A 72089-nucleotide genomic window follows, 5' to 3' on the forward strand; every position below is an offset into this window, starting at 1 on the left:
AAAAATAATGAATTGTGAATAAATAGATTTAATGGTTTGTCGAGTACTTATGTTGAACACTTTCTTAAATATGTGGTAGAGTTATTTTGAACTTGGCCAAGGGACAATGTAAATATTTTAAGTAGCATTGTCATGGTAGGGAGGGTAAAGACTTAGGGAATCATTAACATCCAAAATTCCCAATACTTATCAGAATCTGTAGCTTATCTTCACACGTGTCGGCGTGTATCATTAGTATCAATATAAAGCCATTTCTTTTTGTTAATCGATAATCCAGTTTTGAATATTGTTTATGAGTAAGACGCACTTATTAAAATGTAGTAGCGTTCGTACTATCCTAAGCTAAAAGAACCCCGACCTACGGCGAGCTATACCCGAGCATAGCAAGAGTGCGCATCCCTAGCGAAGGAAGTACAAGGTCCTCTTTATTAGTAATTATCACCCACTATTAAAAGACCCACTAGTTAAAAATCTATCGAACTACGTACACTACAGGTGGTACGGTTGTCATTTTGCTGATATTTTTTTTTTTTTTGTTATTTGAAAACAAGTTTATTTATTTGTTGTTATTGTTATTTGGTTTTATTTTTTATTTAGTTGACCATTGACTTCGGTCTGTCTTTATGGATCTTAGTTTGTATCTTATTTATTTATCTTCCTCAATATATTTTTTTGTTTGTTTTGTTTTTCACTTATTTATTTATTATTCTTATTTTTAAGTTTTTCGTAGTGTAGTTTTTTTTGTTTTTTTTTTTCACAAGGGTTGCACTACAGCTTTTTCGTGATGTTTTGAGGTAACCAATTGGATTTACGACCTCTCACTAATTCAATAGCGTCTTCCTTATATTAAATTCAGGTTTGTTGTTGACACTGCGTTACACGGTTTCGCGTTATTGTCGAGGTTTTTATTAAAACTTAACACGATATTGACCGTCGCATGGGTGTCTAAAAGCGTGGTGTTTTTCGATAGCGATTCGATAGAATTAACACTATCACGACCGACTGCGCCAATTGTGTATTTATTCACTTTTGAGTCTATTAAATGGACCGTTGCAGTAACTAAGACCAACGCTGTAACCGAAGTTTTGTCAAAAAAATGAAATTACAAATCGGGTTGGATTGTGATCTTTATTGTTCAGTATTCAGCTTAAGACTAAAAATCAAATGCAAGTGAGATTGAGGAGAAGCCTCAGTATTTTAGGAATATTGTATTTTGGGAGAGTGTTGCTCTTGGATACTTAAGTGTGGGAGAAGCTTCATTGAGAGCAGGCAAAGCTGCTTGGGTCAGGCTTTAGGATTTGTTTACAAGAACGGCTAAGTGCCGTTGCCAAAGAATTGTTTATTAAAACGCATACTGCGCAGATGGCATACAGTATGGGAATCAATTAAGTGCTTTATTGTTTATAGTTCTTTGAAATAATTAAATTGGCCGGTTTGGGTGGCGCAAATACGTCACTATATACCTTTTATTCCTATGTGTAGATTCGTTCATTTTTAAAATAGTACCTTTTAACTATACACGATAATTGTTCACTCGAAAATCACTATCCTCAACAATGTTCCTATAAATTTGTTGTAAGATTTGTTTCGGCTTTCGGACAAATCTCTTAAGAGTTTGTAAATAGTTATTAAAAGAGTAAGAAGGCTCTCGTTGCAAGTGAGAGGAAAGCAGCCTGCATCAAAATGAATAAGTAACACTGGTCATAATTAATTGTATCATTAAGAGCTGCAATACCAGTGTATAATAAAAATTGACTAAAATTGGACGCAGATTCTCATCGATGGTTATTTCGGATGGTTATTCTTTAGGATGGTTGTTTCGGACCTACCTTGTGATAAAAACTCTTTGCAATTAAGAGGCTCATTATCTCCCATAAAAATACCAATTGGCAATACTGGGCGGCCATGGATATTATATATTCTTGGAAGAATGGGCCATTACTGTGCCCTAGAACTCTAAAAATGGGAAGTCCGTCAATGTTGCTCAGTACGTCCGGCAATTGGGGAAACACTGATAGTTCATTTAACTGTTTTACCAAGCCGATATGTAAATAGGAGTCGCCCGCTACTTTACTAATTTTCACAATTAAATTTATAAAAGGGCTTAATTTTCAACGTATGAGCATTTAAAATCTCAATAAGTTCTATGGCACATCCTTGTGTTTTTAACTGTATATTTAAATCACAGCTATCACAGCCACATACACCGAAAGTACTAAGTCTTATCTTATCTTAATTCATAAATGGCTCCAATAATTTCCTATTCATTGTTATGCGGGGCCCTGCTATTTTACCTGTACCCTCGCTTTCAGTTAGATTGGGCGTTTCTAGAGCACATCGTCCCAAAATTGTTTACATTCCCTTAGCTGATGAGGGTATCTATGTATCTAGAGCCAACCAAGGGAGAACCCTTCGTTAATTGTAAGGTGGACAGTAGAATGGCTTTTTATTTTCGTATTTTAATGAATGTATAATAATTTATTTTTTATAAAAGATAAGACATTTTTAAACCAAAATTCAACGTTTTCGTTGTTGCTATTGGGGTGTTATTACTGAATTGGTACAAGAAAACAAAGACGCATGAAAACTTTTTCCTAAAACAATAGCGTGGCCCATTTTAAATTTTTATTTCGACCTGGCCGTGGCTAGTTTTATTATTTTAATATTAAATAGCACAATCGAATTCCTATGAGTTTCTTATTATTATTATTACAGCACTTTGTATTTTTCAAGCTTTACGTATATACATATGTATAAACATACTTTTCGCAGTCAACTAATTCGGAACACAGTTGGCTATTCTAATTTACATATTAATCAATAGGAAAAACTTTACTTACCTGATTGAAACAATGAACTTTAACAAACGTTGCAGGAAATGGGGGAAGGGAAATTAACTGGGTTGGTACCCGACAGCGACAGCTGCCATTGTCTCCTTAAAACCCCTCGTGCCACCACACAAACCTAACACAGCGACCACCGAGGTCTCAATACAACAGCCACTCTTCTCTTCAAGTCATCAAACTTCGCTGCATATCGGAGAAACGCCGCTTGCGAAGGCTAAAAGATATCCGCTGATATGCTGACCTTGCAGACATAACATTTCGTCGATCAACATCATCGTGGGTATTTGTATCAGTGAAGTAACCGTAACATTTTAGATAAATACTGGAATTATCTGGAGATGAAATGTAAAAAAAACCAATGTATATAATATAAAAAGCTTATTAGTTAGAGCAGAACCCACTCGGCTATGCGCTAGCTTGAGCACAACTGATAAGCTTTCCGCGCTGCGCATCGTTGTACATTTCGGATGCTGCTCGGTAAAAAAATCGCTAAACTAATGTCGAAGCTTATGGCTGCGCCCGCGCAACAAACTCGGTCGAAAACCTTCTTCGGTCCTCGCAGTGGAAATTCCCCAGCTAGGCCGCTAGTCTCCAGTCCCTTTTTTTTAAACAATTTTCTTTGGGAAAAATCTTCCGGATTTTCATGGCGCCCGAAACTGACAGTTTTCTTAATATTCGCGCAAAAACGAACAAAAATTGTGAATTTCCGTCGTCTTGGCACTTGTTCTGTTGTCTTAATTGTAGGCGAAAATACCTAGTTGGTGGAATTTGGCGAATTATTTTGGATTCGGCAATTGGATGGTGCAATACTGAGTACAAGCCGCTTGTGTTACTTTTTAAATCATAACTATTCCATTTCTTATTTTTCTATTTTGCTATATACATAAAATTTTTTATACATAAATTTTGTCATTTACATTATTCGTATAATATTTATGTGAGCTCAAACATGAAAACGTTGATCGTGGAATCACTTTTGCTCCCCACTGTATATTCTAGGTAAAAGGTTAAGCTTATTATCATAATAACGAAAGTTGTAACGCATATAATTAGGAATATATTGTAGTGATTTACATAAGCGTTTATTAATTCCTTTTTTTGTAAATGGGATATTGGTTCTTATCATGTAACATTAGTAATATAAACTGTTTGCGTAAGATCTGCTTTGAAATTATGAATTCATCAATTTGGATTGTACAATTTTTAATCCTTACAATGTTATTTCCTGATATTACAATTTTGTTGTTAGTGCAATCTTGATTGATAGCGGTTTCTGGTAGATTCCATGTAATTAGTAATATGGTTCGGTTCTATGTAATTGATTTGAAAACTTGTATGTGTCATGGTGTATTTACACTGAGTTTCTTCCTGTTTGATTAATCCAACTATAAACTTGTCAAATATTACCAACTCTATCCTTATGATTATTGAAAATATAAAACTTATCAAATATTTGCTCAGTTAGAATGTAACCGTGTTCATCTGGGAAAGGAACTACTTGAAAGATTGGAACTTTTGTGATTTCGCTTGAAACATGGGAAATAATTAGAATTTAGTTCGTTTTTGCATCTGCCTAGTTTTCCTAAGATTTCGTCCATATTTGGGATCGGGTGTCTGTCTCCTGTGATTTCATTCAATTTTCGGTAGTCTATTACAATTCTGAATTTTTGTTTGCCTGATGCATCTTGTTTCTTTGGGACTACCCAGATGGGGCTGTTGTAAGGTGAGTTACTGGTACGTATAATACCTTGATTTAGCATATTTTGTATTTGGCTTTCGACTTCTTGTTCATAAGCCTGTGGGTAACTGTATAATTTAGAATAAATGGGTAGATTGTGCTTGGTATTAATGGTATGTTTTGTTTGATTAGTAAATGTCAATTTGTCACACTCGTTGTATTGTATGTCATGGTATTGCTGCAGGAGTGCACACAATCTTTGTATTTCTTCATCATTAAGATGTTCCAATTTGTATATGTCTGATTTTATTATGGGTGAACTATTTCTTGGTTGTCTGAGCATGGTGTCAGGTGCCATGCTTACCTTTTGAAAGTGACTGTTCTTGTGCTGATTTGCCTTCGATTAATTCGTATTTGTTGTTGTAAAGAGTCACTACTTGATTTAATTAATTAACTAATTGTTGCTTTTGCCTCTGCCAAATTATCCTAATAAGAGGTCGTAGTTTTCAGAGAAAGGGTGCAATACAAATTCTTTTGGTGTTGGGAACAAAATCTTTGAAGGTATGATTATACTCTTGTTAACTATGAGAGGTCCATTGCTGGTTTGAATAAGAATATTAGTATTTTGGATTGGTAGGTCAAATATATTTGATTTGTTAACCGTGGATCCTGTTTCAATAAGGTATTTCAAATTATTTTCTTTGTATTTAATTGTTATATAATGGGGTTTTCCAAGGCTCGTGGCTGAAAATTTTCAGCTGGTTCGACATTGGGTTCTTGGCTATCGTTGTTTGTCTCGTCCGTATTAATCTGTTGTGTCATTTGTGTTGTTTGTGGACTTTGATTGTTCTCGTCAGTTTGATACTGATACTCCGGATTATAGTCCGAATAGTCGTAAGTTGGATAGTAAAAACTGTCATAAGGAGCATATTGCTGATAAGCAGCGCTCTCTTGATATAACGATTCGTCAATACTCATCCCAGTCTGTCCACTGTTAGCTGGTCTTGGTCGCTTCATTGGTTGGTTGGCCACCTGGGGGCCATAATTATGTGCTGATTGTTGGTTTTGATATTGGGGTTGTTGTCCAAACCTATTCTGATCGAATGCATTGTTTCGATTAGTGTTAGGAATTGGTCGAGGTGCAAAGTTTGCATGTTGGCTTGGTTGAAAAATGTTGTTTGTATTAGGGTGATAGGGTGTTGGATGACGATATGGTGGGTTATTAATTGGTGGTGTTTGATAAATTTGTGGGGCTGGATATGGCATTGGTGAATAATGTAGGAAAGGTGTTGGATATCTTCTGGTGTTGTTATTAGTCTGATTAGTATTGTGATTAAAGGGCTTTTGTGGCTTTTCAGAAAGATTTTGTTTTTGGATAGGTGTATTTGTGTGATTTATTTGTTCGTACATGCCTTTCTCTTGTAAAAGTTTTATACGTGATCGCAAGTCTGGTATGTTATGATTATTTATTCTTAAATAAATGTGTGTAGGTAATTTTTCAATAAGGGATTCTATACTGGATTTAATTAATCTTAAATAAAGGGTTTTTTCTTCAAGGTTTTGTTCTAATTCAAGCTTACTGGTGAGTGTTTGTCTGCGGTTTTCTGCTTCTTCCAGGAATGCTCGTACACTGCCTCGGAACGGGGTCTTCCGAAACTCCTCCAAAAGAACGTGGTTAGGGGTCTGGGGTTTATAGTTGAGTACTAGTTGTCGTCTAAGCTGGGGCCAGGTGGTCATGTCGTTGGCTCCAATACAGCGCATAACGTCTCCGCTGATGCTGCGCTCGATATGCCCAAATAGGATCTGCTGTTGGCGTTCATCTCCGGTAACATAAAGGGCCAGTATGTAGTCAATCCGGCTCACAAAGGTGTATAGTGTGCTTGGATCACCGTTGAATTTCTTCACAATGCCAATCTGGTAGGCAACCTGGGACATGTTGTTATCTGACAGGGGTGGTACGGTTGTCATTTTGCTGATGTTTTTTTTTTTTTTGTTATTTGAAAACAAGTTTATTTATTTGTTGTTATTGTTATTTGGTTTTATTTTTTATTTAGTTGACCATTGACTTCGGTCTGTCTTTATGGATCTTAGTTTGTATCTTATTTATTTATCTTCCTCAATATATTTTTTTGTTTGTTTTGTTTTTCACTTATTTATTTATTATTCTTATTTTTAAGTTTTTCGTAGTGTAGTTTTTTTTGTTTTTTTTTTTTTCACAAGGGTTGCACTACAGCTTTTTCGTGATGTTTTGAGGTAACCAATTGGATTTACGACCTCTCACTAATTCAATAGCGTCTTCCTTATATTAAATTCAGGTTTGTTGTTGACACTGCGTTACACGGTTTCGCGTTATTGTCGAGGTTTTTATTAAAACTTAACACGATATTGACCGTCGCATGGGTGTCTAAAAGCGTGGTGTTTTTCGATAGCGATTCGATAGAATTAACACTATCACGACCGACTGCGCCAATTGTGTATTTATTCACTTTTGAGTCTATTAAATGGACCGTTGCAGTAACTAAGACCAACGCTGTAACCGAAGTTTTGTCAAAAAAATGAAATTACAAATCGGGTTGGATTGTGATCTTTATTGTTCAGTATTCAGCTTAAGACTAAAAATCAAATGCAAGTGAGATTGAGGAGAAGCCTCAGTATTTTAGGAATATTGTATTTTGGGAGAGCGTTGCTCTTGGATACTTAAGTGTGGGAGAAGCTTCATTGAGAGCAGGCAAAGCTGCTTGGGTCAGGCTTTAGGATTTGTTTACAAGAACGGCTAAGTGCCGTTGCCAAAGAATTGTTTATTAAAACGCATACTGCGCAGATGGCATACAGTATGGGAATCAATTAAGTGCTTTATTGTTTATAGTTCTTTGAAATAATTAAATTGGCCGGTTTGGGTGGCGCAAATACGTCACTATATACCTTTTATTCCTATGTGTAGATTCGTTCATTTTTAAAATAGTACCTTTTAACTATACACGATAATTGTTCACTCGAAAATCACTATCCTCAACAATGTTCCTATAAATTTGTTGTAAGATTTGTTTCGGCTTTCGGACAAATCTCTTAAGAGTTTGTAAATAGTTATTAAGAGAGTAAGAAGGCTCTCGTTGCAAGTGAGAGGAAAGCAGCCTGCATCAAAATGAATAAGTAACACTGGTCATAATTAATTGTATCATTAAGAGCTGCAATACCAGTGTATAATAAAAATTGACTAAAATTGGACGCAGATTCTCATCGATGGTTATTTCGGATGGTTATTCTTTAGGATGGTTGTTTCGGACCTACCTTGTGATAAAAACTCTTTGCAATTAAGAGGCTCATTATCTCCCATAAAAATACCAATTGGCAATACTGGGCGGCCATGGATATTATATATTCTTGGAAGAATGGGCCATTACTGTGCCCTAGAACTCTAAAAATGGGAAGTCCGTCAATGTTGCTCAGTACGTCCGGCAATTGGGGAAACACTGATAGTTCATTTAACTGTTTTACCAAGCCGATATGTAAATAGGAGTCGCCCGCTACTTTACTAATTTACACAATTAAATTTATAAAAGGGCTTAATTTTCAACGTATGAGCATTTAAAATCTCAATAAGTTCTATGGCACATCCTTGTGTTTTTAACTGTATATTTAAATCACAGCTATCACAGCCACATACACCGAAAGTACTAAGTCTTATCTTATCTTAATTCATAAATGGCTCCAATAATTTCCTATTCATTGTTATGCGGGGCCCTGCTATTTTACCTGTACCCTCGCTTTCAGTTAGATTGGGCGTTTCTAGAGCACATCGTCCCAAAATTGTTTACATTCCCTTAGCTGATGAGGGTATCTATGTATCTAGAGCCAACCAAGGGAGAACCCTTCGTTAATTGTAAGGTGGACAGTAGAATGGCTTTTTATTTTCGTATTTTAATGAATGTATAATAATTTATTTTTTATAAAAGATAAGACATTTTTAAACCAAAATTCAACGTTTTCGTTGTTGCTATTGGGGTGTTATTACTGAATTGGTACAAGAAAACAAAGACGCATGAAAACTTTTTCCTAAAACAATAGCGTGGCCCATTTTAAATTTTTATTTCGACCTGGCCGTGGCTAGTTTTATTATTTTAATATTAAATAGCACAATCGAATTCCTATGAGTTTCTTATTATTATTATTACAGCACTTTGTATTTTTCAAGCTTTACGTATATACATATGTATAAACATACTTTTCGCAGTCAACTAATTCGGAACACAGTTGGCTATTCTAATTTACATATTAATCAATAGGAAAAACTTTACTTACCTGATTGAAACAATGAACTTTAACAAACGTTGCAGGAAATGGGGGAAGGGAAATTAACTGGGTTGGTACCCGACAGCGACAGCTGCCATTGTCTCCTTAAAACCCCTCGTGCCACCACACAAACCTAACACAGCGACCACCGAGGTCTCAATACAACAGCCACTCTTCTCTTCAAGTCATCAAACTTCGCTACATATCGGAGAAACGCCGCTTGCGAAGGCTAAAAGATATCCGCTGATATGCTGACCTTGCAGACATAACATTTCGTCGATCAACATCATCGTGGGTATTTGTATCAGTGAAGTAACCGTAACATTTTAGATAAATACTGGAATTATCTGGAGATGAAATGTAAAAAAAACCAATGTATATAATATAAAAAGCTTATTAGTTAGAGCAGAACCCACTCGGCTATGCGCTAGCTTGAGCACAACTGATAAGCTTTCCGCGCTGCGCATCGTTGTACATTTCGGATGCTGCTCGGTAAAAAAATCGCTAAACTAATGTCGAAGCTTATGGCTGCGCCCGCGCAACAAACTCGGTCGAAAACCTTCTTCGGTCCTCGCAGTGGAAATTCCCCAGCTAGGCCGCTAGTCTCCAGTCCCTTTTTTTTAAACAATTTTCTTTGGGAAAAATCTTCCGGATTTTCATGGCGCCCGAAACTGACAGTTTTCTTAATATTCGCGCAAAAACGAACAAAAATTGTGAATTTCCGTCGTCTTGGCACTTGTTCTGTTGTCTTAATTGTAGGCGAAAATACCTAGTTGGTGGAATTTGGCGAATTATTTTGGATTCGGCAATTGGATGGTGCAATACTGAGTACAAGCCGCTTGTGTTACTTTTTAAATCATAACTATTCCATTTCTTATTTTTCTATTTTGCTATATACATAAAATTTTTTATACATAAATTTTGTCATTTACATTATTCGTATAATATTTATGTGAGCTCAAACATGAAAACGTTGATCGTGGAATCACTTTTGCTCCCCACTGTATATTCTAGGTAAAAGGTTAAGCTTATTATCATAATAACGAAAGTTGTAACGCATATAATTAGGAATATATTGTAGTGATTTACATAAGCGTTTATTAATTCCTTTTTTTGTAAATGGGATATTGGTTCTTATCATGTAACATTAGTAATATAAACTGTTTGCGTAAGATCTGCTTTGAAATTATGAATTCATCAATTTGGATTGTACAATTTTTAATCCTTACAATGTTATTTCCTGATATTACAATTTTGTTGTTAGTGCAATCTTGATTGATAGCGGTTTCTGGTAGATTCCATGTAATTAGTAATATGGTTCGGTTCTATGTAATTGATTTGAAAACTTGTATGTGTCATGGTGTATTTACACTGAGTTTCTTCCTGTTTGATTAATCCAACTATAAACTTGTCAAATATTACCAACTCTATCCTTATGATTATTGAAAATATAAAACTTATCAAATATTTGCTCAGTTAGAATGTAACCGTGTTCATCTGGGAAAGGAACTACTTGAAAGATTGGAACTTTTGTGATTTCGCTTGAAACATGGGAAATAATTAGAATTTAGTTCGTTTTTGCATCTGCCTAGTTTTCCTAAGATTTCGTCCATATTTGGGATCGGGTGTCTGTCTCCTGTGATTTCATTCAATTTTCGGTAGTCTATTACAATTCTGAATTTTTGTTTGCCTGATGCATCTTGTTTCTTTGGGACTACCCAGATGGGGCTGTTGTAAGGTGAGTTACTGGTACGTATAATACCTTGATTTAGCATATTTTGTATTTGGCTTTCGACTTCTTGTTCATAAGCCTGTGGGTAACTGTATAATTTAGAATAAATGGGTAGATTGTGCTTGGTATTAATGGTATGTTTTGTTTGATTAGTAAATGTCAATTTGTCACACTCGTTGTATTGTATGTCATGGTATTGCTGCAGGAGTGCACACAATCTTTGTATTTCTTCATCATTAAGATGTTCCAATTTGTATATGTCTGATTTTATTATGGGTGAACTATTTCTTGGTTGTCTGAGCATGGTGTCAGGTGCCATGCTTACCTTTTGAAAGTGACTGTTCTTGTGCTGATTTGCCTTCGATTAATTCGTATTTGTTGTTGTAAAGAGTCACTACTTGATTTAATTAATTAACTAATTGTTGCTTTTGGCTCTGCCAAATTATCCTAATAAGAGGTCGTAGTTTTCAGAGAAAGGGTGCAATACAAATTCTTTTGGTGTTGGGAACAAAATCTTTGAAGGTATGATTATACTCTTGTTAACTATGAGAGGTCCATTGCTGGTTTGAATAAGAATATTAGTATTTTGGATTGGTAGGTCAAATATATTTGATTTGTTAACCGTGGATCCTGTTTCAATAAGGTATTTCAAATTATTTTCTTTGTATTTAATTGTTATATAATGGGGTTTTCCAAGGCTCGTGGCTGAAAATTTTCAGCTGGTTCGGCATTGGGTTCTTGGCTATCGTTGTTTGTCTCGTCCGTATTAATCTGTTGTGTCATTTGTGTTGTTTGTGGACTTTGATTGTTCTCGTCAGTTTGATACTGATACTCCGGATTATAGTCCGAATAGTCGTAAGTTGGATAGTAAAAACTGTCATAAGGAGCATATTGCTGATAAGCAGCGCTCTCTTGATATAACGATTCGTCAATACTCATCCCAGTCTGTCCACTGTTAGCTGGTCTTGGTCGCTTCATTGGTTGGTTGGCCACCTGGGGGCCATAATTATGTGCTGATTGTTGGTTTTGATATTGGGGTTGTTGTCCAAACCTATTCTGATCGAATGCATTGTTTCGATTAGTGTTAGGAATTGGTCGAGGTGCAAAGTTTGCATGTTGGCTTGGTTGAAAAATGTTGTTTGTATTAGGGTGATAGGGTGTTGGATGACGATATGGTGGGTTATTAATTGGTGGTGTTTGATAAATTTGTGGGGCTGGATATGGCATTGGTGAATAATGTAGGAAAGGTGTTGGATATCTTCTGGTGTTGTTATTAGTCTGATTAGTATTGTGATTAAAGGGCTTTTGTGGCTTTTCAGAAAGATTTTGTTTTTGGATAGGTGTATTTGTGTGATTTATTTGTTCGTACATGCCTTTCTCTTGTAAAAGTTTTATACGTGATCGCAAGTCTGGTATGTTATGATTATTTATTCTTAAATAAATGTGTGTAGGTAATTTTTCAATAAGGGATTCTATACTGGATTTAATTAATCTTAAATAAAGGGTTTTTTCTTCAAGGTTTTGTTCTAATTCAAGCTTACTGGTGAGTGTTTGTCTGCGGTTTTCTGCTTCTTCCAGGAATGCTCGTACACTGCCTCGGAACGGGGTCTTCCGAAACTCCTCCAAAAGAACGTGGTTAGGGGTCTGGGGTTTATAGTTGAGTACTAGTTGTCGTCTAAGCTGGGGCCAGGTGGTCATGTCGTTGGCTCCAATACAGCGCATAACGTCTCCGCTGATGCTGCGCTCGATATGCCCAAATAGGATCTGCTGTTGGCGTTCATCTCCGGTAACATAAAGGGCCAGTATGTAGTCAATCCGGCTCACAAAGGTGTATAGTGTGCTTGGATCACCGTTGAATTTCTTCACATTGCCAATCTGGTAGGCAACCTGGGACATGTTGTTATCTGACAGGGGTGGTACGGTTGTCATTTTGCTGATGTTTTTTTTTTTTTTGTTATTTGAAAACAAGTTTATTTATTTGTTGTTATTGTTATTTGGTTTTATTTTTTATTTAGTTGACCATTGACTTCGGTCTGTCTTTATGGATCTTAGTTTGTATCTTATTTATTTATCTTCCTCAATATATTTTTTTGTTTGTTTTGTTTTTCACTTATTTATTTATTATTCTTATTTTTAAGTTTTTCGTAGTGTAGTTTTTTTTGTTTTTTTTTTTTCACAAGGGTTGCACTACAGCTTTTTCGTGATGTTTTGAGGTAACCAATTGGATTTACGACCTCTCACTAATTCAATAGCGTCTTCCTTATATTAAATTCAGGTTTGTTGTTGACACTGCGTTACACGGTTTCGCGTTATTGTCGAGGTTTTTATTAAAACTTAACACGATATTGACCGTCGCATGGGTGTCTAAAAGCGTGGTGTTTTTCGATAGCGATTCGATAGAATTAACACTATCACGACCGACTGCGCCAATTGTGTATTTATTCACTTTTGAGTCTATTAAATGGACCGTTGCAGTAACTAAGACCAACGCTGTAACCGAAGTTTTGTCAAAAAAATGAAATTACAAATCGGGTTGGATTGTGATCTTTATTGTTCAGTATTCAGCTTAAGACTAAAAATCAAATGCAAGTGAGATTGAGGAGAAGCCTCAGTATTTTAGGAATATTGTATTTTGGGAGAGCGTTGCTCTTGGATACTTAAGTGTGGGAGAAGCTTCATTGAGAGCAGGCAAAGCTGCTTGGGTCAGGCTTTAGGATTTGTTTACAAGAACGGCTAAGTGCCGTTGCCAAAGAATTGTTTATTAAAACGCATACTGCGCAGATGGCATACAGTATGGGAATCAATTAAGTGCTTTATTGTTTATAGTTCTTTGAAATAATTAAATTGGCCGGTTTGGGTGGCGCAAATACGTCACTATATACCTTTTATTCCTATGTGTAGATTCGTTCATTTTTAAAATAGTACCTTTTAACTATACACGATAATTGTTCACTCGAAAATCACTATCCTCAACAATGTTCCTATAAATTTGTTGTAAGATTTGTTTCGGCTTTCGGACAAATCTCTTAAGAGTTTGTAAATAGTTATTAAGAGAGTAAGAAGGCTCTCGTTGCAAGTGAGAGGAAAGCAGCCTGCATCAAAATGAATAAGTAACACTGGTCATAATTAATTGTATCATTAAGAGCTGCAATACCAGTGTATAATAAAAATTGACTAAAATTGGACGCAGATTCTCATCGATGGTTATTTCGGATGGTTATTCTTTAGGATGGTTGTTTCGGACCTACCTTGTGATAAAAACTCTTTGCAATTAAGAGGCTCATTATCTCCCATAAAAATACCAATTGGCAATACTGGGCGGCCATGGATATTATATATTCTTGGAAGAATGGGCCATTACTGTGCCCTAGAACTCTAAAAATGGGAAGTCCGTCAATGTTGCTCAGTACGTCCGGCAATTGGGGAAACACTGATAGTTCATTTAACTGTTTTACCAAGCCGATATGTAAATAGGAGTCGCCCGCTACTTTACTAATTTACACAATTAAATTTATAAAAGGGCTTAATTTTCAACGTATGAGCATTTAAAATCTCAATAAGTTCTATGGCACATCCTTGTGTTTTTAACTGTATATTTAAATCACAGCTATCACAGCCACATACACCGAAAGTACTAAGTCTTATCTTATCTTAATTCATAAATGGCTCCAATAATTTCCTATTCATTGTTATGCGGGGCCCTGCTATTTTACCTGTACCCTCGCTTTCAGTTAGATTGGGCGTTTCTAGAGCACATCGTCCCAAAATTGTTTACATTCCCTTAGCTGATGAGGGTATCTATGTATCTAGAGCCAACCAAGGGAGAACCCTTCGTTAATTGTAAGGTGGACAGTAGAATGGCTTTTTATTTTCGTATTTTAATGAATGTATAATAATTTATTTTTTATAAAAGATAAGACATTTTTAAACCAAAATTCAACGTTTTCGTTGTTGCTATTGGGGTGTTATTACTGAATTGGTACAAGAAAACAAAGACGCATGAAAACTTTTTCCTAAAACAATAGCGTGGCCCATTTTAAATTTTTATTTCGACCTGGCCGTGGCTAGTTTTATTATTTTAATATTAAATAGCACAATCGAATTCCTATGAGTTTCTTATTATTATTATTACAGCACTTTGTATTTTTCAAGCTTTACGTATATACATATGTATAAACATACTTTTCGCAGTCAACTAATTCGGAACACAGTTGGCTATTCTAATTTACATATTAATCAATAGGAAAAACTTTACTTACCTGATTGAAACAATGAACTTTAACAAACGTTGCAGGAAATGGGGGAAGGGAAATTAACTGGGTTGGTACCCGACAGCGACAGCTGCCATTGTCTCCTTAAAACCCCTCGTGCCACCACACAAACCTAACACAGCGACCACCGAGGTCTCAATACAACAGCCACTCTTCTCTTCAAGTCATCAAACTTCGCTACATATCGGAGAAACGCCGCTTGCGAAGGCTAAAAGATATCCGCTGATATGCTGACCTTGCAGACATAACATTTCGTCGATCAACATCATCGTGGGTATTTGTATCAGTGAAGTAACCGTAACATTTTAGATAAATACTGGAATTATCTGGAGATGAAATGTAAAAAAAACCAATGTATATAATATAAAAAGCTTATTAGTTAGAGCAGAACCCACTCGGCTATGCGCTAGCTTGAGCACAACTGATAAGCTTTCCGCGCTGCGCATCGTTGTACATTTCGGATGCTGCTCGGTAAAAAAATCGCTAAACTAATGTCGAAGCTTATGGCTGCGCCCGCGCAACAAACTCGGTCGAAAACCTTCTTCGGTCCTCGCAGTGGAAATTCCCCAGCTAGGCCGCTAGTCTCCAGTCCCTTTTTTTTAAACAATTTTCTTTGGGAAAAATCTTCCGGATTTTCATGGCGCCCGAAACTGACAGTTTTCTTAATATTCGCGCAAAAACGAACAAAAATTGTGAATTTCCGTCGTCTTGGCACTTGTTCTGTTGTCTTAATTGTAGGCGAAAATACCTAGTTGGTGGAATTTGGCGAATTATTTTGGATTCGGCAATTGGATGGTGCAATACTGAGTACAAGCCGCTTGTGTTACTTTTTAAATCATAACTATTCCATTTCTTATTTTTCTATTTGGCTATATACATAAAATTTTGTATACATAAATTTTGTCATTTACATTATTCGTATAATATTTATGTGAGCTCAAACATGAAAACGTTGATCGTGGAATCACTTTTGCTCCCCACTGTATATTCTAGGTAAAAGGTTAAGCTTATTATCATAATAACGAAAGTTGTAACGCATATAATTAGGAATATATTGTAGTGATTTACATAAGCGTTTATTAATTCCTTTTTTTGTAAATGGGATATTGGTTCTTATCATGTAACATTAGTAATATAAACTGTTTGCGTAAGATCTGCTTTGAAATTATGAATTCATCAATTTGGATTGTACAATTTTTAATCCTTACAATGTTATTTCCTGATATTACAATTTTGTTGTTAGTGCAATCTTGATTGATAGCGGTTTCTGGTAGATTCCATGTAATTAGTAATATGGTTCGGTTCTATGTAATTGATTTGAAAACTTGTATGTGTCATGGTGTATTTACACTGAGTTTCTTCCTGTTTGATTAATCCAACTATAAACTTGTCAAATATTACCAACTCTATCCTTATGATTATTGAAAATATAAAACTTATCAAATATTTGCTCAGTTAGAATGTAACCGTGTTCATCTGGGAAAGGAACTACTTGAAAGATTGGAACTTTTGTGATTTCGCTTGAAACATGGGAAATAATTAGAATTTAGTTCGTTTTTTTTGATGTTGATGTTGTTATCCTTAACATTTTCTCTGAGTTTACTTGTTTCAAGTAATCATGTTTTAATAGTTTCGGGTTAAATATTCCTAGCCTAGTTAATTGTATTTCCAAATCGATATCCTCTATATATTCTGTGAATTGTTGTAAATTGAATATTAATATCGCGATCTGTTGGTTCTTTTCGTTCTCTGCTCTGAGCTTGTTAATAATGTCTATTCCGCTGTTGATTACGTCTATAACCATGTTCAATTATTCTATTCTATTCTTACAACTCATCCCTATCGTTCTGGTCTAGGGTGCTAAATAAATATGTAAGTTAACACGGTTAATGAGTAAACTTAAGTCGGTATAAGTTCAGGGTCGCTACCCTAGTATTTTATATGCAAATTCAGCATAAAAGCCTTAGGGGCCGTGCCTGGTTCCCAACGGTTTCCCAGTATTGGGAGATATGCAGTTTTTGCTAGTGTCAGCACTTTGCTGGACGAGCGGTCGGCTTGCCGGCCGCGAATAGCTGGAGTAAAATAGAATAAGTTCAGTTTGATTTCAATTATAATAAAGAGCACACGCTCAAGAATCCTACTCCAGCGGAGGCTGCATATTTTATATTGGTTGGCTAGCCTTAAGGGCAGTCAATAACGGAGAAAGTTCTCCCAACATATACTAAACCTATACCAAGCTGCGCAACGAAACGTTGCGCATCACGAGCAGAGAAGATATCCGCTCCCCTCCCCGATCGAGAGGCCGACCAAGTCGTACTGACGTCATCACCCCTTCCCGTCGGACTGAGGCGTGGGACAACCCAGGGAAATAACTAAAACATAATTGGCACCCAACAAAAGAAGAATTCACGACCCCCAAAGGGGGTCCCCACAGGGAAAAAATAAAAAATCCCTACTTATTATTTAACAAAAAATTTTTTTTTTTCAATACTGATCCCTACAAATTATTAATCAAAAGATTTTAACACATTAAATTTAAATAAGTGTGACTGTAAAGGTGACTCGCATATTAAGGCAAATATTAATTAAATAAATATTTTCATACGCCAAATTATCTTCTGTCGAATTGAAATATTCGGCCTGTCTATACTTGTGCTTAGTGTTACCAGGGCCTTATGAGTTTTCTAGGCCCATATAGGAAAAAAAAAGCGCGATTTAGATAGTGATAGTGAAGAGGAGGAAAAAAACAAGTACACAATGAACGCGGCCCAGATTGAAATGTTAATTCAGGCCGCATTGACCAGAGCCGAGTTTGCTGATCAAATTAGTGCTGTTAATCAACAGTTGAAAGATTTGCGTGTAGAAGTGCCAGTGGTAGAGACCCACCAAAGAGTATCTGTAAAACCGAATGCAACTCCGTGTGATATTCCGTGACATATTGTAAAGTCAATCCCCGATTTTACCGGTATTGAGGACGAATACGTGGCATGGGGGGAATTGGCCACCGATGCTTATGAACTATTCGAAGATTATACAGGTAGTAGCGGACACTTCCAAGCCGTTACAATTATTAGGAACAAAATTAAAGGGCCAGCGCGCGAGTTACCATTCGGGCCGAATGATGGGAGGTGAATATAACAGCAGTAAAGATGTTGGGTGGTTCGCTTATAGTCGGCTGTCGGCACTTTGCATGAGATTTTGTTCAGGCACTTGTATGGGATTCAGTAACACAACTTCACGCTTTGGGTTCAAACTTAAGAGTAATTCTATATTTCTTTCGTTCTTCTCAAGAAGCCTACAAATCTAAGTACATAGTTCTTATATATAAGGGTTATGCTAGGTTCTTATGCTGCATCGGCATTCTTGCCGTCTGGTCTGCTGATGTTAGTGTCAGCATTTGGCCGGATGTCGATACGTTGTAGATACATTGTTGACTCATTTGTTTATTCGTTTCCCGGTTCGTTGTACCGGAGTGCCCATGGGCGTCGATGTGTTCAGTGGTGTAGGCGTGGGGGTTTAGGGGGTGTGGTGACTGTGGTAACTCCTCCCTCCCCAGTTTGAAGCGACGGCCATAGCGAAGGTATTGCTGGAGCGTAAATAGGCAGGTGGTGATTGTGATCCTGTACGTGGAATACGTGTTTTGTGCGTCGATGCAGCCATGCAGTAACAGTGAGGATGGCGACGAAACCCAGTAGAATGTAAAGGGTCCAAGCGTGTTGTGTGGCGGTTTGGTGGATAGTCAGAATCTTATTTGATGTTTCTATGGCCTCTAGGTGAATGTTTTGTAAACTCAGTATTTCCACAGTTTTATTCCTGGTCATTTCCTTAAGGGGGGGTAGGATTAGGTCTAAGTGCTCAAAGGTTGTCTCAACTCCGTTGTCGTACTCTATGCCATTGATGCGTATAGTTTCGTTCACGTATTTGATGATAGCTGAGCCATTTATAGTGATTTCGCTACCGTTTTTTAGCTGAGCCTTCAGGTTATTGGCGTTGAATGCGAAAATATAGCCTTTTTCCGCCTCGAATACGTCTGCAACAGGGCCTCTCTCTTGCACATCGCAGGAGCTGTTCTTGGAATCCAATAATTGTTGAGTGCAGGTGTCATTTTGCGGTGTGTTGATGTATGCGTCTTTGTTGCATATAAACGTGTCGTCTACTTTGGGGCAGTTTTGAGTCAAGTAGTACTTATTAACATTATTCTTATATATTAAATAGTTAGGAATCATAACAAAGTATTTATTATTAATTGGTAAGGGAATTAATCTGGCTATTTTGTAATTATCTTTTTCAAAAATAGGTATTTGGATAGTAAAAATTATGTTATTTTCGTAGCTTAACGTGTTCATTTTTAACAAATCGTAAATGTGTTGTTCGCTTTTTATCGTAATATTTTGATTTTCCAGTAACATTTTAATTTTATATATTTCTTGTTCGGTTAATATAAATCTAGGTATTACATTTATTTTAGCTAATAACATGCTTTCAATTATATCGTTCAAGTGATTAAGTAGTAATTCTAAGTTATAGTTAATCCTATTTATATACTGTAATTTTTCCAAGGTATTTTCTTCTTTATAAATTTTATTTTGCATATTTTCAAAGAATGTTGTTATTAGAACTTGTTCATTATTAATATGATTTGTAATGTTCTCGAATCTAATTAAAATTTCATTATTGAATACATCTTGAGTTTGGTAATTTGTGTTAACGGTCGAAAGGGCTATTTTAATATTTTCGATGTCTTTACCTATTTCTCTGGCGTCTTCGGCATCCATATTGCCCGTGACAGCTTTCACGAGACTGCCTAATCCATTTATTCTGAGTTAATTTCTTGGACATTTAACCTAATTAAAAAAAAATTTGTTTCTGATGTGGAATTTATATTAAAGAAAATAATGAACAAGTTTTAATATAATGTGGAATTTTTTATAAGTGTGTATAAGTATGTATTGTATTGTATATGTATATATTGTATTTGTGCGTATAAATTTCTTAATGTATATAGGTTTGTATGGTTTTTATGTGATTCAATATCTGTAATATAGTTGGTATTATAAAATTGTTGTATACATAGTTTATAGTATTCGGAACATAGCATAAGTGAATGTCGACGATTATAAAAAAGAAAGAATTTTGACTCGATAGGCTTGGCCACTCACTATGCATATACGTATTCGTATATATATGTACAAGTATAATCGCATAACACATATTGTATTTGGTGTGCAAGAGTATAAATTGTTTGTTTATGCTGACGGCGTGACTATTGGTATTGTGTTACATTAGCCATTCGGTACTCGAGTGGAAGCGTATAAACTTTAATTGTTAGGGTAGGTTGGGGTAAAGTGTCTCATTGTTTTTTCGTATTGCAGTAATTTTATGGTTATATGTATAAGCGTATTTATTGGTTGTAGCATGTGTACATATACTGTGTTTGAATATCTATGTGTATATGCGTGGTATGCCACTGCGTCATGACACAAGCTTGTATCATGAGCCGTATAGCATAGGACCCATATCACAGAGTATCGGTTCGCAAGCTTGTGTGCGTGATTTATTGTATATATGTGTATATACGTTGGATATCTATGCGTATATGCGTGATATGCCACAGCATCAAGGCACAAGCTTGTACCCTGAGCCGTATAGCATAGACCCATATCATAGAGTATCGGTTCGCAGGCTTGTGTGCGTTATTTGGTGTATATATGTGTATATACGTTGGATATCTATGCGTATATGCGTGATATGCCACAGCATCAAGGCACAAGCTTGTACCCTGAGCCGTATAGCATAGACCCATATCATAGAGTATCGGTTCGCAGGCTTGTGTGCGTAATTTGGTGTATACATGTGTATATACGTTGGATATCTATGCGTATATGCGTGATATGCCACAGCATCAAGGCACAAGCTTGTACCCTGAGCCGTATAGCATAGACCCATATCATAGAGTATCGGTTCGCAGGCTTGTGTGCGTAATTTGGTGTATATATGTGTATATACGTTGGATATCTATGCGTATTTGCGTGATATGCCACAGCATCAAGGCACAAGCTTGTACCCTGAGCCGTATAGCATAGACCCATATCATAGAGTATCGGTTCGCAGGCTTGTGTGCGTAATTTGGTGTATACATGTGTATATACGTTGGATATCCATGCGTATATGCGTGATATGCCACAGCATCAAGGCACAAGCTTGTACCCTGAGCCGTATAGCATAGACCCATATCATAGAGTATCGGTTCGCAGGCTTGTGTGCGTAATTTGGTGTATATATGTGTATATACGTTGGATATCTATGCGTATATGCGTGATATGCCACAGCATCAAGGCACAAGCTTGTACCCTGAGCCGTATAGCATAGACCCATATCATAGAGTATCGGTTCGCAGGCTTGTGTGCGTAATTTGGTGTATATGTGTGTATATACGTTGGTTGCAAGCTTGTGTGCATATTGTGTATTTAGGTATATATATATGTATGCATGGGTGGTCTGCCACAGCGGCACGAAACACGCTTGTTTCGTGAGCCGTATAGCATAAGACCCATATCATAGAGTATTTGATTTGCAGTGATTTAATGTGAGTTGTGACATAATTGCAAGATAGTTTATTAAGTAATATATGGTTATGTTTGATATTCTATTTGCCATTGTAGGGGATACCTTGGGCCGTGGAATTTTAGGTAGAGACTATTAAATTTGTTATACCGTGGCTATTTTTTACTTATTTTGCTGACCCAATGCGTTGTTTGCTGCACACAATTTAGCGCACATTACTCGGTTTGTTTGTTGGCTATGCTTTAATAATTTTTCTTTTAAACTTTACTTATGCGTCATCATGTGCAGCTCACAATTCACTGTTTATATTTTGTCGTCACAATAGCAGAAAAGTAAAAAAAATTTGTGTTGTAACATGTTATGCGATAAAAAAAATTCTTTCTTTTTTTTTTATTTTGCTGACCCAATGCGTTGTTCGCTGCAAACAATTTCGCGCATATTACTTGGGTTGTCTGTTGGCTATGTTTAAATATTTTTCTTTTTAATTTTACCCAAGCACTTATACGTCACCGTGTGCAGCTCACAACTCACTGTTTACATTTTGTTGTCACTGTAGCAGAATATATTTTTCCCTTTTTATTTAAGATTCTTTACTTATTGAGCTATCACTTATGCTTTGTTTTTACATTTTTCTTTACTTACAGGTAAGTTAATGTATAGATGTAGGAAAGCATCCTACCGGCTGCGCCAGTTACCATTCGGGCCGAATGATGGGAGGTGAATATAACAGCAGTAAAGATGTTGGGTGGTTCGCTTATAGTCGGCTGTCGGCACTTTGCATGAGATTTTGTTCAGGCACTTGTATGGGATTCAGTAACACAACTTCACGCTTTGGGTTCAAACTTAAGAGTAATTCTATATTTCTTTCGTTCTTCTCAAGAAGCCTACAAATCTAAGTACATAGTTCTTATATATAAGGGTTATGCTAGGTTCTTATGCTGCATCGGCATTCTTGCCGTCTGGTCTGCTGATGTTAGTGTCAGCATTTGGCCGGATGTCGATACGTTGTAGATACATTGTTGACTCATTTGTTTATTCGTTTCCCGGTTCGTTGTACCGGAGTGCCCATGGGCGTCGATGTGTTCAGTGGTGTAGGCGTGGGGGTTTAGGGGGTGTGGTGACTGTGGTAACTCGCGCGCTGCTAGTTTCACATAACACAGTGCTTAACTTTCAAGCCATTTTGCTCCTATGCAGACAAGACAACCTTGCGCCTATTACGACAGGGTCTCGAGTCGGTTCGTCAGGGCGACCAGACCCTAATGCAATACTACGATGAGGTCGAACGAAAATTGAAAATCGTTACTAACAAAATCGTCATGACATATGATGACGAAAGAGCGACATTGCTTAATACAGAGGTTAGGGCTGATGCCCTACACGTATTTATTTAAGGTCTAAAAAAATCCCTAAGGGCTGTTGTCTTTCCAGCACAGCCCAAATACCTGCCAGCAGCACTGGCATTAGCAAGAGAGGCAGATCCCAGTATCGATAGAAGTATGTTCGCGGCTACATACGCCAAGGCGGTGGAGCAAAGAAATCAGAATACTGATTTCCACAAGAGCCAACACCGTGCGCCTGAAAAACAACGCAAAAATTTTGGTGCCGACCGCGGACCAGAAAATAACCCCTATTATTTCAAAAAGCCAAACAAGAATCAAAATACCGGTTCATGGCGCAAACATAATGACTGGGACCGTGATCTACACAAACAAAATCAATCCCCAGAACCAATGGACATAGATCCATCATCTTCAAAATTTCGACATCCAATGTACTTTAGGCAGGAAAGTAATAAACATGCCCCTAAAAGATCAAACTCTTCTGAGAGAAATTCTGGCCAAAGGCGCCAAAGGGTTTTTAAGGTTGAAGAGAATGATTATGAAAACGCGGCTGCAGCCGCTTTTAATGCGATTGACGACGACATTGACTACTCGGAGTGCAATGACATTATTAATTTTTTAGAGGAAGGTCCCGCTTGCCCTTCATTAAACGAAGGCTGGCGGGGAGAGTTTTAAAAATTCTCATAGATACCGGAGCAGCAAAAAATTATGTAAAGCCCCTAAGGGAGCTGAAAAACATAACTCTTGTCGACTCCATTGTCGTTCCATTCATGGCTCCAGTAGAGTAAACAGAAAATGCTTAATGCACATATATGGCCTAACGGCCCCATTCTTTTTACTTGACACTATTAGAACATTTGATGCCATAATAGGTTTCGACTTTCTAACGCAGGCCAGAGCGGCATTAGATCTACCCAACAGCGCAATCAGGTACGGAAATGTATCTGAAAAGTTAAAATACCACGAATGCGATACTGTAAACTTCACAAATATCTACAGGGTGCGTTATGAAAGTAATGCCAATATCATAAACCCTGCCATTCTTAACCATAACGATTTGAAGTCTGTATTAATTGATCACCCCACAGAAGTCCCCGTTATAAGCCTAATAGAGGCATCTTATATTAAAGTCTTCCAGTCCGATAGTATTATCCATGTGATAATTGCATATTCTAATATTAAAGCCACTTGTAGAAAGGTTACAATTTTTCCTGTATCACACCAACACATCATTCTGCAACTAACGGCGTTCTACCCAACAGCGCAATCAGGTACGGAAATGTGTCTGAAAAGTTAAAATACCACGAATGCGATACTGTAAATTTCACAAATATCTACAGGGTGCGTTATGAAAGTAATGCGCATGGTTTCATTGTCACGTAACTACCTGTCGTAGCACGCTCGGACCTGTCTAAAAATTTGGGGCGGAGTCTCTCCTTTCCAACGCGCTCGGTCTCAGTTCGCTCTGAGCAATAGAAGTGGTAGGACGTGTCGTAGAGCGAAGTCATTTTTTCTGTTGTGTCACGGTGCGATGGAGCGTTCGGTGGAACAGCGGTACGCCATAAAGTTTTGTGTGCGACTTGACAAAAATGCATCGGACTTCTGACTTCTGACGTGGAAGTCCCAAGTTTAGTAAAAGCTGAGTTTAAAAAAATGATCCTTAAGAGGAAACAAATGTTTTTGCACTCTAACGAGGCGCTTCCATTTAACACCTCGATCATTGCCACAATTCGTACGGAGGCTAACGAACCCGTATACTCGAAGCTAAATCCTTATACTATGGGAGCAGCGGATTTTGTTACCACAGAAATCAAACAGCTGTTAAAGGATGGCATTATTCGGCCTTCAAGGTCACCATTCAACAGCTCCACATGGGTTGTTGACAAAAAAGGGACCGATGCCGTCGGCAACAAAGAGGCTGGTGATCGATTTCAGGAAACTTAATGAACGAACCATCGCCGATCGGTTCCCTATGCCAAGTATTCCTATGATTCTAGCGAACTTAGGAAAGGCATAGTTTTTTACTACCCTAGACTTAAAATCGGGATACCACCAGATCTATCTGGCTGAGAAAGACCGCGAAAAACTGCTTTCTCCATAAACGGAGGAAAGTATGAATTTTGCCGCCTTACTTTTGGACTAAAGAATGCAGGAAGCATCTTCCAAAGGGCGATTGACGACGTGCTTCGCGAGCAAATCGGGAAAATTTGTTACGTCTACGTCATACGCATTGACACAGTTCTTAAATGCCTGTATCAAGCCAACATGAGAGTGGCCCCAGAAAAAACCAAATTCTTCAAAGAAAATGTTGAATTCTTAGGTTTTATTGTCACATCAAACGGAGCCAAAACAGATCCGGAAAAGGTAAAAACCATACAAGAGTACACTGAACCAAAAAATTTGTTCAGCCTCAGGTCTTTTCTTGGATTGGCTAGTTACTACAGAAGTTTTGTCAAAGACTTCGCTTCTATAGCTAGACCACTTACCTCCATACTTAAGGGAGAGAATGGCACTGTTAGTAAACACATGTTGACGATACCCAACGCAGAGCGTTTGAGCGCCTGCGAGATATTCTGTCATCTGAAGATGTGATACTAACTTATCCAAACTTCACACTTCCTTTCGTTTTGACAACCGATGCCTCAGCAAGCGGTACTATCCCAAAAGGGCAGACCAATCACAATGATATCTCGCACATTAAAAGACTGCGAGGTTAATTACGCAACAAACGAAAGGGAGTTACTAGCAATTGTATGGGCTATTGGGAAATTGCAAAATTACCTATATGGCACCAGAGAAATCCGGATTTACACGGACCACCAGCCGCTCACCTTCGCTGTGTCCGAGCGGAACACTAACGATAAAATAAAACGATGGAAAGCATTCATCGAAGAACACAACGCCAAAGATGCTTCAACGCTTCTATAAGCCTGGAAAGGAAAATTTTGTGGCCGACGCCTTGTCTCGTCAGAAAATTAATGCCTTGGAAAGTGAACCCCATTCCGACGCAGCCACTGTGCATAGTGAACTGTCTCTGACCTATACGGTCGAAACCAACGATAAACCTTTGAACTGTTACAGGAATCAAATAATCCTGGAAGAATCAGGCCAGCCCTCACGGCGACATTTTATTGTTTTTGGAAACAAAAACCGACACATTATAAGCTTTAATAAGAAGGACTCGCTGCTTGGATCGATTAAAGAAGTTGTAAACGTAAACTGCAACCTCCCCACACTAGCATGCATCCAGCATGCCTTGGTTACGGAATTCCCAGCAACCAAGTTTTGGCATTGCAAAAACTTCGTTAATGATATCACTGATGCTAATGAGCAGAGGGAAATTATTACATGCGAGCATAACCGCGCCCAAAGGGCTGCCCAGGAAAATTTTAAACAAGTCCTTCAAGACTACTATTTTCCAAATATGGCAAGACTCGCCAACGAGGTGGTTATAAATTGCAAGACATGTACCAAGGCCAAGTACAACAGGCACCCCAAGAAGCAAGAATTGGGTATCACCCCAATTCCTTCATATGCGGGCGAAATGCTGCATATAGACATCTACTCCACGGATAAAAAGTTATTCTTAACCTGTGTGGATAAATTCTCAAAGTTCGCCGTAGTACAGCCATTAAATTCTAGGGCCATAGTTGACGTACGCTGCCCCTGGTACAATTGGTAAATTTTTTTCCAAATACCAAAACCATATACTGCGATAATGAGGCATCCTTCAATTCGGAGACCATAACTTCGTTATTGAAAAACCAATATGACATTGACATCGTTACTGCACCCCCTTTACACAGAAGCTCCAACGGGCAAGTGGAGCGATTCCACAGCACCCTATCGGAAATAGCTAGGTGCATTAAAATTGACAAAAAAGTTGACGACACCGTCGAGCTCATCATAAGAGCCACGGTAGAGTATAACAATACGTTACACTCAGTCACAAATTTGCAACCTAAACATGCCTTACATTCGGCAAACAACGCTCAGAGGCTGGCAATAAAAACCAGTATCATAAAAGCGCAACAGGCTAACCTAGCGAGGTGTAACCCTACTAGGCAAAACCGAATTTCCGAGGTAGGTGAAAAGGTTTACCTCAGAAACAATAAAAGGTTAGGAAATAAACTAACCGCACTCTACACAGAAGAGCGTATAGAAGCAGACATGGGAACGTCTGTCCTCATTAGAGGGAGGGTGGTCCATAAGGACAACCTTAGATAAAAAATTCCCTCTTGAATTTACATCTCCCACAATTTTTATGTCTTTATTCATGCACCTTATATTTAAGCATTCAATTTATCCTTCCGCTTTCTTACCGGATTGCCGGAATCATATTAATTACGTTAGCTATAGTTAACGCTAGGGTTACGGACTACTCTCATGCTAATTACATCCCCATAACAGACGGTGTTGCACTGGTGTGGAAACAGAGAAATTGGCTTTGGCATTCCAGTAATTTGTCCGAATTCGAAATGATGATAGAAGAGACTAGTAGGTTGTCCGAGCTGTTTCCAGAGTCGCATATGCGAAAATTGTTAGACGTCGATACCGACCATCTCAGAAGTTTATTGTCCGTATTGAAAGTACATCATAGGATTGCCAGAAGCCTAGACTTTCTAGGCACCGCACTTATGGTAATAGCAGGCACCCCCGATGCCGCCGATTTTGAAATGCTAAAAATATCCGAATCTCGATTAATAGAGTCAAATAATAGGCAAGTGGTCATTAATACGCAAACTCAAAACAAGATTAACGAATTAACAGAAGCAGTTAACAAAATCATTCGAGCAAAACAAAATAATATGGTTGACACTCCCCACTTGTACGAGGTACAAGGTACTGTGGCTAGAAACAGAATACTAATAACCGAAATTCAAAATTGAATGCTTACCGTCACACTGGCTAAAGCCAATATCATAAACCCTGCCATTCTTAACCATAACGATTTGAAGTCTGTATTAATTGATCACCCCACAGAAGTCCCCGTTATAAGCTTAATAGAGGCATCTAATATTAAAGTCTTCCAGTCCGATAGTATTATCCATGTGATAATTGCATATCCTAATATTAAAGCCACTTGGAGAAAGGTTACAATTTTTCCTGTAACACACCAACACATCATTCTGCAACTAATAGAGAACATAGTTGCGGAATGCAACAACGACGTTCTGGCCGTCACCGATTGCGTATCAACAACTTACGCTTCGTACTGTAAGCTGGCTAACCACGATACCTGCGCTCGAGGCCTGCACGCGGGGAGCACTGCACTATGCAAAACGCAGGCCAGCCATTTAAGCCCCATCACACTGGTAGACGACGGCGTAATAATAATCAACGACTGCCCAGCTAAAGTCAGCACTGACGACGGTCCTGAAATAGATACCAACGGCTCACATCTAATTATGTTCGAGCGAGTGGCTTTCATCAACGTCACCAAATACGCTAACCTACGTGAAGCCTTAAGAAAAATACCGGGCATGGCTGCGTCCCCATTGCTAAACATCATCGGCCACGATCCCACGCTAAGCATACCACTTCTCCAAAGGATCAATAACGAAAATTTGGAGGTTATCCAAGGGCTTAAGGAGAAAGCGAAATCGGCTGGAACTACTGACATCTGGTTTGCAGTCGGCGTGGGAATCAGCGTCTTCATTAGCTGCTCCATCCTGCTCATCTTGGTGTTGAGGAGGAGACGAGATGCGAGGGAAATATAAAAGGTCGTTGACAAGTTCCAGATGACCGAGGACGGTCATACTTCAAGGGGGAGTAGTTAACACGGTTAATGAGTAAACTTAAGTCGGTATAAGTTCAGGGTCGCTACCCTAGTATATTATATGCAGATTCAGCATAAAAGCCTTAGGGGCCGTGCCTGGTTCCCAACGGTTTTCCAGTATTGGGAGATATGCAGTTTTTGCTAGTGTCAGCACTGTGCTGGACGAGCGGTCGGCTTGCCGGCCGCGAATAGCTGAAGTAAAATAGAATAAGCTCAGTTTGATTTCAATTATAATAAAGAGCACACGCTCAAGAATCCTACTCCAGCGAAGGCTGCATATTTTATATTGGTTGGCTAGCCTTAAGGGCAGTCAATAACGGAGAAAGTTCTCCCAACCTATACTAAACCTATACCAAGCTGCGCAACGAAACGTTGCGCATCACGAGCAGAGAAGATCTCCGCTCCCCTCCCCGATCGAGAGGCCAACCAAGTCGGACTGACGTCATCACCCCTTCCCGTCGGACTGAGGCGTGGGACAACCCAGGGAAATAACTAAAACATAATTTGTATACGCTGTTCCTACTACATTTAAAAGGCCTCTTATACTTTGTTTAATAATTCTCATTCCATCGATTTCCCGTGTTAGTTCCTTGCTTTTTACAAGTGTGGCTTGTCTATATCTCATGTTAATTGCAAAATCATGTCTCTTCTCATTAAGTCTGTTGATTTTGTCGATTTTATTTTTTATTAAAGTCTGAGCTTCCTGCATAAAAAAGATATCTGCCGGAGTTCTTTTGGTAGTGTTTTGTTTAGTTTTGTGATCGTAGACAAATGGGATTGTTTCAAATTTTGTACATCTATCTTCAATATTTTGTTCGCTGCCAATGATTCTCAATTTCTCGTTTACGGTCTTATGGAACCTCTCTATATCGGACACTCCGTTTTTACTTGTAGTGACGGATATGTTTACGCCCTCGGATCTTAACCAATTCTGCAGAGCTAATGCTGAATGCTAAGTCTTTATCCTCTTTCATCTCCTGTGGTTTTCCCATGTCATTAAATATTTTCGTTATGGCTGCCTTTGCTTCTAACCAATCTCTACTTTTCAACTAAATGAGGGATGCAAATTTCAAATAGACGTATTTGCATGATAGAAATATTTGGTTTCCGGTGAGATAAAAATTAACTACGTATTTTTCTCTTACGTTGAATATTTCCGGAGTTGGTTCAAATGCCAATTTTGTATTTCTGTGTTCTGTTTTCGCTTTGTTATTGATTTCACACTCGTTAATGATGTTCTGTATTAATTTTTGGCTATCTGGGAAATAGTATTCTCTTTAAACCAGTTAGTCGTTTTTTCTATTCCTCGATGCAAAACTTCTTTATTCCTTTTCAATATTAAGTCTTTAAATTCGGCATAGGTTAAGATATCTACTAGCTTTTTGGTACATCTTTGCAATTTGGTGAAACTGCTAGGGCATATGATTTCAATGTATGCCCTCTGGAAAATGAGAACGATTTCTCGTACGTAGAATCGTGTTAGCTTGTACATTCTACCTGGCAATTTTCGATCTATTGTACTTTTAATCGTTCCTTTTAGCATTTTAGTGTAGTTTAACTTATCAATAGGGTCATTTTCTAATTCTAGTTTATCACAAATATTCCAATATTGTAATTCTAATTTTTCTATAAGCTTACTAATGTTACCGGGGTATGTCGTTACCAGTTGTCTGACTAGGGTTACGTATGGTCTATGGTCCTTGAATTATGTTGCTAAAGTTGTTTTAATTTCCATCCATGTCGTTGCTCTTGCTTGTATTACAACTTCTAGCGCTGAGACCGTGATCAGGCGTTTCACCGCTCCATATATTACATGTGCCTGCCTGGCTTCTTGGGAGGAATATAGATTGAGCAGTTCTTCGACCTGGCCATCGTAGTAATGCAATTCTTTAATCTGGCCCAGTAAATGATTCAAGTGGATCTCAGAAAGTTTTTAAATGAGCATTTACGAGTGGGATTTATTTAAGCCAGGTGAGGGACTTTTATTATTATTTGAATTATTTTTATTCTAATTAAATTCAAAATGGAAAAACACAAGGAAGTACCGACAAAGCCTAATACTAAAATAATGTTGGATATGCAAAAACACGGCACGCTTATAAGTAACATTAGACGTATGAGAATTGCATTTGAGGAAAAAAAATTTCTTTCGATAGTTTTTAACTGGAATACCGAATGCAACTTCTCGAAACGTATTGCAAAAAAATGATGGATATTCATGCAGACATCGACGTGGTGAATCCAGTTAATGATTTACAAGCGTCTGTTGAGGATATGTGTATAATTACAAAGGCGTTATATCGGTCCGCAATGAGAGGAGTCGAGCCTCAGAGACTTAGTCAAGGGAAAATCAGTGCTTCTCGTCATCCGATCCATTTACAAAAATGAATGAAAACATTCCGACTTCAATAATTTTATAGGTATTTTTAATAGCTTGGTGCGTAACAACCAGTCTTTAACAAATATATAAAAGTTCAACCATTTGCTACATGTCTTACAGATGATGCATTAAGAACTGTCAAGGCGTTTTAAATTTCATTTCAAATTTCGGATTTGAATTATGAAAAATGTGTACGACAATAAATGCGTAATCTTTTTCAACACAATTTCTCAATTGTTTGACCTCCTTCAGTATCAAAACCGTCTGCATCAGGTTTGAGGTCTCTTGTAATGAAATATCGGCTCTGTATGCATCGATACAGTCACTGGGTAGTGAAAAGGAAATAAATAACGCAACTTTTATTCATACAGCAATGTCCAAGGTAGATCACACTACAAAATCCCGATTGGATTAACATCTAGATTATAACACGCTGATTGTGCAATTCAGTTGAATCACCAACAGTTGAGATACCAACATTAAGCTGCTGAGGAGTCAACCAAAAGTAAAAGGAACCTAGGTTCCAATAAGTGATACCCCAAATCGTCCTTCTCTGGCACATAAACTGATCGCAGACCTGAACAAAAATTTCGATATTGCTCAGCAACAAATCATAGTTTAGTCAGATGTTAACCTGTCATGGCTCTGTCAGTTATTCAACGGTTCGATTTCAATTGTTTGTGCATTAATTGTCTGAATCTAAATTTTTTGGTGTTAAGCTCAATTTCATCATATCAACCTGATCATTAAGTCAATTGTGCCCAATGGAGAATTCCAGCAAACATTGAATTGGCAGACCTTCGTTTTCACAAGACCGCAAAAGTGGATTTACTAATAGGCGCAGAATCTTCTTTCGAACTTCTGAGCGCAGGCCAAATCAAATTGGGCTCTGAACATCCTTCACTCCAGAAAATTTTTTAGGATGGATTGTTTCGGGAAAGTACACTCAACGCGCATCGAATAACGCTCAGGTATGCGGCGTCGTTGTTAATGATAATAAAAGTTCTCTCGACCCTCTGGTGAAACGTTTTTGGGAATTGGAACACGTTCCGGAGAGATCGAAGGCTGAGCAGCACTTTGGGAATACCGTACAAAGGCTCTCGTCTGGTCGTTATACATTTCAAAGATGTATAGACAAATTTTCATTTCAAATGAAGATATGGATTTCCAACTTATCGTGTGGAGGGAGAAATCGACTCAAGCTCTCCAAACCAACATAACGCAACATTTTGTCCGTCACAGCTCGTTTGTTTGATCCTTTGGGATTATTGTTGATTACAAGGGCAAAAATCTTGCTTCAGGAACTGTGGCGACAAAAATTAGATTAGGACGAATCGGTTCCCATGAATTTGCATACCAGCTGAAACGAATTTAAGCTGAATTTATTAGCAATTGAAAAGATATCCATTCCTCGATATATCTGTCTGGCTGCCTGTGACCCTGTTCAAGTTCACGGATTTGCTAATGCATCGAGCCACGCCTATGGTTGTTGCATTTATATTCGTGCCGTGGCTGGGACAAATAGGTTGTCAAGACTGCTACCCGCAAAGTTGAGAGTGTCTTAAAACAAGTGTCCACTTAAAACAATAAAAATATATCAATTCCAAGGCTCGAGCTGTGTGCAGCACATCTGTTGGCAAACCTATGGTCTCAAGTATCTTCTTTGCTTAACAAATTAGAGTTTGCATTTACTTATGGTCGGACTACCAAGTCATATTATGCTGGTTAAAGAGGGATCCATCCACTCAAGCAACATTTGTTGCAAATAGAGTTTCTGAAATCCAAGAACTCACAGAGAATGCAGTTTGGCGTCACAGAAGAGAATCCAGCCGATTTGGTATCACGTGGAACAGATATCGATGGTTGAAGGTGGACTTTGGGAAAGTGGACCAGATTTCTTGACTAAACGAGTGGCTTCGGTCGCATTACATTGAACTTTCACCGGAGTTACAATTGTCTGAAAACAAGAAAAGCGTGGCGTGTTCCGTCATAATAAACCAATCGGATGTCTTTGAGCTTGTTGAAAAATGTTCATCATTTAATAAGCTCCTACGGATAATGGCATACGTAAATCGATTTGTTCAAGGCAAAAAAATGTTTGCCACGCCCACTAACCGCCCAAAACTGTCACGCCAACACGTTTAAAAAAAGTTTTGATATATTTTCAACTTTTTATATAATATATTTTGTAAATTTCTATAGATTTGCCACTCTAATGCCCACAAGCCGCACAAAACTATCACGGCCACACTTTTGAAAAAGCTGTGATATTTTTCATTATTTTATTTTGTAAAATTATATAAGTTTGCAAAAAAACTTTTTTGTACGCCCAAACCGTCTAAAACTGCTACGCCCACTCTTTTGAAAAATGTTGTGATATTTATTCTTTTTTTATATATATTTTGTAAATTTCGACAGATTTGCCAAGCAACTTTCTGCCACGCCCACAAACCGCCCAAAAATGTGGCCTCATTTTCGGAAAAATGTGATATTTTTCACCTTTTTATTAGTTCTGTAAATTTCTATCGATTTCCCAAAAAACGGTTTGCCACGCCCACTCTAAGCCGCATCAAACTCTCACGCCCGCACTTTTAAAATATTGTTAGTTTCTTTTCATGTATTATTTTTATTCCAATTTTTGCCGATATTCCAGAAAATGGTGAAATTTCTCGTTTGCACTTTTCCTAATTGAATAACGGATATCTAATAGTCAGGGAACTCGACTATAGCATTCTATTTGTTTTTTTTTTTTCATTTTATTGATTTTTTCCCAATTTCTGCTGATATTCCAGAATATGGTGAAATTTCTCGATTGCACTTTCACTAACTGAGTAAGGGGTATCTGATAGTCGGAGAACTCGACTATAGCATTCTATCTTGTTATAACAGTTACTCGTAGAGTAAAAGAGTATACTAGAGGGTATTCTGAAACAGGAAGATGGAAATCTTTCCGACCACATAAGGTATATACATATATTCTTGATCAGAATCAATAGCCGAGTCGATCTGGCCATGTCCGTCTGTCCGTATGAACGCCTCGATCTCAGGAACTGTAGAAAAGGTTCTGCTACCTTTGAAGAATAGATGTTGAATGAATTTAAAATCAAATCGGTCGTGGCTGCGCTGCCCGCAGATGTTGGCAGCGGCTGGACTGCTCATTCTTTGGATAAGAACATTTGGAGCTGCACGCGTAACCGCTTGCGCAACACTTGCGAAAGATACGCTGCACCTGCACAACATAAATGTGCAGACGTAGCGTCTGCCCAACATCCGTGAGCAGAGCAGCACCGAGGTCAGCAGCATGGGTGGGCAGGCAAAGTTAGGTAGGGATAACTGAAACTAAAATTAGTTGTTTTTGCATTCAATAAATTCAATAAATAAAGACCTTATGGTCGCAACATCAATTAAGGAAATATATTTTCTATATGAGTTAACTACCGCCCAAGGTTAAAAAGGGCTTGTGCGCGGTACTAAAGTGCAGTTAAACAACGCGAAGTACGCGCAACCTGTAAGTGCACCCGATTGGCTGTCCTGGCTATTGTGATCACGTTCGAAAAAAGTTTTTCATCATATCCGTAGTGAACTGAGAAACCGAAAAAAAATCCCATTAGAGCACCCATTTCGCTGTCAAGGATTAAAACGAACTGCCGCTAATAAACGCGCCAAATTGGCTGCTCCAGCGAAACAATCAAGTCCAAGAAGCAAGCGAACTCACTTACATCGTTCTGCAGACGTTGGTCGCAAACAACTGGTTCGGTGGTGCTGGAAGAGGTACCCCAGAAGATCAGCGAAAAGGAAGACTACCTGCCTGCCAGTCCAGGATGTATTGTACAATGTAAGTAGTATTAAGTGAAAGTAAAACAAATCGAAAGAAATAGATAATCAAATTAAACAATTAAAATCCTAAAACAAAAGGAATAAACTTTAAAATAAAAATAAGAAAAAAAGTCAATTCTAAATAATTAAAATCAAGCATTTTTAGAAATACTGAAATTTAAGTAAAAAATTAAAATAAATTCGAGTAAAGTAAATAAATTCAAATATCGTTCTTTAATAATAATTTAAAAAAAGATATCTAAGAAAACTAAAATAAAAATAAAAATTAATTAATAAGAAATAATTGTTAAAATCAATCATTCTTAGGTAAAAAACTTCTTACAAAATTAAACATTTTTGTAATTAAAAACAATTAACAGAAATTACAAATAATACATTTTATTGAAAGAACTACTGTTGAACTAAAATTTAAAAAGAAAAAATGGTTAATCCAAATAACCTTGTAAGACCCCCCATTTTAAACGCATCTGCAAACCAGCAGCAGAATCAAGTCCTTCCCATCAATATGGCCGGTTTGCAGGATGAAATACGAGTAATGGTACAGAGAATTATAGAAGAAATGTTAAACCCAGGGACTAACCAGTAAACATCGAGGGGAATAACAAGAACGAACTGGACAGAATTCCAGATGTAGTAAATGCTTGACGACTCATTACGCTGTCAAACGAGATGTCACTACACTCGAGTACCAAATGACGTCTCTAGTACAGGGCAACCAGACGGTATCAGAATTTTATCAACGCGTCTATACTCACTTGGAAATGAGCAGAGATTCAATAGATATTTTTGCTAAGTCTTATCGAGACAAGGCCTTGGAAACCTTTGTTAGAGGTCTCAACGGCGACTTACCAAGATTATTGGGATCCAGAGAACCTTATGACTTACCATCGGCTCTCCTGTTATGTGAGAAGTTAGAAAATCAAAAGTTGAGAATCAATTACGCCAATAATAATCAGGCCGATTCGAGAAAATTCAATGGTCCTCCTGGACCAGCACCACCCTTGCCATGAAGAAACATACAACCAAACTCTCAAACATCTAGACAACAGTTCTTTCCCCAATTGGCCTATATGCCACAAACTCCTCGATGGGCTTATAACCCACCACAGCAACAACAGCAATATTACAGAATTAGTAACCAACCACAGGGAAACCACTTTTCGGCACCCCCTCCACGCCCATCAGCTCCAAAGCCCCAAGCGCGGCCGGAACCAATGGATATAGATCAAAGTATGCAGACAAGACGCATAAACTACATGAACAGACCTTTTAATGACACCGTAACTAAAAGACCATTGGCACAGCAGACATTTGGACAGACTGACAAAAGTCAAAGGAACTTCCACGTAACAACTGAGGACGAACAGCAATACTTGGAAAACGCAGAACAATATGTGTCTGAAGTTGAGGGAGCATCAGCTTCCGAATATAGTGAGGCACAAGAATATAATCAATAACAAGAGCTAGACAACAACGAACCATTTGAATCCGACTTCATTGATCTTAATTTTTTAGAGTAACATCCTCCTCCTTACCGTACATAAACTGTAGAATCGGTGGGCGAGGAATGATAAAAATGCTTATACATACATACTTTACATAGACCCAAAATATACAATAAATCATAAAAAAAAAAAATGAAAAACCTTTCCCTGTAAGATTTGTTGGTGGCACCGTTTTGGTGACTCACCACGTAATAGCCAACCCGCTCGGATTCAAAAACAGTAACCTCAAATTTTTTTTCTTGCCAGCACTCGGGTCCTTTGAGGCGCTGATAGGAAATGACACAATAAGAGAAATAGGAATAGACATACTTTCAAGACAAGAATTCATAATGATAGCAAACAAACTAAAAATTAAATTAAATCAACAACCCTCAAGAGAAATAAACAATCTCCGACTAGAACACGTCAATAACACTCAAAAACAAATTATGAAAAAGATCTGCTCAGAATTCCCAAAACTGTTCAGTGTCTTAAACGAAAAATTAACGTTTACAACAAAAGTGGTAGCAACGATTAGAAGTACTAACACCGACCCTATCTATTCAAGACACTATCCTTATCCAGAAGCACTCAGGAAAGAAGTAGGGAAACAAATACAGGAGCTACTCGAATATGGAGTTATAAGACCATCAAGATCGTCCTAAAACTCTCCGATATGGATCATAACTAAGAAGGTAGATGCATCGGGCAAAAAAAAATTTAGAATGGTGATTGATTATAGGAAGTTGAATATGGCCAACATTCCCAATAGGTACCCGATCCCAGACATTAATTTTGTCCTTGCACAGTTAGGAAAAAACAGGTTCTTTTCCGTTAAAGATTTAAAAAGTGGTTTCCATCAGATTCCCCTAAGGAAATCCGACATAGAGAAAACTGCTTTTTCAGTGAATCGGGGTAAATATGAGTTTACGAGATTACCATTTGGGCTCAAAAACGACCCCTCTATATTTCAGAGGGCACTAGACGATATACTTGGAGACAACGTCGGTGTAAGATGCTTCGTCTATATAGACGACATCATCATACAGACAGTGAAAAGAATACCGATCTGCTCGAGGAAAAGCGTTGATTTTCATGCAGACACATGCAGACAGATGGAACTGCGGAGCAAGAAAAAGTTAGAGTTTAACTCTAGAGACATGGTTGCCAATTCAACACCAAGACCAAATGGTGAATCTACATGTGAATCCAATGGTGGGTCAACTTCGGAGGACGACATGGAGTCCGACAAAGAAAGTACAATAATGAGCGCAAAGGAAAATGATCCGCAGAGCGACATTTACCGGGACCTAATGGAAATGAAGATGTATGAAAGTTGCACAGGCAAACCAAATTGCCAAATTGGAGGAACGATTGGTGAACATGTGCCAAAGTGAAATAAGATCTACATGTGAAACATTAGAAGAAGAAGTACAGCGTAAGAATGTACATTCTGTGCAACCAAACATGCACAATCAAGATAACACGGTGATCACGGTACAATAATGCAGCGCTACTGCGGGCGCAAACAACCCTGCTGCTAGTGATGGCAGGCATGGACTCTATGTCATTGGGGGCACTCCAGATCTTGGCGCAGATCTTGGAAAGCCAGAAATGTTAATTAGTAGTCAAATGAACATGGTCCATCAACTAGCACCCGTAACAGAGACTAATTTAGAAAAGCTAGTTTTATTCGCTTCGAAGGTTGATAATATAGTAATTTTCTTGCTTCCCAACATTTACAGAATCCGTCGTTGATAGAAAGCTTAGTAGGAAAGATGCCACTTAGCAAACGTATTCAATGCATTGAATATTCATCACAGATACTGTCGACTTCAGCCGTTGGTTAAGTAATATTGCTAGAAGTATAGCAAGGGCCACAGTTACAGGTCCAATAAATAATAAAACTCCAAAGGGTGAATATAAAGGTCCGCAAAAGTCTGTGCTTCATTCCACTAAAAGAGAACAAGGTCAGAATAAAGTGGAATGCATTAAATGTCACGGTGAACATTATTTATATAGATGTGAGCACTATTTAAAGGCTGATGAGAAAGAAAAATGGAAAATCGTTAAGGATCTGCGATTGTGCTATGGCTGCTTACGGAAAGGACACACTCTGTCAATTTGAAAATACAAACGAGACTGTAAGAAAAATGGATGTAAGAAGCAACACCATGTATCATCATTACATATCATTACACCCAGATGATTCCCAAGAAAAAGAAGAAAAAATTGAACAGAAAGGGGCTACGATCAATACATTTAATCCGAAAATAAAAAATTATAAAAAATGGATAAAAAATGGCTACGTATAACTGGAAATTCTGTACCTAAATTAGATTTACCATTGCAGTCAGTAGATATTGGGAAACTTACAAAAAAGTACACACGGCTACGAAATTTGCCAATAAGCGGATATTTAGATGCTGATCCCAAAATTTTAATTGGAATTAATAATTGTCATTTGATAGCAAATATCAAAAGTATATGTTTAGATACAGTCTTCGACTATCTCTCATTGCGAGCGGTCGTCTCTTATATCCCAACAGCGGTTAGCGATCGGTCTCTGTTCTTATCTGACCCACGTGGTCATTAATTTTCATACCTCTACTTCTAAAGTTTTTGCATTGATTTTTCAAAACACTGCCCCATTAGGGCCCCTGGGCCGACAACCGGTTTACACCGCTTGCATCAGCCCCCCATCGAAAAAAAGAAGACAACCCCAAATGCTGGATACTGCATTTCCTGACCTTCCACCAACCTCAGTCGACAACCCTGAGTATATCATAATTGCCTCCACCTACACCGAAAAGATAATCTCCCAATTTTCATGCTTTGCCGTCCATCGTGCCTTAAAAATGATCTCTAAAAACATCGAACCTCAGAGACGGAAATTTACTAATGCTAGTTAAAACCCAAGCCGATGCCGATAAATTCATTAACACCACCGACCTTACTGGTATATGCAAAATAAAATGCAAGCTTCATGAGGCCCTTAATTTTGTAAACCTATATCTCTGCGACATCCCCGAAAATGAAATTGTCAATGATCTTGAGTCACAAAAAGTGACTGACGTGTACAAATATATGAAATCTTACGATGGTGTGTCCAATCCGAGTGGAGTTTTTTGACCTTCGAATTTTATAATCTCCCATCGAAAAACGAAATCTCTTGACACTCTGTTAAAGTTCGCGAGTATACACCAAACCCTATGAGTTGCAAGTCTTGCCAATTGCTCGGCCACACGGCCAAGCATTGTAAAAATTCTCCCCGCTGCTCTGATTGCTCCCTTTCACCACACACTCCAATTAAATCAACTGTGCCAATTGTTCTGGTGAGCATTCGGCCTCTTCCCGACAATGCCCATAGTACCAAGAACAAAAGGAAATTCTAAGAATTAAAACCGTTGAAAAATACACTATGCATGAAGCGAAAACCTTCCCTTTCCCCTTCCACCATTCCCCAGTCCCCTATTCCCAGTACCCCCTACCAATCTAAACAATCGAATCTAAACAAATAATATAACCTATCCCCTGCATCATTTGAACTATATCAAAAAATTCATGCAGAACATGATACAAACAGCCCATCAACATCTTCTATTCAAAATAAATCAACATTGCATAAAAAATCGAACAATGAACCTTCCAACGAATCTATGAGCGTCATAATTTACCTCAAGTCTAACAAAATAATATCCGCTCTATCTTCCCGCTCTTGTCCATTACACTAGTTCAATGGAATATGAATGGTTACTTTAACAATTACCACGAGCTACAACTCTTGATTAACGATACCAACCCGGATGTTATTGTTATGTCTGCAGGAAACTCATCTTAATGCTTCCCTAACGAATATAGCTTCCCCTAAGCAATTTACTGGATATTTCTATAACTTTATTTTTAATACCTATGTCAAGCAAGGTGTCAGCATACTCGTCCGTAAAGACATTCCACACAGACCTATAACAATAAATGGTAGTACGTGCTCTTTAGGTATTGAAATCCTAGCTCTACCCAATATCTGTATTTTTAATACATACATACCTCCATCTCAATTCGTAGCAGCCAGTGAAATTCTTAATATAGTGGATCTCACTACCAAACCAATCGTATATGTTGGTGATTTCAATGCCTGGGGTCTAGTGTGGGGGTCCCCCTCATATATCTCTAAAGGGCATCAAATTGATGAAGTCATAAACAATTCAATCTTAACTGTCCTCAATAACGGCTCCGCCACTCACCATTCCACTCACAACTCTTTCACGTCTATTGATCTTACATTTGCCTCCGCATCACTGCTTCCTTTCTGTACGTGGTCCGTAAAAGACTCCCTGTATGGGAGTGATCACTATCCCATAATTACTATTCGCGAATAAATTGTAAAACCCTACCCCCACCACAAAAATTTAAGATGGATAAAGCCGATTGGGAACTGTACCGCACCCTTTTGTAAAGATAGCTTCAATTTTCCTACAACCAACGACTTAAATCTGTTCGCCGCCAAAATAATAAAAGGTATTAAAGCGGCAGCCAATGTAGCAATTCCGCAAACCAAACCATCTCTACGTCCGAGAAGCGTTGCTTGGTGGAGCCAGACGCTCCAAGATCTTAGGCAACAAAAGCAATCCCTTTGGCATGCATACAAACAAACTCGAAGCACCGCTGCTCTGATTTCCTACAGAAAATTCAATGCCCTATTCAAGTACAGATCAAAATTAGCTAAAAGGGAATCCTTCGAAAAATTCACAAGGAACATAAGCCCCCAAGCATCTACAAAGAAGACTTGGGCCGACCTTAACCGCCTAATAGGTATCTCCTCGAATTCCCTCAGAACTATAAAAATGTAGAGCTACATCACTCCGTAGACATTGGCGATGCTTTTGGGGACTTTTGGTCGGACTATTCTACGGACGACAATTTCTCCCACCAATACAAGACCCTTAAAGTAAAATTCCTGTCTCAGGAATACAATCCTACTAAACTGTCCGCTGCAGCTGTAGACCTCGATTGCCATTAGTGAACTTGAATATGTCCTTCAGTATGCGAAAGGCAAAACACCGGTTTTGACCGTATTTCCTATCCAATGCTTAAGCAGCTACCTACCTACCACCGCCTATTAGAAATGTATAACACAATGTTCGCTCGGGGCTCCTACCCCCATGTGTGGAAATCCGCCATTATTATACCAACTCTAAAACCTAATAAGCCAACACACGAAATTTCATCTTTTAGACCTATTTTCCCTACTTCCTTGTTTAAGCAAAACACTTAAAAAAATGTTAGTCAAAAGGCTTATGTGGTTTATTTCGAAACATAAACTTATCAGCCCCCACCAAACTGCATTTAAACAACAGCATAGCACTCTTGATTCGCATTTGCAGCTCCATCAATATGCATCTGACGCCCTTTATACCAAAAATCATGTTACCATACTGGCAACTGATTTTGAAAGGGCGTTCGATCGCGTAGGGGCGCATACAGTATTGGATCAACTTTCCCGGTGGGTGATAGGTCAAAAGACCTTCAACTTGACGAAGGCTTTCATGATCAATCGCTCAATCCGAGTCAGAGTAAACAACACTCTATCCAAATTCTATTTCCTCAACAATGTCATCCCTCAAGGATCGCCTCTCTCTGTGGTATTGTTCATGATTGCCTTCCAGTCCTTTAATAACATTATTCTAAGATATAAACAAATGTAACTCTCCATATACGCAGACGATGCCATAATTTTTAGCAACTGTAAAAACATATTAATCGATAAGAGACTCACATTTAAACAACATTGTAATGAACTTAGAATAAATCTCAAAAATAGACATTATTAAATTCTTAACAACTAAGCGTTCACTCATCCACCCCACAACACTTATTCAAGCGACAAGAGCTTTGTTGCTGTCCAAAATTGATTACGGCCTCCCTATATATGGGTGGTGCGCTCCATCTAATTTAAAGAAAATCCTGCCTCCCTATCACGCTGCCGTTAGGCGCAGCATTGGTGCAATCCCAACGACCCCATCTAAATGCTTATTGGCTGATTGAGTCGCCCAAACAACCTTCAAACTAATACCAAAACTCATGTGCTCAACGAACTCTATGCTTCACAAAGACTTTCAAATTGCCTTGAAACATCGTCGGAAATACAAAATCCAATCTCCGATACGAAGATGCATACAATTTATGAAGAGTTACAACATTGAAACACCCTATCGTTGGAATAAAGTCATCCCGTCGCCCCCTTGGAAATTACGTTTCACGGCCATCGACACTACACTTCACGATCTGGGACACCTACTACAGTGTTTAAACAGCTATTTGAATAAGCTACTTATAAATATGCTGATCGGAAATGGCTGTACACAGACGGCTCAAAGTCCGACGCAACAACCACATTTGCAGTAGTAGATAAATGCGGATCATTTGTTTCATGGGGTCAGCTACCCCACCACTTCTCGGTTTTTACCGCTGAAGCCGTAGCGATCATGACAATTAAATTTTCCCTCGAAGTCAAGGGAGGACTTATTATCTGCAGTGATAGTCTGTCCACCCTGGAAGGAGTCCAAAACTTCTACAACAACAACAACCTTTTATACGAAATTCGTCACCTGATCATAAAAAACAGTTGCAAAATTAAGCTATTATGGGTCCCAGCTGATATAGGAATTAATGGAAATGAGTTAGCCGACAAAGCCGCTAAGCTAGCCAGTCGGGCTCCGTGCCATTCAATTTTACCTGGAGTACAACAGGACGTGCAACAAAAGGGAATGCGCCATCCTTACTCGATTAAAAACTGGTCACACAAACCTCACACATAAGCACCTCCTCAACGGCGAAATGCGACCGAGCTGTCTTTACTGCGGGGACGAACTATCTGTCAAACACATACTAGATACATGCCGACAACATCATAACCTCAGAACAAACCTCTTCGGTCTTACGCCGCCATCAAATCTATTAGCAAACCTAACATTAAACAACCCTATATACCAACCCCTATAAACAACCTTATAATATATTTCTTAAACAAATGTAAATATATTCACCTAATCTAACATAACTACCTATCTATTAAGTAGTCAAATCGATGGCCACAGTAGCTAGTTAGTCCGCACTTTAAATTAGTTATTATATAATATTATAAATTTTTTTTTATGTATAGTAATTAATATTAAAATAAAAAAAAAAATATGTTTAGATAAAAATCTAGTTGCAGCCAAAACGCCATTGGGTTGGCTTGTGTATGGCTCGAACGGAGACAAACAGGAGGATTTATCTCCATTATCAGTGGTCCTACATGCGTTTCCAAAAGAAGATAACTCAGGTCAAGATATTAAAAAAATTATTGAAGAATACTTCACAACGGAGAACTTTGGAGTACTGATACCAAAAAAGCCATTGGAATCGGCAGATATTTTCAGAGCGAGCAACAACAAAAAAATTAGAACGAGGTTATGAGACTGGTCTACTTTGGAAGAATGATGCGATTAAATTGCCGAATAGCTACAACATGGCTCTTCAAAGGATGCTCGGAGTAGAAAACAAAATGAAAACATTAGGAAAGATGGACGAATATGACAATACCATTATGGACTTCGTCAAAAAAGGGTACGCTGTTGAAATGTCCGAAAAAGAAGCAAGTCTCATTGGGCTAAGGACCTGGTATTTACCCCACTTTGTCGTCATTAATGTTAATAAGCCCAAGAAAATGAGATTGGTTTTCGATGCAGCTGCAACAATCGATAGTGTTTCCCTAAATACCATTTAGGACCTAATGAAAACCAATTGACTTCGATTCTTTTTGAATTCCGCCAAGGGAAATTTGCCGTATGTGCTGTTTTAAAGGAAATGCTTTGCAGGTACAACATATGAAATATGCAGGCTGAAACATATAAGATGACTGTGCTTATATTTGGAGCAGCATGCTCTCCCTGTTGTGCACAATACGTAAAGAATATCAACGCACAAAATGCTGAATGTTTCAAGGAAGAAGTTATCGATGCCATTCAGACGAAGCATTATGTAGTACTGTTGTTAGTTTTGAGTCCGAGAAAAAAGTATTGGAGATCAGTCAGGAAGTCAAGAGAGTACACAGGATGGGACAATTTGAGCTAAGAGGCTTTGTATCTAATTCCAAGCAAATTCAAGAATTGTTAAATGATACAAAAGAAAACAGCGCGGTGGAACAAACCGTTCACATGAGTTGCGATTCCACAGATAAAATTTTGGGAATGTATTGGGATAGTTAGTCTGACAATTTTGTTTTCGATCTCAAATTGAAAGTTGTCGACAAAGAAATTATAAAAGGAGAGAAATGCCCCACTAAGTGCCTTTGGAATGTTATGGGACTTAATGATACATGGAAAAATCTTTATCCAAGATGTTTGGAGAATTTGAATCCATTGGAATGATCTACTAACAGAAAATTTATTTTAAAAATTTAAAAATTGGGTAATTTTGTTGGAGCAAGCAAAACATTTGCGATTGGATAGATGCTATATGTCAGGATTTTTGTCAACAAACAGGCCTTCGCAACCGTAGCTTATTGACGAGTAACTTGTGGAGAAGATACTAAATTAGTCTTTATTGCAGGCAAGACCAGTTGTGCACCATTGAAGATGTTATCGATTCCCAGACTCGAGTTACAAGGAACACGTATGAAAAATACCATTTTAGAAAATCATGACGTGACTGTGAATGAAACTACACTATGGTCGGACTCGCGTCCGTGATTTCTTGGATTTCTGTGATTTCTTGGATACAATCAGATCATCGACAGTTTAAGCCCTTCGTTGCACATCGGGTCAGCGAAATATTGGAATCGACTGCTGAAAATATTGGTCCCGAATTTTTACTAGCTGATAAGGATACTTGGCCGTCAACGGAGTTCAATCGCAGATGACAGTATTGAGAGACGTAAAATCACAATGACTGTAAAAACTAACCAATGTGTAGATATCAGCATACAAGAGTAGCATACAATATTATAGACACCCAGAACGCCTTGACTCGCATTATAAACAGCGGAAATATACAAAGAATTAATAGATGATTACGATGCTTAAAATGAAAAATTAACCAAATACATTGATAGTTTTGGTCTACAGACCGATATTATTCAATCATTTATTCAATCATTTTTACAAGCAAAAATTTAGATTGAAGAAACGACTCCAATATATTTTCAGAACTACAGAGCCCTAGAAGGATGTCTATATCATAATATAATAGCCCACTTGGTGTCTAACTCAGCAGAGAAGGGATGGCGGTTAGTCGTAGACTATCGTCAAATTAATTCAAAAAATTGCTAGCTGACAAATTCCCACATCCAAATACCGATTATATTCTTTACCAATTTGGACAAGGAAAATATTTTTCGTGTCTAGATCTAATGTCTGGATTTCATGATATTGAATAGTCATGTAATATAACATCATTCTCACCTCCAACTAGTTCATACCGCAACATACATTTACAATTTGGCTTGAAATTCGACCTCAACTCCTTTCAAAAAATGACACTTGCCTTCCAAGCTTTCCTGTATATGGATGATTTAGTTGTAGACGGTTGTTTCAAAAATAATATATTTAGGAATCTAACAGATGTTTTCAAACTCTGCAGAAATGAAAATTTACTTTATTTATGAAAGAAGTTACTTATTTAGGTCACATACGTACTGAAATGTAATAATATATAACATTCGAATAGTACCTGAAATCAAGGCGTTCATACGGACAGACAGAATAGTCTGAAACGCTTCCTTCTACCTGTTACTTTTCAACAAATCCATCAACCTTTTCAACGAATCAAGTATATCCTTTTTCAGAAAAAAAACATCAATGTATCGATATATCCAAATTTTTTTATGGTGTTTTTAATGTATTTTGGACCTGTGACCTTTCCTAAAACTTCCCATTCCTCAAGTACTTTGCGTATTGAGTTTGCAATGGTTTCAGAAGAATCGTTCGTTTTGTCAATGAGCTTCTCAGTCTTAAAACAGGGTTGCGCAATTCGAAATCCGATGTTATAAATTGCACGTCACTGTAAAATAGCACTCATTGGCCCTTGACGGCCATCCGTTTCCTAGGATGGTCCAAACATTTCAAAAATCGGAGTTTGGTACAGAATATGTAAATTTGGATAAATCTGAAAACATCTACAACGTTTAAATTTACTCATACACAACAGCGAGTTAGAAGGAGTGACGTTCAACTTAATCCGAGTTGGGGGGAGATTATTAAATACACCAATTCTGTATGATGCTAAATTTCCACTGTTACTCTCCTGAAAATTAAAATTTGTCTCGCTATTTCAGCGCAACCTCCATCGAAATCACTACCATGCCGGTGCCAAGATGATGGTATCACTTTTGAGACAACAGATATGGTTAATCAATGCGCGAAAATTGCTCGTAGCTGCGGTCACTGTTTTCGTTATAAGCCAGTGCTAATGAACCAGATAATGGGTAAATTTGCCAGCTGATAGGGTCGGAATGGCACGCCCCTTTTTAGTTTGCGGGATAGATTTTTGTGGCCTATTCTATGTGTCATTAAATGTGTCCGTGACTAACCTGTCATCAAAACTTATGTAGCCGTTTTCGTATGCTTTTCGTCGAAGGCTGTTCACCTTGAACTTGTTAGCGATCTATTCACTGAGAGCTTCTTATCCGTTTTTAAAAGGTTCGTAGGGTGGAGGGGGCTGCAGGAGAAGGTGTACAGAAGGTGAGAACGCCACGAGCTTCGTAGGAGCGTGCAACGTTTTGAAGAAGCTGAGCGTAGCGTTTCACCGCAGTCAGGACGAACTGAGAGGATACGCGGATCAGAAATGGATGGACCATCAACGCCGAGGTCACCACACTTCGGAGGATTATGGGAGGCAGCCATCAAGTCGGCCAAACACTGTCTGTTGCGAGGAGTCGGCAACGCCAAGCTAACAGCGGACGAGTTGTGCACTTACCTGGTCGAGGTGAGGCTCTGCTAAACTCTCACCCAATCACATCGCCGGGCAAAGATCCCAGCGATGGAGAGGCCGTAACACCCGGACATCTTTTAGCAGGGCAGCCTCTGATCACGCTTCGGATCACGTAAGCGTCGGAGGCCGCGATCTGGAGGTCGGGTGTTTGTTGCTCGTTCTTGGACAACTTGCCCCCGCAACGGTGGCTAACAGGGCGCGTGGTGGCAACAACAACCGGTGAAGACGGTAGAGTGCCTATGGCGGAGTTACGGACTTCACGAGGTGTCATCAAGCGCGCCATCCACAAGCTGGCATTGCTGCCAATAACCAACTCTCCGATCAAGGAGATTAGGGCGCCGGAGGCATTTAACGGGGCCGGAATGTTCTTAAGTTGTATTGTTAAATTTAAGTTAGAATAAATACTGGAATTATCTGAAGATGGAAAAAATATGAAAATACCACAAAAAAGAACACCGAAAACCAAACTATCATAATGTATATGTCCGCGTTAAATCAAACGTGATAGCTACGGCAGGCATACATGATATACATACATATAATATATTATATTAAATTGAGTACATACAGCAAAGAATTCTTCATACACTCAAAATGTATACGTCGGCGTAAAATCAAATAACGTGATAACTACAGTAGGCCATATACCAAATAATATCATACTTATATACAATAAAGGAATTCCTCTTACATTAATACAAAACCAAATGCACATATCAAAATATTATGTCAATATATATAATATATATATATATTATATATATAATATCAAATTGGACCAACTAAAAAAATCTACAATCACTATAAAACAGAGAAATACCAAAAATATAAGTACCAGAAGGTATAAAATAATTTGTTGAGTAAAGAATGTCTATTAATAACAATACTACTCCAGGTAGCAACCCATTAGTTGGAAATCCACCGATGGAAAATTCCACGGCAGGGGCACGGATTCTGGAGGCCACGTTCTAAACCAACCTGGCGAGTTGGTGGCACGCTTGGCCGCATCGACAGTGAACTCAACAAGCCAACTTAAGAGAGAAATGGACAACGCGGGGGCTTTCCTCAGTAAGAACTCGCCAAGAACACCTGCTCTACCGCAGACTGACGGGTCCAACCTTGCTGAGATGGTGGATGGGCAGGACACGCCAAAGTGGGATAGGACCCCTACCAGCCCCTCCGGCTCGAGGACAAAACACACCCAAAAAGGACAAAGACCAATAGGCAGCTCCTGTGTGCCGATAAGCTGGCGGAAATTGGACTGGTCCTGAACCAGCATATAATCCTGACCAACGTCAAGCAGGTGCATCACATCAACGTCCAGATGAAAGCGATGTTCGTTAAGATGAACGCCCTCCAGGAGGACGCCAGCAGAAAGCTGGATATGGAGGACGAACGATGCAACGCGAACACAAATGGCCTCCCGGGGTGCCCATGACAGCCCATGAGCAGCCCAAGTACCACAGTGGAAGAAGCCGAGGGAGGAGAGAGTGAGCCCTCCAAGACGGCAGGCGAAGACAGCGGAGCAAACCACGGCATAGCAAGCTGGAACACCGTGCTGCGGCAAGCCAGATTCATGGACGAAGGTGGAGACGGGAAAGAAAACACGCTTGTCGCGGAGACCCGGCGCAGTGATAGTTGAAGCGAGAGGAAAGACCTACAGTGAGGTCTTGGATTTGCTCACGAGGCGAAGCAACGGACCACTGCAGGTGCTGGGAATGCGGATGCGGACAAAAGTGCATCGCTGATGAAGAGCGATCTGTCAAAGGACTCGAGGATGCAGTTCCTTTTGATTAGTGACTTGGACCCAGTATTCGTTGCAGAGGACCTTTCAAAGGCGTTGGTGTATCAGTTCAAAGACCCAAGCTTAATAAAGCAGAGAAGCCTTCGACCTTCCTTCAGGGATACCCAAACGGAAACAATAGGCAGGGGACCTCTCGCCAATGCAGTTTAGCTTACGGAAGTCGAGATCTATAGTGGATGCGATTGCTACGATGAAGGAGATCGCCTCGAAGGCAGTGGATGAGACTAGGTGGCAAGAAGGCCACAAGGCGTACTGTCTAGTGGTGACACTCTACATCAGAAATGCCTTTAACTCGGCAAGATGGGACGTCACCATAGAAGCTTTACAGAACCTAGGCGTTACGGGGACGTAACACTGCTTGGCATTCTTGAGTCCTACTTCAGCGACCGAGTGCTAGTCTACGACACAGATGGAGGGACATGTGAGAACAGGGTAACCTGCGGAGTCCAACAAGGCTCAGTACTCGGCCCACTGCTGTGAAATGCCATGTACGATGGGGTGCTGAGGTTGCCACTAGCAGGAAGAACCAAGGCGATTGGCTTCGCGGACGATATTTCCATAGTAATAGTGGCAAAACCCGTTTGAGAAATCGAGGGCTTTGGTAATGCATCTATTTTCACCATGTGAGTGGCTCTCATCGGTCGGCCTGGACATTCAACACCACAAAACGGAGGCTGTTCTGATATCCAGCCGAAAACAGGTAGTCACCACCACAAACACCAAACACCACCCAAGTCGGAAGCGCCACGATCAACGATCAATTCGGCTAAAGCAAGAAGATATCTAGCGGTAATGCTAGACACCAGGCTGTCGTTCAAAGAACACCTGGCGGAAACGAATCAGGAATGCTCAACTGTAGGGGCCCAATGCAGTCTGTACTTCTACAGACGGGGCAGTACTCCTACAGTCCGTCTGCAGGGCGACACCACTGTACGCAGCCCCCATATGTGCCGAAGCTTCCGAAAAACGGTCTTACGGTGTGCTCCGGTTTTCGGACTCTAAGACGGCATGGCGAAGTCAATTTCTGGCTGACCCAGATCCTAAGCGGTCATTGGTGCTTTAGGAGCTACCTAACCAGGTTTGGCCACGATGTTGACCGCAACTGAGCAGAATGCGGCGTCGAAGATATCGCCGAGCACATTATATTTAATTGCTGGCGATTCGACCGCGCCCGAGAAGGTTTCGTGGAGAATATAGGGGACCCGTCGATATTTGGAGAGCGCATGATGTTGGGCCAGTCTTTCTGGGGCCAAATCATCTAGTTCGAAAAAAGAAGTACCCAAACACTCAAAATAAAAATATACTAATATAATATATATATGAAATCACAAAAAAAAAAATACACATACACGTTTATAAATTTGCTTAAGAGCTTGTACTAGGAACTCAAAATCTTTCTAAAAAAGTTACCCGCTCCAGTTCTCGGCTAAGCCCAATACTTGGAGCGAGGAAATCCCACAAAACAAACAAACATGGACTCGGTTAACATATCTGACCCTTCTTAGTCCGTAACGCCTACAGTTAGCAACACCAATAGCAACTTATCAGCAACCCTTAAACCAAAGGACATTATGAACCTCGTGTCCGGGTATTTTCGATCATAAAGTTCCCTTGTAATTAGAATTACATAGATAATTAAACACGGACACACTGGCGTTGTCTATAGCGACCTTTCAATTTCTTACAAAATGTTACATCGTTAAATCAACAAATATAAATTAAATATACACTTTAAAAGTATAAATATAACACTAATTTTAAAAGGGTATTCAGAAGTCTACTCTTTGCTTTCTTGTCTCTGATTTTGTCCCCTCCCATCACACTATCTTATTTTCAGCCACTGCTCTGAAGTTCTTTAAAAAGAAATAACAAATATGAAGTTCGAGGATAGGCAGCGGAAGATCTCCGTCAGAATTCGGCTTATCTTCTGTGTTCGAAACTTCTCTAGAAGAAGCCTGTGAGATTTGTTTTTGTTTTTTAAAATATTGGTACTGAAGATGTGTTTATTCGATTTCGGATGAAAATGCCAAAGCTGAATTAAAAATTCACGTATAAGCAATCCAATTAACAAAAAATTTACAATTAACAACCAACAAATATTTTATAATTAGCAGCTCTGCTCTGAAATTAACCGTTAATTTTGGATATTTTTAAGTGGAGGCACTATTAAATATTTTTTTACAATATAAATGTACCTTATATACCATACATCTTATATTCATATTCAAACATGTTGTTTTTATTCTATATCTTCCTAGGAAGTCAAAAACGTACAGCCTTTTTTGTTGGGAGTCGCTACGGACGATCCGGAAGTACAACATATGATGAAAGTATAAAATCCAGACGAATTTTCATCGTACCGCGAAACGAGCATTTCTTTCTTGGCTCCCGGTATGGAAAACGAAGCGGAAAATATTTACCGACTTACGAGGGAAATAAACATGCAGACAGTCCGGAACGGATTTGGAAACAGTTGGAAAGAACGAACTCCAAACTTAAGCTATACAATCATGCTCTTTCTGATGCGAAATTCTAAACTAGTATATAAAAGTAACATCAATGTCGAAACCCCGAGGTATTGATTAATCAATATTCTGAGTTAGTGATGACATTCGAATCTGACATGAATGTAGAACACTAATGCCTTCTGTAAAAATGCCTTCTGTTAAAAAAAGGATTCTGCATTTAACAACAATATGTATATATCATACGCCTTAAGCGTTTTATCACAACGAAGGAAAACTGCTAAGAAATTAAAGGGCTTGCAGATGCAACTGCATCGTACCTTTGTCGTTATGGCATGGTTGAAAAAATGTAAAGTGTTTCAGTTCTTAAAAAGGAAAAAATATATATATTTTTATATATATTGTTAAAAATTAAATATCATGTTTATTTTTATTTTATGAAAGAGAAAGTAGACAAATAGTTTGAATAAACTTCGGAAAACTGGTCAATTTTTGCGTGTTGTTGTAGATGCCTATCAGAGTTCCCGATACTGAATAAGAATTGTAACGGCCTGACGCGACAGTTCGAAAGAACCGCCAATATAGAATCGATAGTAGTACGAGGAACCGGTAAAGTCGGTGTCATCTAACATTTTTACCGATATAGAAGTACTGTTAGAGATATGTATCGATAGAGATATCGATATTCCGCAATTAGTGTTTCTAAACGTGGATATTGTCACCGGTTAAGTTACCACGAAGTTCCACCGGCCATATGCCGATTTCAGCAGGCCAAGAAAAGAATAGGCCGAGTTATTTTCTTGGAGAGCTGAAATCCAGACGTGTCCATCTCCGAAATCCCGAAGCAGAAGGGACAGAAATTAATGGCGTATTGTGGACTCGTGCGGAGTCACTAGCTTCCTCCGCCCGGCGGGAAGGGAATTTGTGATGGGTTTTTTTTTTTTAAACTTCGTGAGGATTTTTCTAGTCAAAGCCAAAAGTAACAAAATTACTGGGCAAGAGTCTGAAGTGAGATTAATTTTAAAACTGTTTTCAGGTGGTTCTTTGATGCATTTCTGCCAGTATCTTTGACAATTAAGTGTGGTAGCGGCTGCGCAAGGCAGTGAATTCATTGTCTTGGGAAGAAATATCGCCGAGAAACCCTGCTCGGCGATCGAATTCCTGCAGAAAGAGTAAAATACCTCTAAGGAGTCCCAGAAGGATCATTTAAATCGTAACCATTGTAATGATTGTGAAAAGTGCAGTGAGGATTTTGTACTGAGGATGTGGATCTGCGGCCTGTAGCGGATTATTGATTTTTGTTTTGAGGAACCGTAGCCGAAAGGAACAGCCGTAGGAACAGCTGAAACACAGTATCAATGTTTTTTATCAATGTTGAACAGTTTCAACGATGAAAACAGGTGAAGGGAAGTCCCCCTGAGCAATTTAGACTATAAACTGAGAAGGATAGTCTCAGTGTCGCCCAGCTGAACTGTGCCAATTAGTGAGACTCGATAAATTCCACTAATGTCCACGTAAAGTATGTCCTTACTTAAATTCATGAATGTATTTCTGCTTTAAAATTTGATAAGTTTACATTCTTATGACTATCATTGAAGCTATTCTTTTCGAAGTAATACCATTGATTGTGTAGGTGAAGGCAAGAGCTCCTAAGCTATGGCTGATAAGAAAGTTGCTACCGAAATTCCTTTTAAATACCTCCTCGTGCCAAGCAAATAGCTCGCGTTATCTTTTGTTTCTTTCAGATTATGCCATCGGAAGATCAATCTTCGTCATTGGATAAAAGGAAAGTGTGCAGTGAGTTGTTGAAACTAGATTAAGAATTTTCCGGCGTCTCTTGCCTCGACTAACGCAACGATAAAGCTTATCTGATAGCACTTAAAAGATTATGGTTTGGAGTATTTATTTAGCGTGGTAATCATAAGAGTCTAGCTGAAAACGACTAAAGTCGATAGCTTGAACAAAAGAAAATGTGGCGGATGTCAGTTAAGGATTTAGGTACAAACAAAAATGGAAAACATATGAAGTAGAAATTTCAGTAAAAAAATGTATAATTAATACAATAAGTGAATGAGAACTAAAAAGGAGGAAAATTTTCGGATTACCTGAATTCTACTTTCTTAATCGTATTCATCTCACTACTGGATATTTATAATAGAAAAATAATGCTTCACTTTTTTTTATTCTAAGAATCGATCACAATCGAATATAGACAATAAGAATAAATCATGGATGTTTGAAATTTGACTAAACTGTACTCAACTGATTTATTCGTGTGAGTAGGTAGATTCAAAGGGGTCACCACAGCCTAGCTCTAAGGGGCGTGATCATAGGATGGGAGGGCACAACGCGACCCCAATAATAGCCTTGGGTTCGCATCTCTGAATATCTCGTCATCTTTCCTTTTTCTTAAACTGCTTTCGCGAATCGTCTATTCTCTTTTACCGGCTATGTATTGCTCATTCTTTTGTCGCAGCACGCTCAATTTTCGAACTATTTAATAATAAAGGGCAGCCCGTGCTTGAACCGGTGCAGGCAAAATCAACACCCCCGAAGCCGACGAGCAAGGTCGGATCCTAAAGCGTGCCACCGCAAGTACCGATTCTCGGAGTCTCAGCACAGCACCCGTCGTTACACGTTACACAATTAATTAAGAAGGGAATGCTTTCGAGCTTAAGAAGTATAACGGGTGTTCAAGATTTGTTCAGTATCCCCAAGTTAAATCCACTATTACTGTCATAAGAAAATTTGAGTAATATATATTCCGTTGTAACGAACTGTTTTCCTTAGTTTTGCTCGCTTCGAATTGCAACGGCTAGCTCAGAGAGTTTGTGTGTTCGTCCCACCAAATTTATGATTTATGTGATTGCCCGGCCAAAGAGGAGACAGAGTTTAAGTTAGAACAGCTTTATTGCAGTCTTCTCTAATGACAGATTCCTATGGTCCTCGCCGTCGGCTGCTTGGTGTCGCTCTTAGGATTGTTATGGTCTTAGGGGGCTTAGGATGTTATGGTGGGGAGGTGTATCGCCCGGTATGTCAAGCTGAGGCTCTTCCCCGGACCACCTTGACCGACCAATGACTCCACTGACCCTTCTGACCATGCTAGGTTCCTGTGCGCTGCCGATGCCCTTCGTTGTCCTGCGGCGTCCTCGACTGTGGTCCCGTGTTTAGGCTTGGGGCTTGGCGGGGAGGTCTATCGTCCGTGAATCCGGACCACCTTGACCGACCAATGACCCTTCTGATCGCGCCTTGTTTTCCACTCTCAGGGACCGTCCCGGGGTACAGCTCCTTGCGTACTCTCGCGTATTCTCACTGACTGCTTGGTTATCCTCCTGTACGTACGGCTCTTTCCGTGTTTAGCTGACTGTCTGTCCCGAGCTGCGCTTGCGCAGTCCCTTTTATAGGCCGCGGGGATCCCGTTATTTTCGCACGGCCCGTTCGGGTACAAGGTCCAACCCAGTCCCGTTAGTTCACGGTGCGTCCTCTTTGTGCTTGTCCAAAGTCCGCACCGTTACCGTGCGACCTCTGTGCCCTTGGCCAGCTTGAGTCCAAAGTCAAGCGGGCTACCGTTAGTTCACGGTCTCTCCGCTATGCTCGGGTCCAAGGTCCATTATTTCCCGTTTGACCTGGTTGCCCTTGACTCCTTCTACATTCCAGCATTCTTCGCTGTTGCTAGGCAGATCTCCTGCACCTCGATTTGTGGGGAGTTTTAAGACTCCTCACATCTCCCCCTTCTTTCCGAAGTTTTGCAAAGATGGAGCCTCCGGCGGTCCTCTGCTTCGGCGTTTCCTTGCAAAGGCAGTTTCCTCGTCTCTCCTCTCGTCGACCCTGCGCCTTTTGTTCTCAGCCTGGCAGTCTCAGCCTAGTAGACTCCGGCCTTTTTTTAGCGTCTCGACTTGGCATCTCGAACCTCCTCGCGCCCTTCTCCAGCCTCCTTCCGTTGTCCTGTACCTTCCTGATCTCAGCCTTGGCGTTTTAGCCTAGTAGACCCTGTCGTTTAGCGTCTTGACGTGGCATCTTGATCCTCCACATAGCTCCTGACGCCTCTCGTCGACAAGCACTTCCTTGATCTCAGCCCGGCAGTCTCAGCGTAGTAGGCCCCGTCGTTTAGCGTCTTGACTCGGCACCTTGATCCTCGCGCCCTTCTCCAGCTTCCTTTATCTGCTGCCGTCCGCTCCTCATCACCAGATCTGTATTTAAATTTCCCACCTTCTTTTGAATTCCCCACCCTTTCGTATCCGGCAACTCCACCGAACCTCACCACGACCGATTATCGAGAGATCGAGGTTTCGATATTGGTTGGCCGGCGGCGCCACTCCCTGTTTATGTCGATATTCCTGGGGTTGCCATGTTGTGCCGATTGTTGAAAATCTATGTGTATCCAGTATTTTTGTTCTTTATCGATCTCACCTCGATTTCCTTTCGGTTTTGCAGCTCAATGGAGGTATGTATTGCGGTTTTATATGTAAATTTTCCGCCATCTTTACCAATCCTCTCTTTCGATTGCAGCTCCACCTTACATGGATGCCCCTTCATGCTCCGCGGTGGCTGGTCCTCGCCCCGGGGGCCAACTTGCGGCAGCAAGAGCCTCACTTCGTCCTCGCGCCCGCGGCAGCCTCGCGTCGTTCTGCCGGCCCGCGGCAGCCTCGCGTCGTTCTGCCGGCCCGCGGCAGCCTCGCGTCGTTCTGCCGGCCCGCGTGCCTGGCCCTGCGTCACCTCCCCTCGCGCTCAACAATGGCTGCTGCGGATGACACCCGCTCTTTTTGTAATTGTGTAGTGCAGTGCCACCCTTACCCTCGCCTGACCCAATCAATATACATTGATTAACGTTTGCCACTTTATTCGGCCCTCATGACCTTGGCCTCCCCTCCTCTCCGCACCCTGAGGCGGAGTGGCCGTCGTAGAGGAACAGTTCGGCCCAGCGGCGCTTCCTGTGGTGCGGGCCACACCCACGGTCCCTTCTCTGGGCTCTCCTCCTCCGGGCTGTCGTCGACCCGCCGGGCGCGCAAACGCGGATCTCGCGTCACTCGGGGCACCCGCCTCCACCCGATCGCACCCACCTCCTCCCACACACGGGAGTCCGGCGTCTCCTCCGCCGGCGCCGGCCACGTCCATGTCAACGTCTGTTGATGCCACCGGCGTCCGCCCAACTCAATGGTGCGCAACGTATGCCCGACGTGCGCCTGGTCCACCTCCCAGTACTGCTGGCGCCACGGTGCGGCCCTTCCTCAGCCTGGGGCGTGGCGTCCGGGGTGGCGGTGTGGGCGTGCGTGTCGGTAGCGGTGGTGGAGGAGGCTGCGTCAGTGTTGTCCGCGGTAACGGTGGCTGCGTCGGTGTTGTCGGCGGTGGTGCCTGCGGCGGTGGTAGTGGTGGAGCCGTCGCAGAGTGGCGACCCGCGCCTCCATAAACCTCCACCGGGTCCTTGGTCGGCGGCGCGACCACGAGCTCCGCCCGTGGCCCTGCGTCGCATGTGCTTTTCGATACCCCGTATCGTCTTCCCCCCTTCCTCAGCAAAGGGGTACCACTACTGTTCCGATATATTAGCACTCGGTGTCCTCTGGCACGCCGGCGCCCGCGCTTCCCGGCTTCAAGTCGCTTTTGTGTGCCGTTTTCACCTTCTTGGTTGCCGCGTGTTACAGGATGCAGATAACCGGTGAAGTGAACATCTTTATTCTGAACGGCCCGTCGAACCTTGGCGCCAACTTCGCTGCAAAGCTTTCTCCTGCCTTCGAAAGGTGGTGTTCCTTGGCCCACACTGTGTCCCCCACCTTGGGTTTCCACGGCCGTCTCCGGTGATTATAGTGGCGCGCGTCAAACAACGCGTTCGGCAGCCTTGGCTCCCATCCATGCGTGATAAACGCTGGCGAGTATCCGCTGGACTCCGCCACACTCGTGTTCACTGCCAACTGCAGCTCCGGCCAGTTCTCGTCCCACCTCCTTTGATCGGCCCCCGTGAACTGCGCGATCATTGTTTTAACGGTCCTCTTAGCCCTTTCGGTGGGGTTTTCTTGCGGGGTGTAACGAACTGTTTTTCTTAGTTTTGCTCGCTACGAATTGCAACGGATAGCTCAGAGAGTTTGTGTGTTCGTCCCACAAAATTTATGATTTGTGTGATTGCCGACCAAAGAGAAGACAGAGTTTAGGTTAGTACAACTTTATTGCAGACTTCTTTAATGACAGATTCCTGGTTCTCGCCGTCGGCTGCGCGGTGTCGCTCTCTCGTTGTCCTGTCTTTGCTTCACGACCGTGTCGGCTCGAATGGGGCTTAGGATGTTATGGTGGGGAGGTGTATCGCCCGTTAAGTCAAGCTGAGGCTCTTCCCCGGACCCCCTTGACCGACCAATGACTACACTGACCCTTCTGATCGCGCCTTGTTTTCCACTCTCAGGGACCGTCCTACTGCGCCATTCGCGTTCTCACTGAAAATTCACTTGTCCCGGGGCACAGCTCCTTGCGTACTCTCACGTACGGCTCTTCGCGTGTTTAGCTGACTGTCTGTCGTCCGGCCACGCCGGGACTGCGCCCGTACTCTGCCCGATTATCCTCTTGCACGTATGACTTACGCGTATGTAACTGACTGTGCCGAGCTGCGCCTGCGCAGTCCCTTTTATAGGCCGCGGGGATCCCCCTTTTGCGCACGGCCCGCTTGGGTACAAGGTCCAACCCAGGTCCCGTTAGTTCACGGTGCGTCCTCTTTGTGCTTGTCCAAAGTCCGCACCGTAACCGCTCGACCTCTGTGCCCTTGGCCGGCTTGAGTCCAAGGTCCAGCGCGTTACCGTTAGTTCACGGTCTCTCCACTTTGCTCGGGTCCAAGGTCCATTATTTCCCGTTTGACCTGGTTCCCCTTGACTCCTTCTGTATTCCAGCCTTCTTCGCTGTTGCTAAGCAGCTGGTGTCGCACCCCCAGCTCCTCCAGAAATCTCTTGAACGCCCTGCTGGTGAACTGCACTCCATTATCCGTTGTCATGGATAACCCCGTATCTGACCGCTCGCGAACACCCTTTCGTAACGTCTCGGTGGTTGCCCTCCTCATCGAGACGATCTCGGTCCGTTTGGAGAACTTGTCCACCAGGACCAGCAGCATCGAATTCCCGTGCTTCGACCGTGGCAAGGGTCCCACGAAATCCGCACACACGGTGGCCCATGGCTCCTCCGGCACCTGGGTCAGCTTTTTCCCGGCTGCCTGTAGTTGGTTCGGCTTATATTTCATGCAACTTTCACAGCTCCGTACGTATTCCCTGATGCCTCCGTTCTTTCCCTGCGGCAAGTTTCCTATAGCGGTTGCCTCGACAGGGCGTACTGCGACGACGTTCAACTGGCCCTTCCTATACGAGATTTCGAAGTCATACTGTTGAAGTTCCAGTGCCTACCTTGCGATTCTTCAGGACGGGTCTTCGATGCTATTTAGCCATTTCAAGGCCATGTGATCCGTTATAACTTTGAAATGGTAGCACTCCAGGTACGGTCTTATTTTCCTAACGGCCCACACTATTGCTAAACATTCCTTTTCCGTTGCAGAATAATTTCTTTCCGCTCCGTTCAGCGTTCAACTGGAGTAGGATATACCCCACTCGCCTTGATCGGAATGTTGTGTGAGGATAGCGCCAAGCCCATAGTCGCAGGCGTCTGTCTGCAACAGCTGGCCTTGCCGTGAGCGTCCGCCCACTTCCACCTTGCCTGCTTCTTGAGGAGCGCATTCAGTGGCTGTACCAGCGTCGCAAAATCGGGTACAAAACTTTTGTACCACGACGCCACTCCCAGGTACTGCCTCAGCTCTTTCACGTTCCCTGGCAGCTTCAGCTGCGATATTGCCGCCACCTTTTCTGGGTCCGTCCCAATACCTTGATCCGTCACTCGGTGACCCAAGTATTGCTGCTCCTTTCTGAAGAATTTGCACTTATCCGCATTTACTTTCAGGTTCGCCGCCCGCAGCCTCCGGAAAACTTCCTTCAATTTGCGCATATGCTCTTGTAGCGTCCATCCGATATTACTATGGTATCGTCCTGATATGCGAAGGCGTGCGGCATCATCTCGGGTCCTATCACCTGGTCCAACGCCCGCTGGAACATTGCCGACGTGGAGTGCATTCCGAATGCCATTACCTTCCACTGAAACCGGCCCCTTCCCGGCACCGTAAATGCCGTATACTGCCGTCTTTCTTCTCCAATGGAATCTGCCAGTATCCGTCCTTCAAATCCAGGCTGCTTATGTACTTCGCCTCCCTTAATTGGTCCAGTATGTAGTTTCTCATTGGCATTGGGTACGCGTCCTTCACGGCCCTTGCACTTATCTGGCTAAAATCCACACACAACCTCCATTGACCCGTCTTCTTTTTCACGATCACTATTGGTGAGCTGTATGGGCTCCTCGACGGCTCGATGTATCCTTTTTGCAGCAATTCGTCGACCTTCGCGTTGATTTCCACCTGCATCTTCGGGTTCTTCGGGTAGTATCGCTGCTTGACCGGTTGATCGTCTTTCATTGTTATTTTATGCACCGCTACTGTTGATGTCCCTTGTGCTCTTGCTAAACTGGCGAACTCCGACCTCAGGAAGTCGTCGACATCCTCCTCCGCGAATTTCGACACCCTTTCCACGATTGCTACTGACAGTCTCTCGTGCGGCCTGCTTTGAACCGCCGGACCCGCTGGTATCGTGACGCTCAGTCCCGCGCACTCCATCCTTGCTCCCACTCTAGTTAGTGGAGGATGCAGCTGCATCCGTACGGTCCTCTCTCCGAGTCCTTTACTCACCGCGTTCAGCGATGTGACCTCCTCATACCGTCCATCCGCCATCCGCACTTCTCCCCTAGTGGGTACAACTCTCTCGCCACCCGCAACCTGTCCGCCAGCTCTTTGCTGATGAAACTAGCCGTGGCTCCGGTGTCTATCGTATCATTAACTTCCGTCTATGAGCACTGTGGCGGACAGTTGCCTTTCCTCCGCCTTCAGTTTGCCCATTCATTTTGAGTGGCGGGACCTTGCGAACCCTGATTGCCCCTCTGATGCTGGGATCGCATGGCGTTTCCCGATCTCGGACAGCACTCCATGGTCCTCGGGCCGCAAATCCAGCAACAACTGATCGAACGGTTACGGCACTCCCGCGTCCAGTGATCTTGGCTTCCGCACCTATGGCAGGCTTGCGCCTGCACCGCTCCAACTCGAACCGTTCCCTTCGGATAACCAGCTGTGTGAACTCATCGGCCAGGGCCATCAGGGCGTACAGGTTCCGGCACTCGTACGGGCGAACAAACATGCGCAGGGCTGGGGTGCTGTTTTCCTTTATCCGCTCCAGTGTCTCTCTCTGCGACAACCCCAAGGGTTTCATGAGAGTCTACATGTCCACCATGTAGTGCTTGAAGCATTCGCCATGTCGCTGCTTCCTCTGCCTGACCTGGTCCGCCAGCTTCGCCATGAAGCCTCTGGGCAGTAAGAATTCCTGGAAACTATGGAGGAGCTCTGCCCATGTCTCCCAGAACCTGTTGTTGGCAATGAACCACTTTAAGGCCCTGCCCTTCAGCAGCTCTGGCATCGCTCGTGGGATTTGGATGATGTACAGCCCATACGTCATTGCTGACCACTCCACCTGCTCCAGGAATTCCAACGGCTTTTCGTGCCCTTCGTACCGGAAACTCCACTCTCGCACCTGTTTCGCCACCTTGTGGTATCCCGACGATCACGGCTGGCCTCCCGACTCTTTCTCCTCGAACGGCTGTTTTCCCGTCTGTCGCTGGATCATATCAATAGTTAGTTTCCGTTTCAAATTCAAATTTTTAATTTTAAACTATAAAGTGTTACCACAATCCCACCAATAATTTTACTAGCCTCCTATCGATACTTCCAACGAACACAGATCTAAAAGATGCTGCGTCGCAAATCACTAGAATAGCAGTTTTGCAAAAGACTTTAATAAATCGTTCGTCTCTTGCTAATTCTTGCGAATTTTGTTTATATTCAATAAATAAATGTATTATTAATAAAGTGAAACAAAGCGAGTTGAGACGATTCTATTTGGTGTTGCTTTCCATTTGCCACACGGAGTGGCACCCACCTCGTCCCACCTCCTTTGATCGGCTTCCGTGAACTGCGCCATCATTGTTTTAACGGTCCTCTTAGCCCTTTCGGTGGCGTTTTCTGGCGGGGTATATGGTGTAACGAACTGTTTTTCTTAGTTTTGCTCGCTACGAATTGCAACGGCTAGCTCAGAGAGTTTGTGTGTTCGTCCCACGAAATTTATGATTTGTGTGATTGCCCGACCAAAGAGAAGACAGAGTTTAGGTTAGAACAGCTTTATTGCAGACTTCTTTAATGACAGATCCCTGGTTCTCGCCGTCGGCTGCGCGGTGTCGCTCTCTCGTTGTCCTGTCTTTGCTTCACGACCGTGTCGGCTCGAATGGGGCTTAGGATGTTATGGTGGGGAGGTGTATCGCCCGTTAAGTCAAGCTGAGGCTCTTCCCCGGACCCCCTTGACCGACCAATGACTCCACTGACCCTTCTGATCGCGCCTTGTTTTCCACTCTCAGGGAACGTCCTTCTGCGCCATTCGCGTTCTCACTGAAAATTCACTTGTCCCGGGGCACAGCTCCTTGCGTACTCTCGCGTATTCTCACTGACTGATTGGTTATCCTCTTGCACGTACGGCTCTTCGCGTGTTTAGCTGACTGTCTGTCGTCCGGCCACGCCGGGACTGCGCCCGTACTCTGCCCGATTATCCTCTTGCACGTATGACTTACGCGTATGTAACTGACTGTGCCGAGCTGCGCCTGCGCAGTCCCTTTTATAGGCCGCGGGGATCCCCCTTTTGCGCACGGCCCGCTTGGGTACAAGGTCCAACCCAGGTCCCGTTAGTTCACGGTGCGTCCTCTTTGTGCTTGTCCAAAGTCCGCACCGTAACCGCTCGACCTCTGTGCCCTTGGCCGGCTTGAGTCCAAGGTCCAGCGCGGTACCGTTAGTTCACGGTCTCTCCACTTTGCTCGGGTCCAAGGTCCTTTATTTCCCGTTTGACCTGGTTCCCCTTGACTCCTTCTGTATTCCAGCCTTCTTCGCTGTTGCTAAGCAGCTGGTGTCGCACCCCCAGCTCCTCCAGAAATCTCTTGAACGCCCTGCTGGTGAACTGCACTCCATTATCCGTTGTCATGAATAACCCCGTATCTGACCGCTCGCGAACACCCTTTCGTAACGTCTCGGTGGTTGCCCTCCTCATCGAGACGATCTCGGTCCGTTTGGAGAACTTGTCCACCAGGACCAGCAGCATCGAATTCCCGTGCTTCGACCGTGGCAAGGGTCCCACGAAATCCGCACACACGGTGACCCATGGCTCCTCCGGCACCTGGGTCAGGTTTTTCCCGGCTGCCTGTAGTTGGTTCGGCTTATACTTCATGCAACTTTCACAGCTCCGCACGTATTTCCTGATGCCTCCGTTCTTTCCCTGCGGCAAGTTTCCTATAGCGGTTGCCTCGACAGGGCGTACTGCGACGACGTTCAACTGGCCCTTCCTATACGAGATTTCGAAGTCATACTGTTGAAGTTCCAGTGCCTACCTTGCGATTCTTCAGGACGGGTCTTCGATGCTATTTAGCCATTTCAAGGCCATGTGATCCGTTATAACTTTGAAATGGTAGCCCTCCAGGTACGGTCTTAATTTCCTAACGGCCCACACTATTGCTAAACATTCCTTTTCCGTTGCAGAATAATTTCTTTCCGCTCCGTTCAGCGTTCAACTGGAGTAGGATATACCCCACTCGCCTTGATCGGAATGTTGTGTGAGGATAGCGCCAAGCCCATAGTCGCAGGCGTCTGTCTGCAACAGCTGGCCTTGACGGCCTCAAATGCTTTTTGGTGAGCGTCCGACCACTTCCACCTTGCCTGCTTCTTGAGGAGCGCATTCAGTGGCTGTACCAGCGTCGCAAAATCGGGTACAAAACTTTTGTACCACGACGCCACTCCCAGGTACTGCCTCAGCTCTTTCACGTTCCCTGGCAGCTTCAGCTGCGATATTGCCGCCACCTTTTCTGGGTCCGTCCCAATACCTTGATCCGTCACTCGGTGACCCAAGTATTGCTGCTCCTTTCTGAAGAATTTGCACTTATCCGCATTTACTTTCAGGTTCGCCGCCCGCAGCCTCCGGAAAACTTCCTTCAATTTGCGCATATGCTCTTGTAGCGTCCATCCGATATTACTATGGTATCGTCCTGATATGCGAAGGCGTGCGGCATCATCTCGGGTCCTATCACCTGGTCCAACGCCCGCTGGAACATTGCCGACGTGGAGTGCATTCCGAATGCCATTACCTTCCACTGAAACCGGCCCCTTCCCGGCACCGTAAATGCCGTATACTGCCGTCTTTCTTCTCCAATGGAATCTGCCAGTATCCGTCCTTCAAATCCAGGCTGCTTATGTACTTCGCCTCCCTTAATTGGTCCAGTATGTAGTTTCTCATTGGCATTGGGTACGCGTCCTTCACGGCCCTTGCACTTATCTGGCTAAAATCCACACACAACCTCCATTGACCCGTCTTCTTTTTCACGATCACTATTGGTGAGCTGTATGGGCTCCTCGACGGCTCGATGTATCCTTTTTGCAGCAATTCGTCGACCTTCGCGTTGATTTCCACCTGCATCTTCGGGTTCTTCGGGTAGTATCGCTGCTTGACCGGTTGATCGTCTTTCATTGTTATTTTATGCACCGCTACTGTTGATGTCCCTTGTGCTCTTGCTAAACTGGCGAACTCCGACCTCAGGAAGTCGTCGACATCCTCCTCCGCGCATTTTGACACCCTCTCCACGATTGCTACTGACATTCTCTCGTGCGGCCTGCTTTGAACCGCCGGACCCGCTGGTATCGTGACGCTCAGTCCCCCGCACTCCATCCTTGCTCCCACTCTCGTTAGTGGAGGATCAGCAGCTGCATCCGTACGGTCCTCTCTCCGAGTCCTATATTCAGCGCGATCAGCGATGTGACCTCCTCACACCGTCCATCCGCCATCCGCACTTCTCTCCTCGTGGGTACAACTCTCTCGCCACCCGCAACCTGTCCGCCAGCTCTTTGCTGATGTCTATCGTATCCTTAACTTCCGTCAATGAGCAGTGTGGCGGACAGTTGCCTTTCCTCCGCCTTCAGTTTGCCCATTCATTTTGAGGGGCGGCACCTTGCGAATCCTGATTGCCCCTCTGAGGCTGGGGTCGCATGGCGTTTCCCGATCTCGGACAGCACTCCACGGCCTCGGGCCGCAAATCCAGCAACAACTGATCCGGACGGTTCCGGCACTCCCGCGTCCAGTGATCTTGGCTTCCGCAACTATGGCAGGCTTGCGGCTTGTTTAATACAAACCCCCGCCGCACCGAGTCCGGCCCTCGCCCTTCGTGCCCCGACGGACCCGTGGTGTCCTCTTGGCACCTCCTGCACACCCCGTTCTGCTCCTCTTTTGGGAAATCCCGCTGGTGGCGAGCCCTGTGAAACCGCTCCAACTCGAACCGTTCCCTTTGGATATCCAGCTGTGTGAACTCATCGGCCAGGGCCATCAGGGCGTACAGGTTCCGGCACTCGTACGGGCGAACAAACATGCGCAGGGCTGGGGTGCTGTTTTCCTTTATCCGCTCCAGTGTCTCTCTCTGCGACAACCCCAAGGGTCTCATGAGAGTCTACATGTCCACCATGTAGTGCTTGAAGCATTCGCCATGTCGCTGCTTCCTCTGCCTGACCTGGTCCGCCAGCTTCGCCATGAAGCCTCTGGGCAGTAAGAATTCCTGGAAACTATGGAAGAGCTCTGCCCATGTCTCCCAGAACCTGTTGTTGGCAATGAACCACTTTAAGGCCCTGCCCTTCAGCAGCTCTGGCATCGCTCGTGGGATTTGTATGATGTACAGCCCATACGTCATTGCTGACCACTCCACCTGCTCCAGGAATTCCAACGGCTTTTCGTGCCCTTCGTACCGGAAACTCCACTCTCGCACCTGTTTCGCCACCTTGTGGTATCCCGATGATCACGGCTGGCCTCCCGACTCTTTCTCCTCGAACGGCTGTTTTCCCGTCTGTCGCTGGATCATATCAATAGTTAGTTTCCGTTTCAAATTCAAATTTTTAATTTTAAACTATAAAGTGTTACCACAATCCCACCAATAATATTACTAGCCTCCTATCGATACTTCCAACGAACACAGATCTAAAAGATGCTGCATCACCCATCACTAGAAAAGCAGTTTTGGAAAAGAATGGCGGCACGACAACACAATTTAATAAATCGTTCGTTTCTTGCTAATTCTTGCGAATTTTGTTTATATTCAATAAATAAATGTATTACTAATAGAGTGAAGCATAGCGAGTTGAGACGATTCTATTTGGTGTTGTTTTCCATATGCCACACGGAGTGGCTATATCTTTATTAAATTTGTGACTTTGGCCGTCGAAGAACTATTACGAAAAGTGGTGAAATTCACATATACACAGACAGTGAAAATAATACACATGCAGACACATGCAGACAGATGGAACTGCGGAGCAAGAAAAAGTTAAAGTTTGACTCTAGAGTCATGTCTGCCAATTCGACACCAAGACCGATTGGTGAATCTACATGTGAATCCAATGGTAGGTCAACGAAATTACAATAATGAGCGCAAAGCAAAATGATCCGCAGAGCGACATTTACCGGAACCTAATGGAAATGATGAAGTATGAAAGTTAAACAGGCAAACCAAATTGCCAAATTGGAGGATCGATTGGTGAACATGTGCCAAAGTGAAATAAAATCTGCATGTGAAACATTAGAAGAAGAAGTACGGCTGAAGAATGTACATTCTGTGCAACCAAATATGCACAATCAAGATAACAGGGTGATTACGGTACAAGAATGCAGCGGTACTGCGGGCGCAAATCACCCTGCTGTTATTGATGGCAGGCATGGACTCGCTGTCATTGGGGGCACTCAAGATCTCGGCGCGACTGGAGGCTTAAATCACCCTGGTGCTATTGGAGGCACATCTAGATTCGATGCTATTGGAGGCACATACATCCCTGCTGCCATCGGAGGCACGCTCGGACTCGGCGCGGCCTTTGGCGCTCACAAACCTTGTTGGTTTGCCATGGAGGCACATCTGGACCTGGACTCGAAGCCATTGGGGGCACTCATAATCTTGGCCCGACCGGAGGCTTAGGTTACCCTGGTGCTATTGGAAAAGCAACGGGAAGAGGCGCTGTGGGCGGAGTTAATCCTGGCGCTACAGAAAACGCACATGATAACAGCACTACTGACGCATATGGTATGGCGTTGCTGGTGGCGCATCCAATTATGGCGCTACAAGAGGCGGAGATGTCTTGGCGCTACTGAAGGAAGACATGGTTTCGGATCTGCTGGAGAAGTATTTGGAAATCGACCTTTTAGAAGTATCGGTATGTACAGGCATGATAATATTGGCGATGATAATTTGAATGGTAACTTTAATGGAAATATGTATGAGAATCAACACTCTCAAAATATAAACCCACGAAAATTGATTGATTTGCCATAATTTGATGGCAATCCAGAAACATGGCTTGTGTTAATGGTAATGGTAATCCTTTTAATGTCGGATTTATTATGGAGCGACTAAAGTTTACATATGGAAATCTAGAGATGTTAATTAGTAGTCAAATGAACATGGTCCATCAACTAGCACCCGTAACAGAGAATAATTTAGAAAAATTTATTCGCTTCGAAGGTAGATAATATAGTAATTTTCTTGAAAACGGCGAATGCTTCCCAACATTTACAGAATCCGTCGTTGATAGAAAGCTTAAAAGGAAAGATGCCAATTAGCAAACGTATTCAATGGATAGATACTGCCATATCCCAATTTGGACGATTTCAGCCGTTGGTTAAGTAGGTTAAGTATAGGTTAAGTGTATAGCAAGGCCCACAGTTACAGGTCCAATAAATAATAAAACTCCAAAGGGTGGATATAAAGGTCCGCAAAAGTCTGTTCTTCATTCCACTAAAAGAGAACAAGGTCAGAATAAAGTGGAATGCATTACATGTCACGGTGAACATTATTTATATAGATGTGAGCACTATTTAAAGGCTGATGAGAAAGAAAAATGGAAAATCGTTAAGGATCTGCGATTGTGCTATGGCTGCTTACGGAAAGGACACACTCTGTCAATTTGCAAATACAAACGAGACTGTAAGAAAAATGGATGTAAGAAGCAGCACCATGTATCATCATTACTTATCATTACACCCGGATGATTCCCAAGATAAAAATGATTACGTAGGATAAAAAATGGTTACGTATAACCGGAAATTCTGTACCTAAATTAGATTTACCATTGCAGTCAGTAGATATTGGGAAACTTACAAAAAAAGTACACACGGCTACGAAATTTGCCAATAAGCGGATAATCGGATGCTGATCCCAAAATTCTAATTGGAATTAATAATTGTCATTTGATAGCAAATATCACAAGTATATGTTTAGATACAAATCTAGTTGCAGCCAAAACGCCATTGGGTAGACTTGTGTATGGCTCGAACGGAGAAAAACAGGAGGATTTATCTCGATTATCAGTGGTCCTACATGCGTGTGCAAAAGAAGATAACTCAAATCAAGATATTAAAAAATGATTGAAGAATACTTCACAACGGAGAACTATGGAGTAATGATACCAAAAAGCCATTGGAATCGGCGGATATTTCCAGAGCGAGGGATATAATGAAAAATACAACAACAAAAATAGAACGAGGTTATGAGACTGGTCTACTTTGGAAGAATGATGCGATTAAATTGACGAATAGTTACAACATGGCTCTTCAAAGGATGCTCGGAGTAGAAAATGAAAACATTAGATGGACGAATATGCCATTATGGACTTCCGCTGTTAAAATGTCAGAAAAAGAAGCAAGTCTCATTCAGACGAAGCATTATGTAGATGACTACGTTGCTAGTTTTGAGTCCGAGAAAGAAGCATTGGAGATCAGTCAGGAAGTCAAGAGAGTACACAGGATGGGACAATTTGAGCTAAGAGGCTTTGTATCTAATTCCAAGCAAATACAAGAATTGTTAAATGATACAAAAGAAAACAGAGCGGTGGAACAAACCGTTCACATGAGTTGCGATTCCACAGATAAAATTTTGGGAATGCATTGGGATAGTAAGTCTGACAATTTTGTTTTCGATCTCAAAGTATTCTTTCGAAAACGAATGGATCAGCGGTCCCGAATTTTTCCTAGCTGAAAAGGATACTTGGCCGACAATGGAGTACAGTTCAATAGCAGATGACAGTATTAAGATACGTAAATTCACAATGACTAACCAATGTGTAGATATCAGTAGATTCTCGAGCTATCTAAGGTTGAATCGTGTGATGGGTTTTGAGATTTGCTTACAACTGTCGGAAGAAGATTCAACACAGAGGTAAAGGAGAATTGTCTGCACATGAGTTAATTCTGGCTGAATCAAAATTTGTAGAATGGTTCAAAAGCAAGTATACAAAGATTAGAATCAATTTCTAAGAGCAGTTCAATTCACAAGCTTTCTCCAAAACTAAATGCATGTGGAGTATTAGTTGTGGCGGGAAGAATTGACTATGATATCGCTATACCAGAAACACAACGTCAACCAATAATATTAGCAGACCGACATTGCTTCACTGAACTTATTGTGAAATGGTTTCATGAAATCTATCATCATCAAAACGACGAAACCATTGTAAATGAAATAAGACGCAAGCTTTGTCAATTTTGCAAAAATCGCAATGCCAATCCAATCGTTCCTTTAATGGGTCAATTACCCAAGGAGAGAGTAACACCGTATCAACGACCTTTTACCTATACAGGACTAGACTACTTTGGTCCAGTTTTGGTTACCATCGGAAGACGGCAAGAAAAAAGGTGGGTTGCACTTTTTACGTGCCTAACAATCAGAGACATACACTTAGAACTAGCTGCCGATTTGTCAACAGATGCTTGTATTCTATGCATAAGGAATTTCGTGAACAGAAGAGGTATTCCCGTAACCATACGATCATATATGGGAACGAATTTTGTCGGAGCAGACAACGAATTAAAGCATGTTAAAGATCTTTTTGACTAGAATTACATTAAATCAGAAATGTCCAATAAAGGAATCGACTGGCAGTTTAATTGCCTTTCTAATCCCAGTTCAGGTGGATGCTGGAAACGCTTGGTAAGGTCAACCAAAAGAGTTCTGAGCGTAACGCTCGAGGAGAAATCACCATATGTTGAAACGCTAAGAAGCTTACTTATTGAGGCTGAAAATATAATAAATAGTCGACCTCTTACTCACCTTCCAGTTAACATAGAAGACCCGGAGCCTTTAACGCCTAATCATTTCTTGCTGGGAACGACCAATTCTACTCAAACGCCAGGAGATGTTAACAATTTTTGCCATCGTAAACAATACCGCATTGCACAGCAATTAAAAGATTACTTTTGAAGTCGATGGATCAAAGAGTACTTGCCGACTTGAACTAGACGAACCAAATGGCATACAAGGACTAAGCCAATCGCCAACGGAGATGTAGTCATAATTTATGAGGATAATCAACCGAGAGGAAGTTGAAAAAAGGGAGTCATAGACAACACGATTCCAGCTAAGGATGGCCATATAAGAATAGCAGTATCAAAATTGGCAGTTTTAGATGTTCTAGGTAAAACTCCGGACTAGTTTTACGGTGGGCGGGATGTGACTGGTTCATATAAAGAGTTAGTTTCCGTTTCAAATTCAAATTTTTAATTTTAACCTTTAAAGAGTTACCACATTCCCACCACAAATATTACTAGCCTCCTAACGATACTTCCAACGAAAACAGATCTAAAAGATGCTGCGTCGCCCATCACTAGAAAAACAATTTTGGAAAAGAATGGCGGCACGATAACACAATTTAAAAAATCGTTCGTTTCTTGCTAATTCTTGCGGATTTTTTTTTTTATATTCAATAAATAAATGTATTACTAATAGAGTGAAACATAGCGACTTGAGACGATTCTATTTGGTGTTGCTTTCCATTTGCCACACGGAGTGTCTATACCACCGTTCATGACTGACCTCCTGCCTTTCGGATCTGCCTCCGCTGGCCTCCATCATGCTGGTGAAATCGAGGCTCCTCACCAGGCCCTCAACGCCGGTGACTTTTACCTCTACGGCCGGTCTCTTTCCGTACTCCTTTTGTAAAGCCTCAAGTATGGCAACCGTTTCGGGTTCGTCTACCGTCTGTTTGATGAATTCGGACAGCGTCTTCCCCATTTCTTCGAGCACGCCCTCCAGCTTGATCCCTATGGCGGGAAAATCATCCTTCTTCAGGCTGTAAAGCCACGACTTCCCCATCTTATTCTCTGTTCTTTTGGCCAGGACAAACACGGTTGGGCGCCAGATGTAAAGAACTGTTTTCCTTAGTTTTGCTCGCTTCGAATTGCAACGGCTAACTCAGAGAGTTTGTGTGTTCGTCCCACCAAATTTATGAATTGTGTGATTGCCTGACCAAAGAGAAGACAGAGTTTAGGTTAGAACAGATTTATTTGCAGACCTCTTTAATGACAGGTTCCTATGGTCCTCGCCGTTGGCTGTTCGGTGTCGCTTCATCCTTCTTCTCGTTGTCCTTTCCTTGCTTCACGACGGTGTCGGCTCGAACGAGGGCTTAGGATGCTATGGTGGGGAGGTGTATCGTCCGTGAGTCCTGACCACCTTGACCGACGGTGCGTCCTCTTTGTGCTTGTCCGAAGTCCGCACCGTTACCGTTCGACTTCTGTGCCCTTGGCCAGCTTGAGACCAAGGTCCAGCGCGGTACCTTTAGTTCACGGTCTCTCCACTTTGCTCGGGTCCAAGGTCCTTTATTTCCCGTTTGACCTGGTTCCCCTTGACTCCTTCTATATTCCAGCCTTCTTCGCTGTTGCTAGGCAGCTGGTGTCGCACCCCCAGCTCCTCCAGAAATCTCTTGAACGTCCTGCTGGTGAACTGCACTCCATTATCCGTTGTCATGACCTTGGGCACCCCGTATCTGACCGCTCGCGAACACCCTTTCGTAACGTCTCGGTGGTTGCCCTCCTTATCGATACGATCTCGGTCCGTTTGGAGAACTTGTCCACCAGGACCAGCAGCATCGAATTCCCGTGCTTCGACCTGGCAGCTTCAGCTGCGATATTGCCGCCACCTTTTCTGGGTCCGTCCCAATACCTTGATCCGTCACTCGGTGACCCAAGTATTGCTGCTCCTTTCTGAAGAATTTGCACTTATCCGCATTTACTTTCAGGTTCGCCGCCCGGAGCCTCCGGAAAACTTCCTTCAATTTGCGCATATGCTCTTGTAGCGTCCATCCGATATTACTATGGTATCGTCCTGATATGCGAAGGCGTGCGGCATCATCTCGGGTCCTATCACCTGGTCCAACGCCCGCTGGAACATTGCCGACGTGGAGTGCATTCCGAATGCCATTACCTTCCACTGAAACCGGCCCCTTCCCGGCACCGTAAATGCCGTATACTGCCGTCTTTCTTCTCCAATGGAATCTGCCAGTATCCGTCCTTCAAATCCAGGCTGCTTATGTACTTCGCCTCCCTTAATTGGTCCAGTATGTAGTTTCTCATTGGCATTGGGTACGCGTCCTTCACGGCCCTTGCACTTATCTGGCTAAAATCCACACACAACCTCCATTGACCCGTCTT

General features: G+C 41.5%; 2 protein-coding genes across 3 annotated transcripts; one reads left to right on the plus strand and one right to left on the minus strand.

Annotated features, from left to right (window-relative positions):
- Positions 1-17993: 17993 nt before the first annotated feature.
- LOC113564601 lies at positions 17994-22507 on the minus strand. The gene is made up of 2 exons (XM_026982819.1): positions 22024-22507; positions 17994-19851 (listed from the first exon to the last, which is right to left on the minus strand). Exon 2 carries the CDS (start codon positions 19590-19592, stop codon positions 18312-18314), a length of 1281 nt encoding a protein of 426 aa, XP_026838620.1. The 5' UTR covers positions 19593-19851; positions 22024-22507; the 3' UTR covers positions 17994-18311.
- LOC26526925 (RYamide neuropeptides) lies at positions 19858-51553 on the plus strand. Of its 2 annotated transcripts, none has more exons than XR_003408117.1 (2): positions 19858-20147; positions 51235-51260. XR_003408117.1 is itself a non-coding variant. In XM_015160089.2 (2 exons), the coding sequence occupies exons 1-2, from the start codon at positions 30438-30440 to the stop codon at positions 51510-51512; spliced, it is 312 nt and encodes a 103-aa protein (XP_015015575.2). In that variant the 5' UTR covers positions 30417-30437; the 3' UTR covers positions 51513-51553. The 2 variants fall into 2 exon arrangements, 1 of the variants encoding a protein (XP_015015575.2); XM_015160089.2 differs by lacking the exon at positions 19858-20147 and adding an exon at positions 30417-30471 and having other exon boundaries at positions 51235-51553.
- The last annotated feature ends 20536 nt before the right edge of the window (positions 51554-72089 follow it).

The sequence above is a fragment of the Drosophila erecta genome, unplaced genomic scaffold, assembly GCF_003286155.1.
Source record: "Drosophila erecta strain 14021-0224.00,06,07 unplaced genomic scaffold, DereRS2 tig00000219-arrow-pilon, whole genome shotgun sequence".
Lineage (NCBI taxonomy): Eukaryota > Metazoa > Arthropoda > Insecta > Diptera > Drosophilidae > Drosophila > Drosophila erecta.

What these genes read in the sequence shown, in the direction of transcription:
- LOC113564601 (XM_026982819.1), bottom strand. Translation starts at nt 19,592, where the DNA reads ATGGATGCCGAAGACGCCAGAGAAATAGGTAAAGACATCGAAAATATT.
- LOC26526925 (XM_015160089.2), top strand. Translation starts at nt 30,438, where the DNA reads ATGAGCATTTACGAGTGGGATTTATTTAAGCCAG. An exon ending in GTGGGATTTATTTAAGCCAG is followed by an intron (nt 30,472 to 51,234) that starts GTGAGGGACTTT and finishes ATATCTTCCTAG; the next exon opens with GAAGTCAAAAACGTACAGCC.